Source organism: Sardina pilchardus, chromosome 11 (assembly GCF_963854185.1).
Source record: "Sardina pilchardus chromosome 11, fSarPil1.1, whole genome shotgun sequence".
Lineage (NCBI taxonomy): Eukaryota > Metazoa > Chordata > Actinopteri > Clupeiformes > Clupeidae > Sardina > Sardina pilchardus.
In genome coordinates this window covers 1,604,897-1,676,985 of record NC_085004.1, presented here as the reverse complement: position 1 = coordinate 1,676,985, position 72,089 = coordinate 1,604,897, and the positions used below count along the sequence as shown (strand labels likewise).

Here is a 72,089-nt window from a genome sequence, read left to right as displayed (position 1 = left end):
GGGCTAGGAGCCCACACAGGGCTGGACGAGACGAGGGAGGGAGGGGGAGCCCACTGGACACCCAGTGGTCAAGAGGCGGACCACCAAAGCCATCAGCATCACCTCCACATCTCCTCCTCCTCTCCTCTCCTCCGCTCTAGAGGGACCAAGGACAAGTGTGTCCATATCAGTTATTAATCAGTTAATAACAGGGGCTCCAATGAGGTTTGTGTGAAAGTAGGATTGAAAGGATGAGGGTTGTTTTTTTTTTCATGAAGTTTGTATCAGCACTTAACTAACTTACTTTTTTTTTAAAGAAATTACTACTGACTGAAGAATTAATGCTTTACAGCCAGTCCTTTTGCTATAGAGAAAGGACCGTTGGCTGCCTGTATCACTCACTGTATCAGAAAAATAATGTGAATTCCCATAACAATTCAAATTTAACAAGAAAAAAAGCACCTACTTTGTGCATATTCCCTCTTGACGCAGAAGGCAATAAAGACAATGTCAGAAATCTCACATGTTTATAACACATATACTGTCCACTTAACATGTGGTGTGCTTTGTTTCGTAAATGTGAGTTAACTTTTTTCCTCAGCTTTCAACATAGATGTTCTTTTTTTTTTGTCTTATTTCAATGCGAAGACATTTGAAGTTCAGTGTTCAGCTCATATCCATCGCAACAGTGTAGAACAGCAAGCCAAATCTGCTCGACTCTCAGGAACCTGTTCACAAGAGCAGATCCAGCAGGGAGAGCCGGGCATGCCTGTCATCTGTCTTTGAAGTGTATTACAAAGCAAGCATGTTTCCCCCGCCAGCATATTCTGGGATTTTGGTCATATACATTTCTCTGTTTCTAGTTTTAGATGCTCTAACGTTGGGGCCTCTGTCTTTGAATGTCTAAATTCTCTCCAGTCAGGTTGCATAATGCACTCTCCTGCTGTGATATGCAAGGCATTTTATCACCACATGGTGTTATCAGTCCCAGTTTTAATGGATTGTTCTCAGAGACATGCACTTCTCTTAGTTCACACACTACTACACACATCTGTTTGAAAGGGATGCTGGCGAATCTCACTGAAATTGGAGTCTTTTATATTTGTCCTGTCCGTTAAAGTATAATTGTTGTTTTTCCAAGAGTTGAGGGACTGCAGACATTTGTAACATAATAGCAACAATTTTCCCCATGAATAGTTGACAGATACCCACTCATTCCAAAAATTGTGTACTGGAAACATTGTAATGACTAAAATTTGTCACAATGGATGACCTTTATTAAGGGTTCCCTTGAGCAGCATTGGGAAATTGTCTTGAAACTGATTTTTGAGTTTCATCTGTATGATGCTTCTTTACTGTATCAGTTGAGACCCGAGTGGTGATTAAAAGCGCTTTGGAAGTTATGTCTGTTTCCTGTGTCATTTATTGGTTGTGTCTGAATTTAATATGCATGCAAAGAGGATTTCCAGCTATAATAAGTGTGCATGTCATGTAAGCGTTATGTATGCAAATATTGTTATTGTTATGCAGTGCAGTCACATAATGGATCGCTGACATCAGGTAAACAATGCACTTGACTCTGAGGAAATGACTGAAATGTTGTTGACCTCTGTGGAACTGCTGCTTGGGTAGATGATCTGTGTGGCCCTGGCTGGTTCATTGTGTGCATTGTGACAAGAGCATGATGCAGTGCACACCAACCCAAATCGCTGTCGCTGGTTTTTCATGAAAGACGGCCTGCGTTCTTTTGCCCATCGTCACCCTGAGGGCCCAGGGGCCCAGAGCCGGAGGGGGCCCTCAAGGCTGCTCTCAGACTGAAATATTTAAAACACTGTAACGCTGCTGTAAGTTCTGCCAAAGGGTTTTTTTCCCCCCTCCACTGTTACAGCTCTAAGGGGACCATCCCACTGGTGGAGATGATTCAAGCACAGTCCCCACAAGAGGTTGCTGCGTTCTCTGAGATTTTCATATCATGCGTTTTGCATGCATGAATATGACCACAGCTTCTTGGTTAATACAGAAGACTGCTCTATACTCAACATGTTGTGTTGCGGTTAAGCAGCCTATTGCACAATTGCATCATTCTGTGCTGCTGATTTTTTTTTTTTTTTCATGACACAGTCTCATCCTTTTACAAAACCTTTTTTGCCATTTCAAGGACAATTCCGTTACCTTTCCTTTCCTGTTGTCCTTCTGTGTCTACTCGGTGAAGGCGTGCCCATACTAAGGGATTATCACGCCGAGGCGAGTGGCAGCAATTGTTAAGAGCCGCTCCAGCACGCTGCTGTGGCAGATTATAGTATGTTCCTGTAGCTGAGGTGGGCTACAGAAATGCAACCTCTGTGTCCTCGGGTGAAAAGGATTGCAGTGAGGCATGGAAATAGAAGATGTAGTGTGTGTGTGTCCATGCTCCGCTCTGGTCATGGCATTAAGCTGCACTACACGTTTTCCGATGGCTGCCACATACAGTATGCCGCTGGCCTGTGGCAGCCTTGACCCCTAAACAACTGGAAACACACAGTGTGGTCATTCTATCTGTACGTCCATCTTGTCTACTTATTGACATGATTCATTTTGTCAACAAAAAACATCTATGGAAGTTCAAGCCTTTGTGGACACTACTTTCACTATCTTTCCCAAAGGTTTTTCATGCCCATCATATTTTATGTAACATGATAAAAATATGGGTGGAATGAACCTGGCATCAGTCATTGTAATGCAAACCCTGAATCATCCATTTCTGTGCACAAAAGCGGTTATTCATTCATTTCCACACTGTCATTCCATAGCACCAGTGAAAAGTCACACTATGGTGTGTGATGGGTATTGCTTGTGGTTGTGTATTGGGATTTGAAGTGCTAATGCCATGCATCAGTGCTCAGCTGGCCCTATCCCATTCCTCTGGCTTGCAGACTCACTCAGACCCCTTGTGAGAAATTTGGAATGAATCTGTCATACAGTAATTGATCATTCTGTCGCCAGGAAAACAAACCAGGGGAAACGGATGGCTAAACATTTAAGCTTTGCCTATGTGCGGCTGCCAGGCTCTCTGGTCACTGGGGTGGGTCTGCCTCCTAGTGTGTGCTGGACATCCGCTTACGCACCTCATCCATGTCAACTGGCCATATAGGGTGCCTCTCATTCGTCTTTTATACATCCTCCCTTCCTCGTTCCTCGTCCTCGCTGATCGAGATAAAGAATGATGGGACGGCAACAATAGTCTATCCAGTGTTAGTTATAGATCAGTGGGAACGAGACTGGAGGGCCGAGCATCGAGGATCGAGGAGGGATGTTGAGAGGCACCCATTGAGATGCTATGTGATATCCAAGGTCCTTGGGAGGAAGAGACCAGAGAGCTTTTCTCCTTGAGAATCTAGAGCGCCCCCTCCTGGCCCTCCCAACGCGTCACACATCCACCAGTAACATGCACCACCCTCCTCTCCCTCGGCTTCCAGTGTTTCTTCTGTGGCTGGCGCCGACTCAAAGAATCCTGCTCCGCAACCAGACTGTCCCAGGGAGACAGCAGAACTGCTGCGTGTGCACTTCCCCGCGTAATTGGCATATGGATACCCTGCAGGGAGCTCATCGGAGCCAAGTGTACACAAACACTTTAGTCACCTCACTTTAAGGCGCCGCCTTAGACTTGTTCATAGATTTTCCTGGCCTACATATTTCATTATCGAAACACGGCGTCGTTCCGTCTCACCTGACCTGGGGTCAGTGTTTCAGTACGATATGGTGATCTGTCCATTAGAGCAGACTGCACAGTGCTGACAATGAGAGATCCCCCTCGTTTGCATTGTTGCCAAGAGTCAAGACACACTTATTGCGTTGCCTTATTGCCTTAGATGAGGGTTTCCATAATTCGTCCCCCCTGATCGTTTCCGAGCCGTCCACTCCTCTCACTACTGTTGAGTACCCCGTGACAGGCTTGCCTCCCCCCTGCAGCCAGAGGCCATCTGCACCCTGCCTCCAAAATAGGACTGACTCCACAGCTCACCCACACATGGCCCCGGGTTGTTGGAGCAAGAGCGCATGTTTGCATATGTGTGGGCGGGGGATGCTAGCTGCTCTTGTTTTTGTTGTTGTTGTTGTTGTTGTTGTTGTTGTTTTTTGTAAGAATGAGCGGCATCACTCTCTCCACTCTCTCATTATCTTCTCAAGTAGCCCTCTGATGTGTTCTTCTCATTGTTCCCGCTTGTCGTGCGTTTTCTAATCCGGCTCGATAGTTTCTGCGGTTGCCAAGAAATCTCCACCGGCACGTCCCCCTGCTCTTTGCTCGCTCCGTGCATGTCTATTTCTGGGCCTCGATTCCGGAGGATGGGAATGGAAGCCGGAACTGTGACAGCGCGCCGGGAGGAGGGGCCTGCCAATGGCAGTGCGTCTGAGTGGGAAGCCGAGGCCTATATAAATCCCGGCTGGTGTAGGGCATCGCGGAAAAAAAAGCAACCGGCTGCTCCTGAGAAACAAGTGTGACTCTCGTGTGGAGAAACGTAAGAGGAAGGGCAGCCACCAGAGAACTGCCACCAGAGGACTGCCACAACAACAGGAAAAAGAGCAAAGAAAAGTCGAGCGTGCCGAAGAGAGAGCAGCTGTGAGGGCTGGAGCACGTAGTGGTGGGAGGATCAGACACACAGTGAGGACTCCGCGTGGACCTCAGAGACCACCTCCTCGTTGCCGCCGCTAATCTTCTGGGAGCGGAGAGTAACGGAGGGTTTTGCCACCTCCAGTCCCGCCGAGGAACCTTGAAATCTAGGTTAAGAACTCTTTTTTCCCGGGATCTGATTTATCGTCAGATGGAGACGACTAGGTTAAACGCGCCGCCTGCCCGCCTCACGGCTCTGGCCGTGGAGGAATTCCCCCAGCGCCCGCACGCCGCCAAGGCCTCTAATTGGCACCAGGAGACGCAGTTCACCTGCGCCGGCATACCTGAGGAGGGGGAGGAGGAGGTGTCCAACTTGGAGGAGGAGAGAGCGCGGCGCTCCTTCCAACAGAGCCTGGAGAGCCTGTGCCGGGGAGCCCAGTGGCGCCACTGGCACGAGTGGCAGGCCGACGCGGGCACACCTACGCAGGTCAGCCTGGACTCCAGCGACTCGGACGGCGTTTAGCGGGGGGGCTGCCATGCCATATGGGCTGCGCCACCCGTGCACCTGCTTCAAACGTGGAGCCAGACTTTCAGGGCGGGAGTCCTGCTCTGCCATTCTTGGTGCGGAGCGGTTCCTCTCTGCCCATGCCGAAAACACTGACATTTAAAGCCTATTTTTTAGAGAGAAAATGTTATGCACTGTTAGAATATTTTTGATGTGTTGATTTATATCTTGCCAAATGCTGAATGTAGCATGTTGCATTTGCTAACAGTACTGTTTGCAGTTTTTGGCATGAAAACTGCTTAAGGATTTTTTTTTTTTTTTTTAAACAATGCTTTTTGTCCTCTACTGTTTGAAATAAAATCCAAAGCAAACAAGAAGCTCTGTATTCACAGATTCCTTTTAATCTCAATATTGTCTGTACTTACTGAGCATCAGTCAAAAAGCATACGGAGATTGCTTGCTGTCAGATCTAAGGCTGACTTGGCCACCAAACAAATGCCTCAGCCAATTTCCAGATCATTTGATGGTGACATTCCCGAGACCTTTGAGAGAGGCCGTGTTCACAGTGCCGTATCTTATCAAAGGAGCATATGGAGAGAAGTTTCGTGCAGTCGTCGACTACTTTAATTTTTCATTTAGACAGTTTTCATCTATGTCCAGGAACTGGATATAAATTCTTGAGCTTACCACCACAAGTCTGATTAAAAAGCCATCATCAAGTGTATAGGGATGCAACACACGTGAAGCATTACTTTATCATCGAGATACTCTCTTAATTGCATCTCATTTTGCACTGACATGAAGTGGAAAAAGCGAACAAATATTTATCTCCAACAGAATCGAATTTAGAAGTGCTGCCAATTGCATAAAGCTTCTTGGCACACTGTGTCCTTGAATGCCATTTATTCTCCATGGCATGCTTCCTAGTGACAGAATGGGCTGATTTATTAGATTTAGCCGACAAAGGTAATGTTAAATGGAGTCTCCTGGTCACAAGTTTCGGCCTCTCCCTTTAAAGCTTACATTTTGGACCAGAGCCTGTGTTCATAAAGTGAAGATGTAAGATTTTGTTTGACAAAGAACATTGCAGGTGAAGATAAGGGGCATTCTCGTGGAACCTTGTGGTAGTTTGTTTCAACTGTGAGAGGCCTTTTGAGTACAGGCCTTGACCTCATTGTGCATTCTCTTTATTGTTGACAAATTCCTCTTAAAGTCCAAGCCCAGATGACTGACTTTTAACTTCTGAGTCTCTTGGTCTCTTGGCTTGCCTGGGTCTTCCTCTCAGATGTATAATTCCTTTTTAGCCCAAGGCATTCTATTTTGCTGCCTTATTATATATACAATTTGCAATCATGATGCAGATTTTTCATTTAGTTTCTCCGATAATTCTCTATCCACCAATTATGAAGCATAAATAACATGTAAAACAAAATGTATTTTGCGGTTGTGTTGATAACAACGCTGTTGAATTATATAGTCTATGGATTGATCACATCCTTGATCTTTCATTATTATTTTTTCCGATGCCTCCCCGTTTAATATGCATCCAATGGAGCCTTTTCCCCCCAGTACAGGCCTGCTGGCTTGAGGTGTGCACTGCTCCATGTGGTGTCACTGTTGCATCGCCGTGACGATCCCAGGCCCTGTGAGTGAGAGGCAGGTAGTGCTCAGCGCACCGCTGTGACAGGAAACAGTTTGTGCACGTCAGCGTCTCCTGTGCTCAAATCTGCGGCTGTAAAATATGGCCGCTGCCGGGCCGCCATTGCTCTTGCACCCTGTCTGTGGGCTTGACTTTAAGCTGCTCACAAAACAGCCTCGCAGGCCCCTACGGGACCAAACAGATATCAGCCAGGCAAGACGCAGCCGTTGGCGCCGAGAGATGGATAGTTATGGAGAGCGCCATTCACGTCATCCAGCCCTACAGGCAGATTGAATCCTGTAAAAGGTAAGTATTTAGTGCCTCTCCAAGCATGTCCTCTTGGGAGTTGCTTTTTGCCTGTTGTCGGCCAGTGAAAATAAGACTGGATGAATTCCAGATGATTCGAGAGGGCAGAAAAACACAGCAATGTAGGACAATTTCAGGGAAGAAAACTACCCGTAAAAGATCAATCATTTTTTCTGCCACATGATGCCATTGTTATTAATGAGGCAACAGGATGCCTGTGCCATTTTGCAGAACGAGCTGCTCGGATGAATTCACTTAATGAAACTAAATGAAGTCCCTGTGTTTTTAATACGATACAAGGCAATCATTTTCACTTTTCCTTTGTGACAGGACTGTGATTGCTCAAAATATAAAATTGATATGACATACAAGGCGTAGACAAGCACCTCTCTGTTTTTCATATCGCCTGTGATTATTCATTCCTTTCCATTCCAGTCCAGTGGCTTCTCTTCTAGTATGCGATGGTAATTAAAGGTATTAATCAATTTGACTCTCGACGACTAAACTACAGAAAGAAGCTTTTCCTTCCCAGCGCTATTCATTTGTGTGACCTTGGCATACACACATACGTTCAGATTGACGTGGGCATGGACTTGGGAGCTTTAAGCATTACACAAGTCCTCAGAGGGCAGTCTTGGAAGCACATATCCAATCAAGTGGCTGTACACCCCTCAGAGGGGCTCCCGATATGATCTCTTTGTGGGTGCAGTTTTGGATGGTGTTCACGCTTGGTGCTGCTCTTTGCCACAGCACTTCCTCAGTAATGGTGGTAGTGGCCCTTGTAGTTAATTTGGCTGCTCTTTGTGCTGGCTGTCTGGCACCCTGAACTCCACTTTAATTTGTTCTGCTGTGGTTGAAAGACGAATGGCTCGAGTTCTTTTCTTGGCGTTCTTCTGTCTGTGTCCAAATGTTCCATCTCTAACTTGGCACATGTTCAATTTCAGCAATCAACTTTACATATAGGGTTAAGTTTAAAATATACTGTACAACTTGGAAAACTGATGCACAGTTGAACTTTAAAAACCATTTGCTTGAATGCTTTTTGAAGATGTTTTGCTTCTCTAACATTATACTGTTGTCTGTGTAATAGATCTTTAATTGATGTGTCAGAAGCAATTCATAAGATTTTAAATGGCAACGATTTATTGTATTTCATTATAAAAAGCAATCCTCTCAAAATCCAAACAGAATGGTTAGATGCATGGTTAATTCATGATAGTATTTTACAATTATTTATCCATTTTCCATTTCTCCAGTGTTTGACTTGTAAAACTCTGTTGTTGGTAATAAGTGAGTGATAAACTGAAGCTGAGCACCCGTGGTCTAGAAATGAGTATCCATAATTAATCACACAACAATGCAATTTTGATGCACAACTATGAATCGCAAACCTGTGTTTCAATGTTATGACCTCTTTGTTAGTTTGTGTTGTGTATGTGTGTGGGTGTGTGTGCTTGCAGTAGCCCAGTGTTAGAGTTTGACAGATTACTGTGGTAATTGGAGAGTCCAGTTTGCTTTTTTTTTGTTGCAAAGTTTCTCACCGAGTCATTATGATTTAAATGTCTCGTAGACTTGGTATTCTCCCCTGCCCTGTTCTCCAGAGCAGAAGGAGCATTCATAATCCGTTCTACTTCATTCATTATGCATTGCCCATCACACGCAGTCATAACAATCTTTATAGAGACTTGAAGATAAATATGATGATTATGAGTTACGCGGTAATTCACTTCTAAAAACTTCCATCGGAAGGTAAGATTTTACTTCAAGACATCTCCATTACATGTCATAAATGTGCTCACAACCTATTAGAGGAACATGTTCATATTGCCCATTGGGCTTATGGAATACTTATTGCTGATAGAATATGAATGGTACTCATGCAGTACCTCATTATTAGTTTCAGCCTGATTCTGTACAAAGAGGTTGATGCTATTGTTCACACACAATGCTACATATGTTTTTTTCTTTTCTTTATTAGCTGAAGAAAGCTACTGTGAATGGCAGTTCCATTACCTCGAAGTGCGCATTAGATATAGTCTAATACACAGTGAGGAGGGTGGAGAGGAAATTATGCATATGAATTTACACTTTTTCCCCCTCATAGTGATCAGCCTATTCAGTTTTTGGTGGACTGTTCAATATAAAATGTTAATGTGACATTCAGGTTAACACATCCGAAATCTCCAGTCTCCAGCAATACATTCCAGAGGTTTTGTCACGGTAGCACTATGCACAGGCAGACAAGAAGTCTTCCTTTCTTCTCCTCTCATTATTCCCCATGATTATCCAGTCAGCTCCCATTAGAATTTTCCCACACACAATGACATCATGAAGCCACAGCGTGATGACTTCTTACACTACTGGGGAAAGCAAGAAAATAAGAAAATACATTCATCTACATTCATTAGCACAGATAAATTAGCCCTCCGGAACATAGCAAACAAACTGAGCATATTGCAAGCCAAATTGTTTGATTTAAAGACCTCACTAACACAAATAACAAAGCCCACGTTCTCCCCCAGAAGAACCTAACGACTAGATGTCACTATCGCAATAATGAGATGGGTGGCCAGACTGACAGGCAGCCTAGGCACATAATGAATTACTTTGCATTCCATTTTAAGACTGACTTAAGGGCAAGTTGTTGAATAAGACATTGTAATAAATGTGTGTGGAGAAGTGTTGTAGGTGCGGAGAGTGGCGAATGCCCCTAGACCTATATTTACAAGCACACTATTGAACGCTCCACTGTATTAGATGTTTTCATTACGCTGCAAATGAGGGATGTAGTATGTTGTACACACAAATAAGCCCTGAAGCCCTGGAAATATTTTCAGATTTAACCACACTATGACTTGGATGGTGTAGTCTGTTTCAAAAAGGAAAAATGCAACTCATATTTATTGTGCCATCTTAAATTGTTAATCAGTAAGCCTCTGCTGGCATTCAAAAATATTCAAGCCCATCGTTTTACCACAAAACATTTCTTAAGTAACTCACCCCTTGCTTGTGGAGGTGTTACTACTGGTGACAGTGACACCGCTGTGACTTGTGACGCCAGTGACACAATAGTTTTGTCTGTAGAAACACATTCACTTCCAATTATATTGGTGTGGATTTTTTTTGTATCACATGCCATGGATGAATGCCATTGTGAATGTGGAATTTGCTATTCCTCCATATCCAGGTCTGTTACTTAACATATTCCCAAAATTACAGGAATGTGATTGTATCCTACTTTTGACTTTGACTGCATTCCACAACAGCACCATCATGCAGTACATTGCCATGAGAGAGGAGAAACGTAAGCACAATTTTGTTGCTTAAAAACTCAATGTGTGTAGATGAGAAGTGACTGATGGAGTCCTCAAAGGGTAATCCATCTTCAAATGACTGACATTAAGTTCACATTGTGGGAGATAATGTCATTTCACGCCTAATCAGCTAATGGAGCCCAAATCCATTTTTGCCTAAATAGGAGGGGCAAACACACATTAAGTTAATGGCAAGGCAGAGAGGGATAAAGCTAATGAGAGCAAATGCAATTTTCAGCCACCTTTCCTTTCAACCTCTAAAAACACTGGGGGAAAAACATACGTATCTTGAGCAGTGATGTCAGACGTGAAAAACGCAACAAATTTGGCCTTATTTCCGTGATATATTTAGAGTAGGTGGCTGGTTATGACGCAATTAATACATCTTGTAGAGGAGACGAGAACACTCAAAAGGCTGCACTCGTAAAAGCTGTCACCTCAGAGCATTAGCATTAGAGTCTGCTATTTACTCAAGACACCCCAAAGCAACACGCTTTCAGCTCTCATGTTAAGTTAGGGGAATGTACTGTAGGTTCAAGATGGATGGTCATTAGCTGATTATCCAGTGCATTTTCATTTCCGATAATGAATTCAGCTCCAAAAATATTCAGACATATTTGACATACAGTACAGTACCAACTTTGTAAAATGACAGTGGAATCTAGACATACTATATTTTTTCCAGTACAAATTTAGGCATTGTACTGTTTGCATTAAGCTCTTATGGTAAGGAGTTGTCAGTACACACCAACCATCCAGGCCTTTGTAATCCATGCTGTAATCCCCATGGGCATGATCTTGGGGGTTTACTCAGGCTAATTCTGTGGTTTGTGGTATTAGCAGATTATTGGATGTTAAACATGATGTAACTGATGTTCGCATTCCTCCCTTATTTTTGTCAGACTTTCCCAACATTTTAGTCAAGCACCTCCTTTCTGTGTGTGGAACACATGCAAAGTAATTGGCAGGCAGGAGTACCCATCTGTTTGGAAGTCTCCTAGTTGGTGAATGTGGGAAACATTTGGAAATTTTAGTCTCTAGTCACAGAGCCCTGGAGCGAAGACTCCAGGTTTTCCTCTCAGCATTGTTTCTGTGATATCAGATTGTTAAATTAGATATACTATTGCAGAACCTTGCAGCATCTTTTTTTACAACATCTCGTACTGTATCTTTACCTGGGCAACAAATCACACTGTAAGATGCTTAGATCTAGTCTCTTAATATCTTAAAGACTTGCAACATATGTATACTGTAGCCTACAGTACAGCATATACAGTATTATTTTGTAAAAAAAAAAGCATTGATATATTTGCTGCAATTTTTATGTCAACAAAAATATTATTGACCATACTGCCGACAACTCAATTAGTCGAGAAACCTCTTGATTCTGTCCATATTGTAGATACAAATCTGGTGTTAATGTTTCAATCAGGAGCATTTTAGAACATGAGAAAATGGGATTACTATTATGTGCAACGGGCAGAGACTTACTAGGTTACTGAAAAGGAACATTTGGGGAGGTTTTTTAAAAATGCATGCCCAAATGCCTAAACTGAGCATCATAGCAGGTGGAATGTGTTGTTGAGATAGATGATTTTCAAAGTGACCATGACTTGGCCAAGGGCAAGAATAGAGATATTCCAATCTAGTAGGCCTAAACATTAAAATAAGAATTGACTTACCACCAAACATGATGGATGATGTTCGATTTGGTGTAATTAGAGGCATGGCGGCCATAATAAACCCTCAAAATAAAACCTTGGTTTTAGCATGCCTGACCTTTTCAATCTGACATATGTACCGGCCATCTAAATTCACCCCTTCATTCAAACCCAACTGCTTAAGTAAGTTTCTCTCCAAAACTATTAATTTCCAAATGAAGTGCAAGTCTCCTGACACCCTTGTGAGGAAGAAATGATAATCAAATACAGAGCAGGTAATGTACTCGCCAAATGACCTTTCCTTGCCTCTGATAATTAGAGCGAAGACAGGCAAGGGGCAGATAAGCGGACCGGTGAGCTGAGAGCTCTGATATCCGCATGCGTGATAATGGAAGACATCTCGGGGGCTGTCACACACTCGTTCTGGCCAGAGGAAATCTCCAGCAGAAGGTGGATTTCATAGCCATGCCCTGTCATATCAAAATTATTGTTTACAGGACAGAGGCCTGTTTGATTGGCACGGTCCAACCTCTAGTCCTCTCTCAGAACTGCTTGAATCTAGACAGGGTTTCATTAGCTGAGTGATATCATCATCTGACACTTGCTGCTTGTTGAATATGATTAACATTTTTCTCAGTGGCTAGATGGAATCAGACAATTATTGATAATTGATCGTGTCTCAGCTACAATGTAGGTGACATATCCATATTAAAAGTCATATATGAATATTTATAATTTATTGCTTTGGCAAGATATGATGATATGAAATAATTGTATGTCACCATGTCTTAATCAGTGGGACGTGTCCAACAGTCTTAAATTGTGAGGAATGTATTCACTAATAACATCTCCCACATATTCCTCTCAGGAACAGCTCATGGAGCACTCTTAAAAGTGGGCATTTGAAGGTAAACACTCAACATTTTGCCTTAAAGTGTATGTACAAATAATATACGAAATACAACATTAGGATATTTTGAGACGGCCATCTTTCCATTTCAGTCAACCCAGGAGATGACTAATATTTGAAGCAGGTTCAAGTGACCAAATAGACATCATCACCACATAATTTAACAGCATGTGTGATGAAACGCTGTGCTAATTTAAACCAACTCTGATCTGAATTCACTGCTCTCCGGTTTTGTTTGTTAAGGTGCCAAGTACTGGGTACACTCTCTCTCTCACACACACACACACACACACACACACACACACACACACACACACACACACACTCACGCACATGGATTTTTATCTGCCAGTTCTTCAACCACCCACCCATCTGCCATTTAGCCCACATTTTCAGCTGCTCTACTAAGCTTCAGGCTGGCAGGGAAGCTCACCACTTTGGTAATATCTGCCCCCTCCCTTTGTATCCTCAGAAGGCAGATTTTGGTTTCCCTGAAACGATAGCCTATATTCAGAAACAGCATTACACAAACGGCCATAAGGATTGTGACACACCAGAGCAGCGTTGCGGCTCAGCGATCAACAAAGACGTAAGCCACACTGCACGGCCCATGTTTAAGAACATGCATGGGAGATTGTATCAGAAAGGTACATCATACATTACTGCGTGGGATGGAAAGCCAAAAGGTGTTTCTATGGCAACAAGCGAGGCATTGTTTAATACCCACATGGAGGTCATAGAAACAAGTACAAAAGGAAGGAAACAGGAAGAATGAAGATAATATGAAGATGAGCAACCTCATTCGCAGTGTTGGTGGTGTACAGATCATATAGAAAGAGATCATATCGAAAGATTTGTTATTTTGAACATGGAAGGTCAGACGCAACAGATCCCCTCCTACTTCCTGTAGGTTGTGATGGAACATATACTGTCTGGGTCATATAAAGTCTGGATCTTGGGAGGTTCGGGGCTTGCTATACACTATTCTATATAGATATTTAAATTTGCCTTTCATGGTGATCTCAGATCTAGTTTGTTAACTGGTAACTACAAATATTCAAGCTGTTTTTTTTTCTTTTCTGAAAGGCCTTTTAAGAAATCCCATGCATGGATCACTGTGAGTTCAAAGCATTGAGCTAACCTCCTCACATGGCTTCTCCTGCTCATGGTAGGTCTTAGTGATGAAAAAAAAAGAAAAAAAGAAAGGGAATGAATTATTCAAGCCCATATGAATGGATTTATAGCACTTGGCATTGTCTCGTGTTAGCATGCTGTTCTGTCTGTGTCTACTGTCTGCTTAAGGCACATCACCATGGCATTGAACAGACTTCACTTCACTTGCTCTGTCTGTCTTATGTGAGCCATCATGGTTTTGTGTCTATAAGTCATAATATTCCATAAAAAAAAAAAAAAATACTTGAGATAATCTAATGTAAAATGATTTATTAACAACAGGCGCTGACTGACAGAAAATAAAGTTTTTATTTGAGATGTCCTTGATGTCTCCGTTTTTGAGAGATGGCCAGAGAGGGCTGTGATTTCTCCAGCGATGCTCATAATAAACTGAGGGATCTGGAGACTCACCTTATTTATTTAATTGCTGAAAGGAAGATATATTCCTCAACATTTCAGATGTCTGCGATCATTATTCAAGCAAAGACATTGCCAACCCCCATAGGATAAGGACGCGTGTGACTGAGTGGGCTTCATATATGGCCGTGCCTCACCTCCGATATGCCTCCACTACAGGGCTTGTGGAGTGCCTTAGTCATCAAGGCTTCCCGGCGCCGTTTGGAATCTCCTCTGTTCTCCGCTCCAGTCGCCAAGGAGGCACTCGGTGGCCTGCCGCCCTATCGAGAGGGGGGGGGGGGGGGGGGTGACGGGGGCAATTAGAGCAATTTCAATGCAAATTACACCGCAAAGGTGCGCATTCTCCTCCTTCCCTGCCCACAACTTTCCCCCTGTGTGCTAGGGGAGTCATGGCATTAGGGTTAATGAATGACATCGTTCCTATAAAAGCAAAATGGAAATATTTATTCATTTATGTATTTATTTTTTTATTTTTTATGGGAGAGTGGCTGGAAATGTGGGGGACAATTTCCGATAGCAGTCCCAGTGGTGTGACACCACTCCAGAGCCAGGTGACACATCTCATGAGCAGATAATGTGATGGGAGAATATGGGAAAGGTCCTTCATACGCACAGGCCCCTCATCATAGAAGAATGTCATTGTGCTCCACTCAGAGGAGGTGGGGGGGGGGGTTCATGGTCTAATTACAGCAGAAGATAAATGTGTCCATACAGTATATGTAGCCTTGTTTTCATGGACAGTCTTTCATTTGATCTACAAATGGAATTGACGGTTGATATTAGCTTTTCTAAAAATAAATAAAAACAATAATTATTGGCTTCTGTGGATATATTGTTTTATGGGCATGCTAACAAGCATAATGGGCTGATGATGGTGTATTCAGTTTTGAGTGTAACTAAACTACAAGGCAGTGCAGCTGGAACAGTCTAAACATAAACAATGAACTGGCAGAGCCAGAGGAGGCAGAGTGGAGCTTAAATTGTGGGTTTACGGTGGCATCAGGCCCAAAGATGCTGTGGATTTCAACCCCTTCTTTTGCAAAATGGCACTGTTACTCAGAAAAAAGCCCTTATATTGCAGATTTCACAGTCTCATTATTCAGACGCCCATCACTTGCCTAAAATTTCAGTAAAAGTAACTGAACCCCAACTTCAGTTTTACAGTAAGTCCCAATAAAATATGGTCCTTTTGGGAGAAAGGGCACGATATCAGAGCAGTGGAAACCAATGGGGAAAGAGATACATTTGTTATGCAAACTGATTCCTACAGCAGAACCTGTCAAATATGTGAGAATTATGCTGGCATGGTCCCTAAATGACTGCATAATCCTTGCCTCAGTGCGGGCAAAAGAGGAGACCAACCCCTTTCCCAAAGTCCAAGACCGTTGACTGGCTCTGGAAATTGGCTCTGGAGAGCACTGTATCAGCGATGCTACTGTACCTATTGCAATGCAGCTGTTTGCATGGCAAAGTGCACAATGCTGGGCCATCTGCAGCGGGACCTGAGTGTGAGTGCTGAGCAGGACTGACATGTGCGTCCCCACGGCAGTGACACCGGCCCTCGCTGGCTGACAAAGCAACTGGCAGGTGAATGCAGAATGTATAGTGTGGCTCTCCGCTCCGCACGGGGCCTGAGTGGTGGCATTACAAGTTTAATGAGAGGCCCGGCCACAACTCCTCACTCAGGCCACGAGATGGGCATGACAGTTCACAGTACAGTCAACAGGGAACTGGAGGACAGGAATCTGTGAACAGGAACATATGATCAACTAAAATATAAGGTGGTCATATACAGTGCTGTGCAAATGTCTCGGGAAGTTGTGTCTTTTTTTTTTGGAAATGTTTGTCTTAGACCATCATTACATTTTCTATTCTTAATCTGCGGCATGCCGAGAGGAAATATGATATTTTAGATTTTCATACACTCTTTTTGAAAATAGTGAAGTATTCCAGTGAGCTATCTATTTTCTGTTAAAGAAAGAAGCAAAGTCTCAGAGCACATATTAAAAACTAAAGGCCAACAGCTTGGGCCCGGCAGAGACCAGGGTGATCTGAGCTAAATTAATAGACACAAAGCATTGAGACGGTCTAAATCAATTGAAGAACGGTGCAAGTTCTCTGAAATGCTTTAAACACCCTACCTGTCAATAGACTTCCTTCCAGAACATTCAAGGGTGCCTAGGCAAACCGGTTTTAAAGACCAAGTCACATATATATTGATTTGATTTTGTTCTTTGTTTCAGTGCACTTTATGTTGTTAATTCATCAGTAAAAACATCTGTGAGTCCATATGTCCATTATGACTGCATTTTAGTAGAACTGTTGCATGGTCATAGAGGAATATGAATTGCAGTTCCTTGCACATGAAACATATATCTACTGCACAAAAATCTGTTAGGATTTGGGTACATCAGGTTAAATTATTTCTGAAAGATTAGGGTCATTAGTATGGACTCCATCCCTCACCTAGAAGAGCAGCTCACAAACATTATCGTAGAAGCGCTTATCATGAAATGGCTTATCATCTTACTTCAGCAAGAAAATATGTTTTTGGCTAATTGCAGCAATTATCTCCTGTGCCGAAATTAATTTCATCTTTCATTTTCCATTGTAGTTTACTCCTCTCCCTGCCTTTTTTTCGTTTTCCAACCATTTCAGCAATTTCACCCCTCAGTGTCATCACATTTATAAGGGACTGGAGAGTGGCAATCTGTGGTACCCAAGAGTTTTTCACTCCCCGGCTCCTCGCACAATCGCTGTCTCTAGCCCACTCTCACCTCACGCGCTTCTATTAAACTGTCACATCTTCCCAAATGGCTGTCATCATTCCCAAGATCTCCTTTCACCACAAACGCAGGCAGCCACATTGTTTACACGAAGCCTCCGAGGACACGGCAATCTGGAGGCTAAAATGATAGCGCCATTGTTTTGAAAATAAAGAAAGGCTAAATGTGTGGACTCCATGCTCCATTTCATTTGATGCACTCGAGCTCTCCAGCACGCGAGCCTAGCCTGCCATTGGGCAAGTCTTTCATCACAGATACAGGAATGCACATAAGCAATATCAGACAGAGGTATTTTTGGCAAAGTCTATCAATCTGACAGCCTGTGCAATGTGCATGACTCTGTCAGAGATCCTTGAGAGTCAAAAGGGTTTGGGGATCCCTCCTCCCCTTCACATTGTCTTTCTGTCTTGAAGTAATTGCAGTCGTTTGATCTTGGCAGAGAAAGAAACTCATGGCCTCCTGTAGGAGTGTGCTTAATTAGGAAAGAACGATCAGATCAATGCCTCGTGCAATAGCCTTCAGAGAGCCAGTTGTCTTTCTCTCCAAAAAAATCCTGAGATGCGTGAGTGTTTACCGAATGCTGGCTCTCACCAGTGAGTTTATATGTCTGCAGTAATGATGAAGCTGCCTGGTGATTCATCAGACAAGTGCAGCTGAGATTCTCCGCTGTTAGGTCCCCATGCATCCTATGTATAGAACAATGGATACCGAGGGATATATTTATGAGCAAGCCAAACTGGTACAGAGCTTCAGGTAGAATGTTGTGTGATTAAAAAGCCAGACTCTTTCTAACAAACCCATAATCTTTTTTGTATTATTATTTTCCAGTTAAATTGACTTTCTCTGCTTTGGGGAATGAGCTGACTCTATTTTGAGAATGACTTTCTCCTTTCAAGCATACCTATTAATCCAGTAGGGGTCACTGTGACATAGGGCACTTGTGACCTGACAGGTTTTGACCCCTACATGGACATAATCATCCACTGAATTGCAGTAACTGGCATTTCTGAACACAATTTTGCCACATTTTTGCTTATTTATTTATTTTCTCTTAGGCATGTTACACATGGCAGCCAAAAAGACTGCTTGGATTGTGCACGTCATGAAAAAATAAAGAAGTAATTCTGGGCTTTGAAATGAATGGCACTTCTGCTCTGGAGCTTAGACAAGCAGATAGAGGTCTACATTTTTTAAATAATTGACAAGGTGACAGTGTAATACAGAAGAACAGCAGCCAGCTGTTTTCCCTCTTGGTGTCGTTCAACATTTGTTTCCCTTCGAGGATTTCATCTCTGTCAGAGCATTTCAATATGCTTGCTGTCTTCATTCACAAGTAATACGATGTGAGAATGTTCAGCAAGAATAAACCCTTTGCTTGCAAGCACAGCAATTGTATGGCTTAGACCCACGATACTTCACTCATGTTAATAATTCTATAATATCCCCTTATCACGGATGTAGTTTGTAGAGGAATAACCAGAGTTTCTAAAAATAGGCCAAAGCCAAGCTGGTAGAATCGTGTAATTCTTGCTAGAATGTCACAGCAAGTTCTAACACCCTGCTCAAATGGGACCCAGTTTGTCAGCATGCAGAGAGATACAGTCTGTTTTATTGATCAAAATGGAAAGGTTTTTGGCCAGAGACGCTTTAAACCCCAGGATACTGTATTAGAATTTCCCTAAATTTGCAGAATGTCAGTTAAAATAAATATTTCTCACAACATCAACACGGGCTTGAAGTCAAAACACTTTCAACGTTACTCCAAAATCCCTTTCATGTCAGGTCAGCATTTTGTAAAGAGTACAGATGCCCTGACATAAACAAGATGGCTAGTACCTTTGATGAATGATTTGTATTGCTATTGTCTGTCAGGGCCTATTTATATAGTTGGATAAATTGCAAGCTGATAAGATGAAGAATACCATGCAAAGAGACTAAAATGCCATGGCACCAAGCCTCTGCAGCCAGCCCTCTTGCCTGCAAATACAAATGCTCTATTTCATGTCCGTAGCAGACTGATGGCTCATCTCCATTTGTTTATTTGCATTTTAAATTGGTTCCGTCAGAGGACCATCCATCACAGCACACAGGCACAATTGTGAACAGGCAACATGGCCATTTTATAACCATTGCAATGCAAAAAATGCACAGCGTGTATATGATGTTCTGTTCATAATTCCAGCCTTTTAAATGAAATAGTTTTTGGAGATAGAACCGCAAGGGGCATTACCTTCCATTTCTGATGATGCAGTAGTTCTCTTCAAGATATGGAGATATGGTTTGCACTAAAAAGGTCTGCAAATCCAATCATTCATTTGCAAGTCTTTGATGTTTGGCACCAGGGAAAGGGACATTAATGTTTTGGCCAAACACATCAGCTTGGCTTTTGATTAAAACAGTTCAGCTAAAATTAGATTCAACCATGTCTGTGGGGTACATGCATGATATTTCTATAATGTCAAATAACTTTGAATTTTACAAAGTGCACAGAGTAATTTCACCAACCAATTGTAGCTATTCATTTCAAGTTGCTAGTACAGAGAGAGTGACTGGTGGAAATTGTGGTCTCATATACGGTCTTAAAAAAGGTGTGGTTGTGATGCAAGAAATTGGAGGGTCTTGTTCAAAATCCAAAGTTAAGAAAGCAGTAGTATAGTATAGTATAGTGTAGTATAGTATTGTAGCCTATAGTATAGTATAGTATCATAGTATAGTATATACTTTATTGTCCCAGTTGGGAAACTGTTTTTCCATGAGTATAATATTTCAGGTCTACTGTACATTGTATTGCCATCCTAAACAAAAGAATCACTGTTTTCTTTCAAGCTGTACAGTATGTCTTCATCTCTCAGATTTAAAACCCAACAATCTAACTGCAAGGACATGTCATAAGTTGTGAGTCACTGAATTTGCTCATTGAGCCAGTGTCATTTATGATTCTCGGAAACATCTTAACCTGGTTATCAAACTGTATATAGCCTAATGACTTTGTAAAGTTTATTGTGGTGTCTTTAAACCATTTAAAGTGTCTCCTAAAACATGAAAGCAATTTATATCATCAGTTTGTATGGTCATCAGGGATGGAATCTTTTGTTTATCTCACATCAGTGTAGATCAATCCATGTTTATTATTATTATTTATTGTTATTATCCTTCCTTTGCCTTAGAAGTCCAACCATGTTCTGATTACCACCTTGCATTAATATCAGAGGGTATGAAGTGCTTTGAGAGACAATAAAAGACTATCTGTTCATTTTCACTTGGCCCATTAGACCCCTGCCTACTGCCAAAACAGGAGCAGCATACTGATGATGCCACTCCCACTCATGGAGACATGGCAAAAGGGGAAATATGCACACCAGTTGTTTCGTGACTACAGTTCAGCCTGTAATGATATACTGTAGTGCCAACTGCCCAAAAGCTCAAGAATCTGAGATTAAAGCCCCCTCTTTGCTCCTGGATCTTGAGCTCCTCGACTGATAGGCCACAGCCACAGGCAGTGAGAATTGGGCACTGTACCTCCAGCGTCTTTCCCTTAGCATTAGCACCCCTAAAGGCTGCGTCCTGAGTCCCCTGCTCTACTACACTAGCACCCCTAAAGGCTGCGTCCTGAGTCCCCTGCTCTACTACACTAGCACCCCTAAAGGCTGCGTCCTGAGTCCCCTGCTCTACTACACTAGCACCCCTAAAGGCTGCGTCCCGAGTCCCCTTCTCTACTACACTGGCACCCCTAAAGGCTGCGTCCTGAGTCCCCTGGTCTACCACAGTAGCACACCTAAAGGCTGCGTCCTGAGTCCCCTGCTCTATACACTAGCACACCTACTGTAAAGGCTGCGTCCTGAGTCCCCTGCTCTACTACACTGGCACCCCTAAAGGATGCGTCCTGAGTCCCCTGCTCTACTACAGTACCCCTAAAGGCTGCGTCCTGAGTCCCCTGCTCTACTACACTAGCACCCCTAAAGGCTGCGTCCCGAGTCCCCTTCTCTACTACACTGGCACCCCTAAAGGCTGCGTCCTGAGTCCCCTGCTCTACTACACTGGCACCCCTAAAGGCTGCGTCCCGAGTCCCCTTCTCTACTACACTGGCACCCCTAAAGGCTGTGTCCTGCTCTATTCCCTTTACACCCATGACTGCACAGCAACACACAGCTCCATTATCATTGCACTTACAGTACTACAAGAAGACAGAAATCTGGATGACATTGAGCTGCTATTCTCTTGGTGTAAGGACAACTGCTTAGACTTGAATATTTCCAAGACCAAAGAGATGGTCTTAGACTCCAGGAGGACTTCTCAGAATCTATGGGATCCACACAATGAGCAGCTTTAAATACCTACTGTAGGAGCTCACGTCTCTGAGGACCTGTCTTGGAACCCACATACTGTATCTCCATCCTGGTGAAGAAGGCAAAACAGCGCGTAATGTATATCCCCTAAAGAAGCTGAAAGAGATGAATTACCTTGGGTCATACAGGTTACCAAGGAACCAATGGTCACTATGAATGAGATCCAGAGTTCCTTTGTGAAGATGAGAGAAGCATACAGAAGAAGGACAACCATCAGTGCAGCACTCTGCCTTTATGGTAGACTGGTCATCGGAAGCCATTTTTTGTCAGGAGTTTGCCAATAAAACACCTGAATGACTCTCAGACCATGAGAAGTTAAACCCTCTGGTTTGATGAAATGAATATTGCACTATTTATCCCCTTAACTCCCAACAGAGTGTGTGGAAGAAATCAAACATTGAGCTGTAGGCCTGATGGTTGTAATTTTGTAAGATTCTCTCATTTTTACAAAGGAACTCTCATTTAAAAAAAATATATATATAATATAAATATAAATCTGTTTTAAGATTAGTCTGGAGCTTAATACAATGTGGATAAATTGCACTGTGTATATCAGCAAAAGTCAGCTTTTGACACACAACTTGATTAAATTATATCTGGAGTACATTGTTTATCAAGAAAGATATTGTAGCAATGGTTACAAGAGCTATACAACTGGAAACAAAGAAAAAATGCATTAAGGTAAATTTCATAAAATCGAATCAAATTATCCTTTCAGAAGACATTAACTACAGTAAAATAATGAACCAACACATAGGTTGTATTTCAGAACTTAGAAACTATAATGGCCTTATGTAAATGTATTCAATGGGGTTGAATATTAGCCTGCTACAGTACACCAGATCCAAAGTTGTCGAAAAGACAAAATAGCACAAGCTGAAATGCAGAATGCAAATATACTGTACATCATTTTGAGGGACTTAGAGAATCATCCCATTTGGTTCCATTTCTATCATGAATTCTGTGGCTATTGATTCAAATGAGTCCGCAAAACATCATAGAGGCTTTTGATACAGCAAAACATGTCGTGTGCCTTTTGGGTTTAGTAGCCTACATTTCATCAGCATCTGTCTAAATACAGTAGGTAGAGCATGTGTAGTGTTGAAATGATTTTAGAATTTGTGATACAAGCGCCTCACATGCTTAAATGACACTACTGTTCACACCATTTTTTTCTTTCTTGAGTGGGAGGGAGTTGTTCAAATTTGTCAATGTTCACGAATGTTCAAAGGTCAATAGAAGTGTTTTCAGTTCCAATTAAAAATAATGATAAAAGAAAAACTGCAGACACCTTTGGTTCAAATGTTGTATTTCACACTAAGGAGCTTCAAAACTGTGAGTTACTAAAAGTGTTTGTATTCTCCTTATCACCATCCATACTTTAAATAGGCTACCTTCACTGTGTGCATAGCATAGGCCTAACAGGTGTAGCATTTAATATGAGAAGGGGAGATTTGTTATGAGTTACCATGGTGATGACTGGTGTGATTGAGGTTCCAGTCTCTCTGGAGGCGTGGGTTCGAATCCCACCGCTGCCACCAATGTAGCGTCCGAGGTAAGGCTCACTTAAGAACATACACTGATACGATACTTCTTTTGGAGGAGACAACAAGCTCTCCGTTTAATGGCGGCTCACCACAACTAACAACAATCCCACACACGCACTCTCACACCGGAACCTCAATCACACCAGTCATCACCATGGTAACTCATAACAAATCTCCCCTTCTCATATTAAATGCTACACAGGTATACCGCCGTGAGTCATAGACACACCGGCTGTGAACTGAGAAGCATGTGTTAACTAGGTCAGAAATGCACACTGATGAGTCTCCCATTAATCTAAGAGTTCCTGACAAATATACAATCCCACCTCTTAATCATGGCTTGATCATTACAGGGAGTGCTGAGAGCTTCTTAATTTAACCCTTACACATCCACACCGGTGGCTGTAGTGATGTCTGTGATTGCCTGCCTCAATCTTGGGTCTCATGCCAGATGCCCGGGAGTTTGATGGTTCTATGAATCAGCAGTTTTGCTTAAAATTACTGTACATTTACTGATATTCTGTCTTCTATTACTATTAAAGGAACACAGTCACTCGTTTGCCATCTATCCCTGAGTCTGATATGAGGACACATACCCTTCTCTTTTTCTCTGCATTCTATAACCCAGCCTGACACTGTTAGATTAGCTTAGCATAACACATTGTAAGTGGGTTACAACAGTTAGCCTTTGGCTAAAACGGAGTTAACTGGTATAACCCACACTGGGGTAGATGGCAAATAAGCTCATTTCAGAAAGAGCTGCTGTGTTCCTTTAATATTTGAATATTGCAGGACTAATCAGTAGCCTGCCTCTGTCCCTCCAATAGTCAATACTTGTGCTCTTTATTGTGAAGCTGATCGGGTAGCATAATTAGTTGTAGGCTACTCATCCTACTCATCCTACATGTACATGGCATTTTTATAACAAACAACTTTTGGGCATTGAATCAACTATTAACTTATATTACAGAGTCATGAAATTCTTTACTACAGCGTCCTTAAAATATGATTAGGTTCATCAGTGAAGTTCCATCCTCTGTATGCTGATGTCGCCTCATCAGACTGTATGGATTAACTACATCATAATATAGATCCAATCACAAGAGCTTTATCGAGCTAAAGCATAAACATAATGATCAGATTTGTGCTGCTTATATTTGTTCGATCACCTAATTTCAGCTTTTTCCTTCCTTACTCATTGAACACTAAGACCAACATCTTTACACACTGTCTGTTGACTCTCACTGTAGGCCTATATGTACAGATGCACACTTTCCACATGACGTTCATCCAATCTTCACGTTCCCACCACAAAACGCTATACTGACAACATCTGGCTTCAAATGTCTTATCACAACTAAAGCTTTGCCATCATCATGATACAACAGCCATGCACTGCTGACAGCTATATCAGCCGTCAGCCACAGCCAAGTCTACGTACCACCAATGTGATTTCCCAAGCATCGAATCCACAACTGCCATGGAGGTGCCAACACGGTCAAATGCTCCCCTGTGCTCACAGTGTTGTGTCACAATGTTCACTCAGCCCAGTGCAGCCTGTCTTCTCCTCCGTCTGGAGAGACCTCTGACCCCCGGCACTGGTGGCAGTGCGGCACAGCGCAGGGGCGGACAGGAGCAGCCCAGATGCTGTCAGACTGTTCCACGGCCAGGACTCCGCTGTCTGCGCTGCCTCGTTGCCTCGCTGTCGCTGATTCAAGTGATTGATGACGAGCAGGGAGGTAAGAACTGTGAAAAGTTGCCATCACAGTCAATAAGGTGTAGCATTGGATGGAAGATGAAACCTCTCTGACTGGCCTCTCCCCTGCACTGGCAGACATGGTCCTGGAGATACAGGCAAGAATGTCATTAAATGCAGGCAAATACACACCCTTGTACTGTGGGGGTTCTCACACTGCAGGCAGATACACACCTACTGTAGGTTTTCACACTCTGATCCTTTTGTAAGGCACAATCATTGCACCTTCTCTAGAGGACAGATTTCCACTGCAAAATTCTTCAAAAGTATTCGTTGTATACTCAAGCGTTGGTTTTGCTATGTAGCATCTTGCTTGGTTAGGTTCTGCTATGTTATTGATTCAATGGGCATTAGAGGCTCTTTATCACATTACATCAGTCATCTTACACATCATGTGCCCTCTGCCCAAGAACCATCAATAGAAATCATCCTCACAAGTGAGCTTCATGTCCACTCATACTGTTGTTGATGTTGGCTCCAGGCAGCTGGCCGAAGCAGATTAATTGTTTAGTTAAAAATGGACAATATCAGCCATGTAAGGCACCTCAAAAGATTTTTTTTCTAGTTGGAAATAATATCAATCACAACTATCTCTATTGAGCATAGCTGTAAATAGCTCCAAGACTCTTCTTTTATTTTCATTAGAGGTGCTATCCAAACCATCACCATAATGTTGAGTCTCACAATGTTAAGTCTTAAAGAACACAGGATTGATTTCACTGCAGTACGATCCATGTTTGGCTCAATCTCACAACCTCATGTATCCACTTTATCAATGATTGATAAGTTAAACATTTAAATCATTGTATATTTGCTACCACTACACCCATGATTCATATAAAGGGTTTGTCTAAGTGGAAATGCCTAATGTATGTTCAAATACATGCCACTGAATTGATGGAGTAAGTAAAGTAAACACACCCTGTGCCTGCCTTCAGCTGTGAGAAGATGAAATGTCTGAAATGCATTTCAGATTAAACAAGGTAAGGGAATCTTTTTCAGGTCTTCTGGCCATCTGTGACAGGAAAATGCCATTATCGCATAATTAAGCTGCCATGGTGAGTCATAAGTCCAAACAGCTGTTAATTACAACGCAGTCAAAATATTTCCAAAATAAGCAAAGTCATGGAAAGTAACTGAAAGCTAAATTACGGTTATGAAGTATTTTCAAATGAGCTGTTGTATTTTGGGACTCATGGTCCTTTTCACTGTTTTTCTTGCAGATTTTTTTCTTTGCAGACTTACAAAATGCCTTGCTGAAAAGTGCTTATCACACAAGTGAAACAACTAATAATTTTTGAACACATTAAACACAGTCCTTGCCACATTGAAAGGTAAGTGGGTACAATTCGCAAGAAATGGGTCTAACAAATGGGTTGTGTAGTATATATTAGAGAAAAAAACAGTTTGGGGTTTGGCTGGAATATGTGTAAATTGTGTATCAGTATGGTGTAATGAAAATGTGGGTATTTCCGAGGACAGAACAGGACAGAAGAGGGCTTAGAGGTTCTGTAATAGGCCTACATTCTGTATTTATCTATCATTATTATCAATTGTCATATTTAAATTTATGTCAATAATGATTAACAGTCAGTCAGAGAGCTGGTGTGTACACTACTTCGCCACTACACTGCATAGTGTGTTAGTGGTTTAGCATGACCAAGTTGTATGAAAAGCAGCTAATTGCTTTGGAGTTGACTGCGTAAATTACGGCGATTTTTCACCAAGCTTATTATACTTTTTAATAGTACTTTATTATATTATGCTTTAGATTTAATAGTACTTTATTATGTTTCTGCAAAATATAAGGGCACAAATCCAGAACTAGTTTTATATATAAAATAAACTACTGCTGTCTACTATATTTTGAGTTAAGTTTCAAGTGGCATACGTCACACCCTTCTATTGGATTGGCAGTCGCTGGTGCCACCTTGCTGGCGGCATAACGACCACTTGCCTCTTGTGACTGTAAAATGTCAACGCTGATTGAAAAAGAATGGCAGCTGGTCGCTTTGACTCTTGTCTCTTGTAGCAAGGGGGTAGTTTCATTAGCAATACACAGATTGTTTTTCACATGGGATTTGAAAAGTCATAATTGAATAATACATCATAAAAACACAGTTATTTCAGTAATGAAAATCCAATGACCATCAGAGATGCATCCCCATATACACATATACACACACACAGAGACACACACACAGACACAGACACAGACACACACACACACACACACACACACACACACACACACACATAAACCACTCCCAATCCCCGCCCCCTGCAGTTTTGTGTCTTTTTTCTTACTAATAATTACAGAAATGTTAACTTGCATCACATGTCGCAGATTGCCCCATGAGGAAATCTAATTACTTTGAACATCCCTTTGAGAAATGAGATGTGTAATTACAGTTCAGCTGCAGATAAATTGATGTTTGTAGTTAGCGCTCATCCATGGAGATGAAGAGACTTTTGATAATGTTACAATGTTGGCTGGATTATGAAGATTGATTTTGGTCTGCAGATCATAGTGCTTCAGCTATGTAATTTGGATATGCACTAAATCATCTCTTGTCTGCAGGTGGAAATGATTGGGCACTTACACATGTTTATATTTAGGTCGGCACTGTGGCATGAACTACGCAACACTTGCAACACGTTTGCATGGCTTCATCACTGAGGCAGATAACCCAGCATGTGAAATGGGACCAAAAGCAATAGTGTGGCTTATGATGGAAGTTCTCATGAATCAAGATACTGGCAAGCAAGCCCTTAGATAGGTACAAGATTATCACACATATTATACACAACATATTTTTGCTTTAAACACTAAACAAAGTAGAATGAAGGGATCAGATATGATGAAATCCTTTGACTGCATCACAAATATAATCTTTAGAATGCTTTGCTGCAGTGGAGGTATCAGTGTTCTGACACTAAATGGCTTTGGCTAGAATTTAGTGGCTTTGTCCTTGCAATGTCACCCCTTCCTTGATATTCAGCGCAGTATTTCAGGGCAAAGTGAGTGAAGAACTGGAGTTCAACTGCACAATTTCTTTTTTCTATCACGTGGTCAGAACCACAACATATGCATATAATGAAGTTCTGCTTAGTTGTCCCTGTTGCAAATCTACTCTCCAAATGAGCAAAACCAAGTTGATCCCCATGTAAAACTTAACATGACCAGGGTATCTTGACCAGCACTATTAAAACAAAGTGAAAAACATGATCAGATCTGGGCATTGAGTAATGACCCATTTAATCAAAGGGAAATACACCCCTCATTGCCTAAGTTCTGTAGAGTTCTATCGAATGAGTTGAAACACTGGCAATTTGTGGTTTTGTTTTCGTGGCTATGAAAATAAACAAACTGGTTATGAAAAAGCATTTTAGCTGTGAATTGGTCTTCCCTTTGAGCTGCTTAGCAAAATGGCATTGTCTGGGCAAAGTTAATTAACTGATGCAGCCCCCCTCTGTCAGAGACTTGGCACAATCTAAGACAACATAAATTAAAGCCAACAAGTGTCTGAGGTGAACAAGATTTTGGCTTAACTCTCATGAATTAGATGTCAGACTGCTTATAACTCATCTGGGACAACGGGAGAACCAATCCATCATTTACATTAAGAGTTGCGGCACCTTATCTGAAGGTGACCTGTGTCACCATCTTCTATTCCTCTGAAGTGCCATCTATATTAGATGTTACATAAAGGAATGAAAGCAATCACGAATAAACATAAATTAATAGACAATGTGTAAATTGTTCAGAGATGGATTACACTGATATTTGCTAGGGGGAAGAACAAAAGAGCAGAGTAATTTTTTACCACCTGAAATCACCCACTTTATCTCAGCTAATCTCTTCTGCTCAGAGCTGAATAGCATTCAAATGCAATAAACTGACTTCAGATCCCCAACCCAATATTTTTATATGAGAAGAGACCATTAGGTGGGGCATAAAACAGTCACAATGGCGATGCTCATTTAAACAGGCCTGCAATTGTGGCAGTGCTATTTCCCTGTGTACAGTACGTCCCGAACGCTCCCTATTGTGTCAGTGCTATTTCCCTGTGTACGTCCCGAACGCTCCCTTCACAGATCCCGTATGAGTTTCTCACAGGCAGCTTTCACTTGGCACACCAGTGTTCCTCGGTGTAAGTGATTTTAACACTTCGTCTGGGAGACTTACTGTGGAATGTGTGTGTGTGTGTGTGTGTGTGTGTGTGTGTGTGTGTGTGTGTGTGTGTGTGTGTGTGTGTGTGTGTGTGTGTGTGTGTGTGTGTGCGTGCGTGTGTGCGTGTGTGTGTGTGTGTGTGTGTGAGAGAGGAATAGACAGAGAGAGAGAGAGAGAGAGAGAGAGAGAGAGAGAGAGAGAGAGAGAGAGAGAGAAAGGCTGCCATACTGTCTGCACCGCAACATTTTGGTCACCACAGTATCTTAATCAACTAAATGACTAAACAAACAGGTTGTAAAAAGACACATTTTATTTTTTTTATTTGGGTATGAAGTTCAGTACAATCTCTTGAATTAATAAATGACTTTTTTTTTTTTGGAAATGTAAGGAAACGACTTCACAGCAGTGACCTTATTGTTATTCAATGGTCTACACATGAGACAGCAAAACTGACAAAGATTTGGCGTGAAAAGGACTCCATGAAAGTCCACCACTAAAGAAATCTCTTGTCCTTCAGGGAAAGAAAAAGAAGAAATGAGAAAGATGCAATGATGAATTACACTCGCCATTAGGTAGCATGTATACACGCATGTGATCGCAAATAATTGCACCAATGTTACAGCTATGTTATCGCTGCAACTGTGAAGGCATTCGGGGCCATGCTACCAGTTGCAGCACAACCAGCAGTTAACACTGAAGTAATTACCCCATGGAAACAGACGTACATGTGCAGCCTAATGGAATGCACATTGTTCCTCCGATAGCTCTCGCCTTGAGAAGACACGGTCTGAGCTTTTTAACACTCTGGTGACTCAATTATTCATAGGGTGACAGTAAAGCACATGGATATAGCAATGTTATTTTATGAGCTGTCAAGTTAAGTACATTGTCTTAAAAAGCCAGTTTAGCCAGTCAGCCTTGAATCACCCCACTTTCAATTCATCCTATAAATTTTGCAGTCCAGTGTTTTTTGGATTGACAGCCGTGAGTTATAAGGTTGAACAGGACGGGCTGAGGTGTTACTGGAGCATGTACTTCAGAACGACACACACACAACAAGGATTCCAGTATTCAAATCATTCAAAGTATTTTAAGTCAAAGAAATGGAAACAACCACACCCACCCAACCCTACAGTATTTTACACTACCAAAGGAAACAATACGTTTTTATTTATTTTTCTTCCCATACCCTATTTTACAAATAAAATAAAAAGCAAAAAGAGAAAAAGGGAAACAATGGTTTACATTTGAGCTACAGACCTCTTGGCCAAGAGTGGGCGAAATACACTTTGAATTGTACTCTTAATGATGTTATGAAATGTGTGTTTTTGTTTGTAATGATTATGTTTGGTAACAAGGCAATTATAAAAACTATTTAGTTATCTTCAGTCTGATGTATAGGAGGACAAAGACATAGCAGAGCAGGTTAACACTTAAGGCTGGGGTTAACATAAGACAAGGGGATCTAGGACAGTAGAGAAGCTGTTAGAGATACAACATGAAGACTTAACCCAGGTTAAAAAAAGAACAGTGATATGAGATTAAACCTAATCAATATCCATAACTAAGCACCATGGCCAAAAGTTCCTCTTGAAAGATTTGTTCAATATTCTTCAATGGCCTTTCAGTGAAATGCTTTTAGAACAGGTCTACCAGCCACGATAAGTTTAGTTTCCATGGTTACCCTAACATTTTATTTCTAACGTCAGAAGTTATTTCACATTGTTATTCATCTGGCTTGAAAAGGACCTCTGACAGTTTGGCGTATAAATGGGTCCCCCTTGACCTCATCAACTGCATGTGATTTGGGAGGAACTTAAAGGAGTCCTACATTATTCACCTCTATCCTCAAAGAATAAAAACAGGTAGGCTACTCATCCACCGCTATTATAGAGCTCTCAGCACCAGGTTTTTATTCTATGGGGTACCATTTACAGATGTTTAAAATAAATCATAAATATACTGTAAATAATTTATAACAAAAATGAACTGATTTCAGTTTTACCCTCATGGAATAACACTTTTTACATTATTGCTTCATACTGACACAGTAGCCTCCTTGAGCTTTTTCAAGCCAACGGTGTGCATTGTGTAATTGTGTATACAAAACAAAGGGATCAAAGCCTTTTAAAAATCTTGTGTGGATCTCCCTCACCAAAGGTACTGTAAGTCATTTTCACAGAGCAGCATCCACACTGCCCCCTGGGCCAAGGTGTTAAATATGAATCATTGAGGGTGTTTAACTTGAAGTCTTCCAATTGGGCAAAGGACCAAATTGTAGTGTCAGCTGTGGCTACCATACCAGTGGAAAGCCATTATTTTTTAAATAACGGTTTGCCACCCTTTAGTGTCTGATTTCTACACAGAATAGAGCTATCACTTTTCAAAATTAAATTGGAAAAGCTTTGACTAAAGCCATTGCATTGTTGCTATTTAAGACTATCTAGCACATCTGACATGGAATAGACAGTGGACTGACTACATATGGGTGTTTTATATGTCCTATTTCTCTAGATGCCTGGGTTGGTATTGTTCTGTTATAGGCATACAATTTGCAGCTTACTTGAATTCTTGACCATCCCACATCCACTTATTTTCTTAGCTTTGACAGAGAGTGATGAATTTCAATTTTAGAGCCTGGCTTTTATCCCATTCTGGGCTTTTACGGTAAGAAAAAAACATCCAAGGGTACATAACTGGAATATCAGGAGGGCATGAACTATGAAAACTATGAAAGTAATTGAATGCTTGCAACAAAAACACATTGAGAGTGAAACGATGATATGTAAGTACTGAATACGTTTTATCACATAAATGTTTAATGTTGGCATTCAATTTCTCCATATGGCATGTACAGTGGCTGGTATTTAAGGTGATGGACAAAGTATTTCGCTTAGGACAAAGGCGTCTGCCAAATAGCATAACCGTCACCGTAACCGTGATTCAGTAGGTAGTTATGTCTTCTCCTTATACAACTCACAGTTATGGTATAGTGGGCCAGAAGATAAGAGCTACTCTTCACATTCAGCCATCAGATGGACGTGACTCATCTACCATAAGACTACATGTACCGTATAAAACTTCAATTTGAGCTCTTTACTGAAAAGAAATATTGTGGGGAATAAGGGATTGTGATAGCCTGGTTATATTGTTGACTTAAATTATCGAATTTGTAGAATCTTTTTTCAGAGATGCAGCATTTTTTTTCTATATGAAAATAGCAGCGTCAGTGTTTCAAAAATCTGTGTGTTTTCAAATGTAATGATTTTGGATTTCCAAAAAGTTACATTGCTGAACACTAATGTGCAGACATATTAGGTAAACCATTTTTTCCCCAAATAAACGTAAAATAAAATGATAAGTGCTGATTGAAAAAATGTTCTTTTTCTTCCTTGACTCAGCCACTACATATATTTGAAATAAATAACTTTTGTTTTGTAAAGACACTTGTTTAAAGAGTACATACATCTTGTCAATGACATTGATAAATGTTGTCTCTCTCCCTCACACAAGTCCATCTGTTGCTTTACACAGAAGGATTCTGTCCATTGGTTGAATTATTCCTACATTTTATGATCCTAATCTCACCTCTGAAATGACATTCATGTAATCCATTAAAGACGGACCACAGCTTGACATCTAAATGAAACCACCAATTTTCTACAAATTTAGTGAGACACTAAATTTTTTTTCATGTAATTCCACTACCTCTTTAACCCAGTCCAATGCCAACCCATTATTTGCAACTCAGACAGACTAGATTTGCGTCTCTTGAACATTGTCTTTTGAGCTGGCTTGGATTAGTAAAGGTTCATGCGCTGAAGTATGCAAGGAACTGATTGTGGGGCCGTGGTTATAAGGAGTCTTATAGGAATTGTAATGATTGTACAATTGGTGGTCGTGCCCCAGATGGGGGAGTGTCAGATGGTTGTCTAAGGAAGGAATCCCCGTTAGCTCCTCGTCCACGTTTATGATCTCGATGGTCTGCGTGGGGCCGTCGGGGTCCTGCAGGTGATGCTGCTTGCGCATCTTATAGAAGATGATGAGCATGACGGCAGCCATGAGTGTGATCGCTACAAAGCAGCCGATAATGATCTTGGTCGTCTTCATGACCTCGTCCAGACCGTCCACACTCTCGGCGTCGATGTCCGTCACAGGGATGGTGTAGGCTCTCTCCGTGGCGACGGGCGTCCCCCTGGTGGTGGAGGACGATGCCCAGCTGTTGGCCGGCTGGACGGGGGTCCTGCCCTCTTCGATCGACTCGATCGTTTCAACAGTGACCGTGGTGAAGTAGGTGACGCCACTGTTCTCTATGGACGTCACGTTTAGAAAAGCCGACGCAGACGTGTTGCCTGCCATGTTGACGACTATGCACGTATACCTCCCTATGTCCACCATTGAAACATTGGAAAAGACCAGCGTCCCGTCATTGAGAACGGAGATTCTCGAGGGGACAGCACCAATATTTACTATGGTGGCGTTCGGCGTCAGCCAGGTGATTGAGGTCCATGTGTTTGTTCCGCATCTGAGTTCTGCAGACATCCCCTCTGTTACGTTAAGGTCTGTGGGCGGCTCTGCTATGATAGGAGCATGACACTGAAAATAGCTCTGGTCAAGGTCTCCGATGTATCGTCCCCTGTAGTTGACCGGAGAGTAGCAGCGGGCGCAGCAGCTAACGTTAGCGGGAGCCACTTCCTTCAGCCACCAGCTGAGCCAAAGTATGTCGCAGTTGCAACTCCAAGGGTTGTGGTGTAGGTGCACCCTCTCCAAGCGCTGTAGGGGATTGAAGAGCTCGTGTGGGAGGAGGGTGAGATTATTGTGGGCCAGGTTGAGCTCGATCAGCGACTGCAGGTCGTCGAAGGAGTTCCTCTCGATGGTCTGGATCTGCGCGTGCATCATCCACAGCCGCTTGAGGTTGGCGAGCCCGCGGAAGGAGCCGGGCTGGAGCACCGAGAGCTGGTTGCCCGAGAGCTCCAGCTCCTCCAGCCTCTCCAGGGGCACGGTGTTGGGGATCTCCTTGAGGTTGCACATGCCCAGGTTGAGATAGCGCAGGTTGCTCAAGCCTTTGAACGCCGCCTGGGAGACGTAGGAGAGCCGCTTGAGCTCGCCCAGGTCAAGCCGCTGCAGGGACGGGAGGCGGTTGAAGGCGTAGGCATGGATGCTCTCGATGGGGTTGTTCCTCAGCCACAGCTCCTTCAGCTTGGACAGGTACTCGAAGGCTGCGTTGGGAATGGTAGTAAGGCGATTGTCGAAAAGCTCCAGCGTGTTGAGACTGGCGAGTCCATTGAAGGCGCCGATCTCGATGCTCCGGATGTGGTTCTTGCTGAGCTGCAGGACCTCGAGGTGGCGCAGGTGCTTGAAGCTGTCCACCTTGATGACCTGGATGAGATTGTCCTGCAGGTTCAGGTAGCGCGTGTTGGTGGACACGCCATCGGGGACGTCACGCAGGCCGCGGCGCGTGCAGATGACCTTGCTGAACTGGTTGCTGCAGGAGCACACGGACGGACACGACTGGGCACGCACCAGGCCGGCCACCACCAAGAGCTGCAGGAACAGCAGCAGCACGCACAGCGGGTCAGACACGGCTCCTTTCCATCTAGGACCTCTCATCATCTGGTTCCAATGGTAAGAGGTCATCTTGTTCAACATTCATAATTTATCAGCTGCTGTTGCTCGCTCTCCAAATCTCTGGAATTAGACGGTCTGGAAAACAAAAATAAAAAAATCAGGGTTAATATGGAGCGCGCATAAAAAATAAATGTGCCAGTCACATAACGACATTACAGATGCTGCTAATAATGTTACTTTTATTCGCCCTTCCACGGAAATCAGATTCCAAATCAGGAGAATGCATACTTGTCTCCTGAAAAAGCGTTGCTCTGCATTGCATCCACCAAGGTCTTTTAACTCAGTCGGAGCACGCTTTTGAGTCAGAGTCGCTTGCTACAATATAGATCCTTTTGTTCTGAGTAGAATGTGGTTTGATATCTGGATGTTTCGCACAGCACACATTTCTCTTTTCGCTACACATGAATTATGATTAGGTAGCATGCTGTGAGAGAGCCTGCACTTGACATTCCACATCATGAAACACTGCCATCAAATGCATGCTGTTTAGTACAGCCGTCCAACAGAAAGAGAAGATGTACTGCACACCAAAAAAGACAGAAGACTGCTCCCCTTAAGTGATGGATATTTACACGTCATGCCTCGCAGTTAACATCAGGCCATAAAGGCTGGCGCTTTGTGTGCAATTCCACGCTATGTTCCCCCAGAGAGGAAGTGTGTGGTCTCACAGGTGTTGTTTTTAAACCCATTAACAGCAGATTAAATGAGGGCCTTTGGCCACCGCAGATATTCCGCTCAGATGGATATTCCACAAAATCAGATAAGACTGCAGCCAGTAAATCTGAAGGAGACAGCGCCGTGGTAAAAATAGCAGCACAGTGGCTTTATGTTGATTTAATCTCACTACTCGATGGATGGTAGTTTGCAGCCGTTCGGGTCAAAATACTCGACACCTTCACAACTTCAAGCGTTTATCTAAATCAGCATGTCTATGTTTTTACTGTAATGAATGTGAAAATGCTATTATCACTTATCACTATTAAAATGGTGGAGCAGCAGACCTTTCAGACTGTGATTACATCTACTGAGGTAGTGACAGTTCACAATAAAATATTGGTGTTGCAATAAAAGAGTGGGGACTAGATAATGGGACAGAGACTGATGTCTAACAGATGCAGTTGACCCAGTTGAAAATGACAAGTTGCTCAACATAAAACAAAAGCTGAAAGCAGAGCACTCTGTGTGTGCAGGTGCATGAACTCAGATGGCAGGTGCAGGGAGCCTTCCTTTAGGCTTTCAAATATAGAGGATTTACAAAAAATAACCATACAGCTCTGATGTATAAGAAACACACTATCAGGTCACGCTGACATTGAAAGAATGAAAGCATACCACAACCGCAAAAAAAATGCCTATAGATAATCTCTCAGAATATATAGGGCCAAATCTAGTTCCCACTTGCATAGTGGAATGCAGATTTAATCAGAACCTATAAATGCTGATGCGCTAAAGGTGTGGGGAAAGGTGCGTCGCAGATATAAATTGCAGGGCTATTGCAAATGAGTGATGTCAGGGAGGGAGATTAAATGGGCGCCTAATTTTCCTGTATGTTAGGACAGATACTCTCATACCGGTGTTAAAACAATTTTAACACACAAGCATACGCTTCGGCCATTACTATAATGAAACAATCAGATGGAATTGCAGCAGCCCTTCCCAGCGGCACCTGTCTCAGACTCTGCAGGTGGATTGAAATGCAGGGGGCCTGGATCCGAACACTCCTATCAGCGCTGCTAAATACAGTGGCACCGTTTAAACAGCAGACAAACACACAGCATGCTCACGGGCACTCAGAAAATGACACATGGTCAAACAACAAGCACACCAGGAGCAGATTGATGATAATGCCACCATTTCTGCTGTGCTGATGTTTGATTTGTCATATATTTAAATTCCTGATTATTCCTGCCTATCGTAATGACATCGGACATTTCCACTCCACAATGAGTGCTATTTAAGTATGTAAAATGTGATCAAACACACAGGATCCTCTTTGCCATAGTCATTAGGATTACAAGAACCAATGAATCCGCCAAAGGAAATGACAGCCTCTGCTCTGACTGTAGAATTTGTTTGAAAGCTGTAAGGGTTCTAACCTCAAACAGAACAGAGCCACTGAGGATTACATTTAACAAAAACAGCTCAGACCTCTGGACTTAGTCACAGGCACTGTGTGTATAAGGTCAGCGTAGCGCCAGAGCTTGCCTCATAAAATGATTACCCACGTTCTGCCTCTCCATTGCCACGGCCATAACAAACAAATGCTGAGAATATTACGACAAATGAAAGCTGAGAACGGAGGTGAAACCTGTTTTAAGGGGAAGGTCATGGACATTAAACCTGCAAACCTGCAATAAACCTGTCTGTTAAATGTGTGTTGACATGTTCTTATTGCACATTACTGCAGTGCTGAGGGGGAGTTGGAGCTGAAGCTAATGGTGTGAAAGCATAGTAATGAAAGGTGTTTTCCACCCATTTTTGGCCCCCCCACGCTCCCCATTTTTATTCATTCTTTGGGAATTGCTAATAATGAAGAGAGAAGTGTACAGCCATGCCGCTCCCTGATAGACAGCCGGGGAATCAGGGCTGGGCTTTCACATGAGTGCAGCGGGCCCATTTTGGGTGGCAAACATTGCATTTCACTACTTCAGCATTTCCTCTACGGCCTGGTCTGTTAGACCAAACCTACGAGCTCCAAAAGAAGTATGATTCACCCTCAAGTAAACTCTTAAAGAGCTTATTTTCCTCTTTTTTTTTTTCTTTTACCGTTGCTTACTTGCAGAGGGAACCAATACATTTGATGCGTTAAATCCCTTTCAGAGTTTAAGTCAGTGCAATCCACCCTTGCTGTGGTGGAAGACCGAGCACACCCCTCTCTCAGAATTTTCCTCTGAGAAAAGCAGCATAAATATTGTCCATTAATTCAGGCCAACCAGTTTAAGTTTTGCATTCTATGCAATGTGCCAAATGCACATAAACCCATATAGTAATTTCAGGGACCTGCACAGCCTTTAAACTACTGCTTTTTAATTTTCAGGGCAACTTGAATTCCCATGGGAACATTTTTCCATTTCTGAATGTTATGTACACTTTTTCGGGCCAGTTTCCCGTTCTCGGATTAACCCTAGACCTGGAAGGCTCTCCTTCCCAGGCAAACCCTAGATCTTACGCCCATTATTTAGATATTTATTTATTGTCTTTTGTTTTGTTTTCCTGTGACATCAGCGCCAGTACATCTCTCTGTGAAAAACTCTGTGAGTCAGAGATGGCATGAATGTGTGCATCCCCTGTCACAGTCACGGTCTGTGGCGGCACTCCCGAGGCATCCGCTGAGCATAGAGACAGACACCCACAGTAATTACAGGCCAGCCAATCCTGCGACTGTGACATAAAAATATATACGCCGAGGCTGCCGAGAGTTCTCAGCACTTGAACCCAGAGCGTTGGTATCCGTGTTAGCGTCTGCGCTCGCACCACGGGGGGGATGGGGGTGGAAGGGGGTGGGCTATGATTAAATGCTCCATAAATGTACTGTGTAAGAAACACTCTGTCTTTCATAAGGTTTAAGTCCTTACAGAACACACTGAGCAGCAACGGGCGTTTGAAGGCACATCATTAGGATGGTGGGGCTTAGCTGTGGCACGCTTCCACACTACCTGTCACAGGGAAATGCATGGGTTTCAAAGCTCGCTGCAGTGGGCAGTGCAAGGGCCAAACATATGTTCATTTTATGGAGCTACAGAGGAGGGCGACCAGGTGATCATCTGTGCCCTGCGTGTCTTCACCCCTAACATTTATTGGGCCCTATACCTTATACCCAGCGGAAAGTGTGATGCGCAGCTTATTCTTATTTCACACTCAATAAAGTGATGATTTTCTACCATGTGCGCCATGGCCATTAAATCTTGTGCCCAGGGGTGTGGCAATTAACGACGTAAGGTGTGGTCCAAAAATCGCTATCTTACGCCCTCTAAAAACCCTTGCGCCACTGACCAAGAAACACCTGGTCTATAGCAAAAGGCACATATAGGCTAAAGCACAGCTGAAGACACATCGTCACAAGATGTAAGCAGCCCTTAGCAACCAGTCCCAAAAAATTCCTCTGCAGGATAAATAGTAAATAGTGAAAGTAAATACTGTAACTGTGAAGAACTGTTTTGTCGATGACTATGGTGAAGTTACAGTAGTTAGTTCACTTTGCCTATAAGTTCAAATAATAAGCGGGCGCAGATGCTATACTCTGCTAATCATGAACAGGTTTTTAGTTAGGCAAGGTTTAGTGGAATCCCTGTGTTCCATACATGGATGTCTAGTGTGCCAACAGATTCATTCAAATGCACCACTGATTGTCAAAATACCGATGCAATGTGTGAAGTTGCACTGCTTGCTGTTAAGGGGAATGACAGATGTCACTCTCATTGTTTAAAGGATGTTACCAAAACACACCCATAACTGATTAAGAAAGAGAAGAGCGACCCTTTTGAACAATGTTCCCTATGTCTGATCACAAAATCCCGCCACATGTGTGGACGGGGCACACCCTACAGTAAATGTTTTTAAGCTTTGCGCCTCTGACCATCCATTTTGGATCATTTGCTGCACCATAATCCTGCATCACATAGAAGCTAGAGTAATAGTAGAAACATCCTCTATAGATATTTCTTGACATCTATACATTTTACTTCCTGTCACTGATTTTGTCACTACCACATCACTGTGTAGCCTACTGTAGTAGCACAGTGTCAAAGATTAGTACACTTCATCTAAAAGTGTAAACATTAGACACAAACATTAGGGCACATATTAAGAGGGGGCTGTTGAAATACAGTTAGGCATTTTCATAATAGTACTCTGTGTCCTACTTTACACAATGTAATTGTATACACAATGACAGTAATGTAAGAGCAAAACATGAAATACGCTTAAGGCCACTAATCATTTAATGCAGTCAGTTCCATAATAGATTGGCTATGGTGAGAACACTGCATCAAATTACTGTAATACAAGGCTGAGTTACAGTAGGTCACACTTGCCTGTGAAAATATGTGAACAAAACAATATTAGACTTGTTTTCTTTTTTTAAATTATGCATCTCCAGTACAACATGCCACAAGGCCCCATGGCCAGAATGTCCCCCCCTCCCATCCCCGTCACACACCCCCCTCAGACGTAATTAGGCTCAGGTGGTGGCTAATGGCCTAATCATGTATGTGGAGAGTTGGAGGCGCAGAAGGATGGAGTGTGTGTGTGTGTGTGTGTGTGTGTGTGTGTGTGTGTGTGTGTGTGTGTGTGTGTGTGTGTCTGTGTGTGTGTGTGTGTGTGTGTGTGTGTTGGGGGGTGGATCCCGTCAGCGACCCAGAAACAGGACAGGAGGCTGTGATTTGGATCCGTCTTAACAGACTAATTTCCAAATGTGCTCGGTTGTGCTGCACAAGCTGTAGGCCTGTTTGTATTGAGTGCTTACTGTGGTGCATTGTGAGAGCAGCACAGCACAGCACATTGAATTCTAGTATATCAAACGGCCCATCTGATCAACTCCTTTACTATGCACTGGCAAATCACAGCTTTTTTCATATCAAAGAATATCTGTTGACCACAGAGGATTGTGACTCTTGTGTGTTCTTTTTGACAAAAGGACAGCAGTACGTGTTCATTCTCAATCTAACATAGAAATGCTGAATGGGTTTCCCTTACATTTGATCTGGCTGGCAACTGAATTAATAACACATCACTGATCCACATCTCTGATTAATAAATTACCAGAAAATCTGTTGCAATGTATTCTTAGTGTTTTTCAAAGGGGGTGGCGGGTAGTCTTCTAAAATCTTAAAGTATACTTGAAATTCACTATTTTACAGAAAAGCATAGCAGATCGCCAGCATAACGAAAATCTGATCTAAAACCTATATGTATATTTTCAACATTTTATTAGGGGAGGTATATCTTAAACTGTACCAAGTTAATTTCCATTACCAAAGCTTTTTTTTTTTTTTAATGTAAAGTCATAGTCACAAATCATACATTTAAAATACACCCCTTCTTGGTTTTATTGGTGTTGCTAAACTAAATATTAAAGATATTTATGCAGCCCACACATTTTCTAAAGGCAAAGCAATTACTTTAACGCCCTTCGCTTCATCATTATTTGCAGTGAGGGCCAATGTACTGTATTTCTACACCTGAGAATCACCCACTGGAGCTGAAACATCAGCACTGATCTACAGAAAGTAATGAAGTAAACAATGAAGTAAACTTACAGGCTTCTTCCCTAGAGAGGATACACATACAGTATGCACACACATGCATACGCAGCAGCACACACACGCACACACACACACACACACATATACACAACTTCCTAAAATATACACCAAGCCACACCACATCTAATCACTTTAAGAGCAGGGCCCTGAAAAATATACTTTTAGTTCACTGCATCAGTGTAAAGAAAAATCATTCACAGAGCTCATCCTTCATATCACCACAGCAGCCAAAACTGGGACTCAGAAAGTGACACGCTGACATGCCTAAAAAAGGAGACCCAGCGCACACACACACACACACACACACACACCCAGCACATCTCAAAGCCGCAAGGAGATTGAAGTGCAGTGCTCTGGCATCAGCTCCCTCCTTCATTTTAATGACACACACACAAGCACACACACAGACAGACAGACAGACAGACACACACACACACACACACACACACACACACACACACACATCCTAGCATCCATATTTTAAAAGAAACAACACTCTAGTCGAGTCTTATACACAATAATAGCGTGGCCATCAAGCTTCTGGCTAAAAAACGAACTTATCTGTGTTGGTGTATGACTCATCCGGTGAATGATGTAGGATATGACTACAGATGCACAATCTGTGTAAACATCAGTGTGTATGCTCGTTCCTTTTTTCATTTACTCGTCAACAGAGCTTTTCTGATCTTTGATTTCGCACGACTGGTCGGTGTAGATTGACAGGAGTCAGACCGGGTCATTCAATCTTAATCAAACAACAGCCCCGTGCGGGGGGGGGGGAAAGCCTTTTTAAAAGACACTGCTCGCAGACGAGCTGACTAACTCTACTCCACTGACTTCTCACTCATTTAGTTTCCTATATAAAACTTTACTGCGGCGTTATACCTGGCTCTGGGCTCCACACTCGTCGCTCTTGTGTTTTTTCAACAGTTAAAACCAAGGACATATTCAGGTTGCACCTCTTTATCATGTTATCTTGCCTGAATACTAAATGCTCGGCTGGCTTAAGTGGGAATGGCTCGCTCTTACCCTTGAAATGCACACAGGGAACTGAGCCACAATCAAGTGGCATGAGAAGAAATGAATCGATGCTGAGGGATTGCTCATCGGCTGACCAACCAAGCGCTCCTGCCCAACCGCCGCCCAGAGACCGGCGATGGACAGATGATGAAAGTAAAGCCGAGGGAAGGCGTACGTAAATAATACATACGGAAATATTTGTATGATGTGGGTGTGCATGTGTGACAGATAGAGCGTGCGAGAGAGGGAGAGAGAGAGAGAGTGAGTGAGAGTGAGAGTGAGAGTGAGAGTGAGGGAGAGAGAGAGAGAGGGAGAGAGAGAGAGAGTGAGTGAGAGTGAGAGTGAGAGTGAGGGAGGGAGAGACAGAGGGATGAGGAGGAGGAAGACAGAGTGCAGGAGGGAGGGGTGAGAGGGAAAAAAGGGAAGCAGCTTTGGCACTCCGCATTAATAGTCGGGGCACATAGAGCATAGAGGCACATTCATTATTCAGCAGCTAAGTCACCATGTATAGTAATTAAACACAAAATCACAGCTGGAAATAGAGCTCGCTATTATAGGTGAAACCCAGATTGGGCCGGCGTGGTGCTCTCAGTTGGCAGATTCAACAAGTCTCCATTTGAACAGGCAAATGATTGCAGATCAGAGTTATTGCAGAGTCCCATTTTAGAAGAAATGGTCTCCTAGGCAAAGCACACAATGCGAGAGGAAATGGGGGGGCCTACGCACACAATATCTACACCCAAACAACTAACATGCCACAGAATGGATGAGAGGGAGAAGAGGGGGAATCAGAAACGACTGGATCCCCATGCACAAATGCTGGAGCAACAGCTCACACGACTCTCATCCCCTGAATACAGATTGCATTACACAGGCAATCCTCTCAAAGAGCCTTTGGTGCTGGAGGTGCCCACTGACATGGCAGGGCTGCGGAGGAGACAACATGACCCACAGCGAAGCGCCATGTCCTGCAATTAATAAGGGGGGGGGATCCCGTATCAGCAGCCGCTGCTCAATATCTCTGTAGGTCACGCGGGCAAGACGAGCGCTGGGGTTCATTGTCGCACGCATTAGCCATTTGCATGCGGAGCAGCCGGAGAGGCGAGCGGAGGAGCGCCGTGCGCAACGTCCTGACAGAGCGCGATAAATCTCCGCCGGCTGACCCAGGCTGGGTTTTGGGCTGCGGGATGAGATGGCCCCGGCTTGATTAATTGAGAGACGTATGGAATGCCCTCGTTTGTTTATGCTCCCATCAGCTGGGAGATAATCCTCTAGGACATGCTGATTCCATTTACGGGAATGAGCGCTGACTGAGCTGCTGTCACAGACCACCCATTCATCATGAAGGTGCATCCACCGGTTTACACGCACACAACACACACACCCCATACACACACAACGCAATACAACACAACACACACACACGCACACACACTGGGCCCCTGAGTTACGGCCCCCGGCCTCGTCATACCCTGCCTGACACCGTTACGAGTTCATGTGAAGGCGCACATTATGTGTCTTAAACGGCCTGGGACTCCAGTCCACAGATGAGGTGCTTAGTAATCCGAACTCGGGGAAAAAGGGGGAGAGCGGTCGGAATTATAATCAGGTAGCCGGGGCAGTTTTGTTTTCCTGCTTAAAATGATAATCTCACTGTAGCCATGCAGTCCTCCCTAGTAATTAGTATTGACTGCATGGGGCAAGGACAATTGAAACACTCAGCAGTGAGCAATCCAGCACACATAAATTCAGTGCATCTTGAGCTTTTGAGTGGATTGTGTCTCGGAGGAGGACACAGCATGCCCCCATCCATCCTGTTAGCTTAAATTTATGCCCTCGAGCAGGCAGGAGCTGTGGAGCATCAGTCCACTGTGTGATGAAATCAGACTGTATTAAGGTGCCGGAACAATGTGGTCGGCACCACGGCTGCCCTGCCCGGCCCGCGTGGGCAAACAGATGCTATTGGTTGGGTGTGGGCTCCGCTAGAATAATTGCAAAATGTCAATATGTGGCTGCACACTTTAAATGTGTGATAAGGCACAGCAGGTGAATGTCACCCTGCTGGGTCTCGCACATTGTTTTATAGAGCAATCTGCCTCCTTTTCTTTGCTGCATGCTTGCAGTGTGGGTTTATAATTGATTACTTGAGGCTTGCTCCAACTCCGTTACAGCACTTGACACAGCCGTCAGCCCACAGGTCTTCTCCTTGTCACACACATGCGCTGACACAGATGTAGAAAAATAGCCGAGCAGAATTCTTGTCAAGGTTTCTTTCTACACTAGTCTCTGATTTGGCCATGTCCCCTTCTGTTGTGTCTGGACACAAGTCCAAATTGAGACCAAGCAGTATTAATTACAACTGGGACATCTCCACATCTCTGCTCTAATCACTCAGTGTTTTATCGCCCTCATTAATATTACAGAATGTACCATTTGGATCATCAATTTGATATGGCTGTGAAGTGGGGGGAGGGGGGACTTAATAAATGTTTAGCTCAAAGGCTGTTTGGGGTCCTGTAGTTTAATACTTTCTGCTCAGACATATCCTGTAACACCACTCACAAATGCAATAAAGTAATCCTGCTCACAAATGCTATAGTATGACTATTTTCCGGGTACAATTCAAACTTTGACTTGATAATAAACCTGTTTTATTTAGCTTTGTTTGTCAGACTCGATCCATTAAATCTACACCTAGATGTGCGTCTTGTCTTCTCACCCCTGTTTGAAGCGTCCTGGCAACCTTCCAGTCTGCCAGATGCCCCACAGACAGGGTATTCCAGATGCCCCACAGACAGGGTATTCCAGATGCCCCACAGACAGGGTATTCCAGATGGTCAGTGCATGGCGGCAGACATCTGCTGCAGGACTAAACTGCTGTAGCACATTTATGCTTTCAGCTCATCTGCTCTCTCTTGGGCAATGTTCCATTTCCCAACATTCAGATCTATCTGTTGGTTTCCATTTCCTAAAATGGCAAACACGTTTGAAAATGACAATGACAAAAAAGGCTAATGATTTTGCTTGACTGAAATGATTTATCCCTCTCTGAATGTCTGTTCACCATTTATTGAGACAACACCAGTCTCATTTCAACAATTCTAGCATCACTCCCAAACTTGAAATAAGACAGACAATAGACATGTCAAACAAACTAATGGGCAAACTATTATTGCAAATTAATAATAATTTGAACTAATGGAAGAAATAGCCTCCTAGGATACTACATAAGTGTACAAAACAGCTCTCACTGTTCCTCAACTCTATCATGGATCACGTTTAAAACCATGCAATTCTTTTCTACTTCTGAGGTAGTGTGCTTTTAAAGGTAATTCAAGATTCATTAATTCATTTTCATGACATACAGTACCATCACGTGGGCAGCTAAACAAACCTGTCATTCCCAGCACCCTCTCAAGTTAAATGTTATATTGTGATCCGAGTCTGAAACAATGTGACACAGGTCACAGCACGCCATCAAACACGTGGCTAAAACGCAACACAAGGTTTGCTACATAGACAAATGTGATGCTGTTTAGCTCATTAGCCTGCTTGGATGACTAGTCCTGCTTTCACAAAAGATAGTAATAATTCACATTATTTGTTATTTTCATTACAGTTTTGTTGTGATTACATACTATAGAAGGAAATCAATCATGCCATTAGACGGGTAAATGTCCTTGGCTTTTAATTGACACCATTCTAATGATGTCACATCAATTTGTTTAACTTGGTGATGTAGAGAAGCAGTGTTTTCTCCCATCCTTCAGCCTATTCATTACAGCTTAATCATGATTGACTGTGGTTATCAAGTGAGACATGTCAAACATGTTACTTCTGATAGGAAGAGCCCAAAATCTGATTTCCTTGCATTCAAATTTTTGAAGACAGTGTAATTCCTCATTTCACGCTCATCATGTGGTCTCATGATCCTTATCCGATGCCAATCTTAGCCTTAAATGTCAACACTGCAATTTTCCCTGTGGGAACTTAGTTGATGCACTCAGAGAGTTGATATAACATTGTTCTATCGAAATCATTTATGTCATCAGCTTTGAAGCTCTATCATATAATTTTTTACAGTGATATGAGAACTTGTTAAAAAAAACAAAACATATGCCAACAGGTCAAGGTGTCTATTTAAAGCACATACACTCATAACAGGACTGAATATGCTTTAGTTCAAGTTTTTGATTGCTTCAAAGACACAGGTGACATGCACAAGTGTTCTGCATTCACACTATGTATCATATATTATTCACATGACTGGAGACAGAAAGCAAAATAAAATTCTGTTTCATTTAACAAACACAATAGGATATGGGGTTTAATAGCAAACAATCTATGAATCTGCTGTGTCCCTACCACTGCATTGAAAGAGACTTGCCTCCCTGTAATCATGTTTCATCTCAACAGCCCAGAATGTCTCTCCCCTGACTCACTGTCACGGGTTTGTAGTTGGTGCAGGTTGGAGAAATGTGACCTGTGTATGCCATCGTGAGACTTTGTCTTTGTCTGCGTTATTTTCTTTGCCATTTATACTAGGTGACATTTTCATTAAAAATGAATGACGCATTGAGGTTTGTTTTGGTTGGAATAACACCTGTGTCTTATGTATTAACATCAGAGAAGGCCAAGTGAGAAACAGATATGATGTTACTCCCATGAAGAATGTGTACAACACCAGCTGATTGGGACATTCATCAGCACGGTGACTTTCACATACCTACAAATACACCTTATGGTCATTCCACAGTGATGGTCACAGCTGCTTAACATTCCTTCCCGTTCCTCCTCTTGGTTTAAATTCTGAAGGTCTATGTGGATTCAGAAACCACAAGATTAATAAAGGGCCGGGAATCAGAGCAGAGGGGGAAAAATGCTAAAAGCCACAAGCGGTAATCAGAGAGGGAATCAGGAATTTAGCTTGTTGGTAGGCAGACTGAACGGAAGCATATGTAGAACTACAATCAATTCCATTTTCCGTTAGATGGAAATGCTTTGTCTTTAAAACCACTGCTTGCTCCTACTTGCAGCCTCCCTGTCAATTTATGTGCAATTTTATTCCTTTGCTTGCTGTAAGTATTGATACCTGCCCCCCAGGAGAAGAAATAAAAACCCTCGCAGCTGAATTCACAGTTAAGTGCAGGCTTACTGGCTTCCCAGTGTAGCAGGTACAGAGCACAGTAATGTCACCTCCATGTAAACTAGTCCACTTGTGCCTAAATGGCAGGAATTAACGTGGCTAATGGAGGCAGTATTGGCTGAGTGGGCTGTTTTCCGTGGCATACGCGTCCTGCCCACAGGGGATAGAACCGTTTCTGGCCTATTGCCCCTGGTGACCCATTTAACAAATTAACAGTCAACTTCACCAGTCCAATGTTTTATTCCTGTACTTTTGCACTTCAAACCTACCCAGGTCAGTTAAATATATTCACGGGTCTCTTTTCAAGCGATACAAATCTAGAGTACAGCATAACCACAAGCCTACTGTATGCTCCCTGCTCCTGTAGCCACACAGCAATCTGACTCATCAATATCACTGAGAATGACCTTTTGCTGATTTATTTCTTAAGAAAAGTATATGTGCCAGCCTGACTTGCATGGCTTTGAGGGGATTGCATCACAAGAGTTTTTATTCCTAATCCACTTTAACTGTGAAAAGTACATAATTCTCCTTGAGTCATGAATCTTTTTAACCTCACAACGGATACAAATATCCATCATATGATTTACATCTGAATACAGGAAATGAAATACATGCAGATGTCCTCTACCCTGCACACGCGTACGTACAGTACGTACACACACACACACACACACACACACACACACACACACACACACACACACACACACACACACACACACACACACACACACACACACACACACACACACACACACAGTGCTTCCATGCTGCCAGTGTTACACAGCTGCACTATAAAAAAAGAAACACCTGAGCCTAATTAAGTGAGGGTGGTATGAAAACTGTCTGGTTGGGGGTGGTCTTGAAGGGATATGACCAATGGTCTACAAAAGTAATAAGGATTGTGTCAGGAGAATAAGAATGTATGTATAGAGTTTAATTTACTTTTAATATCCCTCACATAAAGCAATCCTCATTTAGATGATATGGAGGCTGACAGGTTGCGCTAACAAAACAGAGACAGTTCAGACACCCACCTCTTGGATAATGTGGTCTTCCACACTGGACTGTGTGAAGATTTCCAGGAACCAAACAGCTAGAAAATGTTACTAAATATTACTATAACAGCAAGTTTCTTTAACCATTTTTAGAGTGTTACTGTAAGTTCTGCCCTTTAGTTTGGGTGAGTTTCACGTAGGTAATTTGCCAGTAACATATATACTCATACCATATTCCACCACTCTTACCACTTTATCAGTGAATAGTAGGCTACCACTGTTAAGCAGTAGACACAAGGACTATAAAAGGGTATGAAAGAAAATGGTCTGAATTTCTGATCAGTTCAAAACTTCAGAACAGAAGTCTTTCCTGTTGTCTCACTTAAAGAGGGTTATTTAAGGACACATTCTTTAGTATTCAAAGTGACCTAGTACCGCAAGAATTATGGTGTGCAAAATGTTTCTCGTGGAGCCGATTTGCTAAAATGGTCAATATATTGGCCAGTTTACTGACGCCAACATTAGACCAGTGAGGAGGAACTACAGACAGGATGACGCAGGCTATTCTGTGGAACTAAAACATGTACCTATATCAACTATGCTATAGAGGATACCATAGACACTCCTACGTTAAATGTCTATATGAAGCTAAGCATCAATATGTTCCACAGAACAACTCAGTGGCTACACTATATTAGTGAACAAAATACTGTTCTTTTTTGGTAACACTTTACTAGTCTTCACACAGAGGTTTAACAGATCATCTGTTAGCATACAAATTCAGTATGCAAAATTGTTGTTGAACAATTACTCAACATCACCTTACACCAAATCCAAGCCCTAACCTTAACCTTAGGCATAACTTGTAGATAATTGAGAGTCAACAGATAGTTTGTTGATAACGTGAGCATCTGCAGATTGATCTGTGAGCATACTATCCATGTAAAGTGTAACCTTTTTCAGACCATTCTCTTTTGATTTTCTGATGGTGCAGGCAAATGACTTGCAACATATCACTATCAATACTTTTAGAACCTGAAGGACAGGTTCTTTAAAACTGTTAGAGCCTAAACTGTGTATGCCTATTGAAACAGCAGCCCACCACCATGAATCATCCAATATTACATAATGTCTTTGGAGAACCACAATGATGCAGACATTCCCACAGATTGTGACCTGCTGGAAGCAATCTGCAGTAAAAAGTAGCACCTATGCAAAACCAAATGTGGTTCAGTAGACTCATGGCGTTAACATTTAATTGCACAGACTACTGCATGTTGCCACCCACGTTGTGAGACCGTCATAGTGATCTTCATGCAACCAATAGACATATTAGCCAACGACAAAACGGTGTGCAAGACTAATGGATTAATAATAGATGAACAACTGAATGTCTTGCATGGAACTCGTACGAACTCACAAGTTGCATATTTATTACGTCGCCATCTATTATTGTGAAATAAATTGCAAATTGTCTACGCACCTGACCAGAATATTAATGATCTAATTCCGTACTATGGCAAAAAAGAATGATAAATGAAGCAACACAAGGGGAGTAAAAAAAAAACATCACTCAGACGCACTGTCGCACTGCCACTGCCAAGACACCCCCCCTCCTCATCACCACCACCACCACCACCACTACATCATAGATAGATAGATAGATAGATAGATAGATAGATAGATGGATATATATGCATTGATAGATGTATAGATAGCCTAGATAAATTGATAGAATCTTCATTTGTTTCGCAAATTATAAAGCACTTGCCTGCAGGCTACATAGCCAATTAAACATTTCAAAAGGTTGCATAAAATGATTCATGGAATACATAGCCTACACCATACTCACTCATTTATAAAACGCTGAAGCGCGAGGAGCTGAAAAATAAAATAAAAAATCCACAGGAGCTTCGACAATCGACGCGTTGTACCCTAATCCTTGTAGCCCACGATTAGGTGTTTTGTGGGGTAGGCTACCGCGTTTAGGGTGATGGAACAGGTCTATGAATAAAAACAGAAATACAAAAATATTCAAAATATTCAAGAATTTAAAAATCCCAAGCAAGTCAGAGCAGCATTTTTCGCCCAAGTTCAGTCGGCACCGTCGAATTCTTTTTTCCCCATGGACAGAAAAAAAAAATCACGGGGCTCCCAGCATTGCCTCTCCTCAACTGGTATTCCGATGGGGGAAAATCCAGTTTAGTTATCCCGAACAACTGGAATCCACGGGCGTGTGTTCAGCATGTAAGGTAGCCTGTATTAGAGAGCGCAGGCTATTTCGCCCTAAATGCGAGCCTTTCAGCCTTTTGTGATAAAACGTGCATCATATGTTCGTTCCACAGCTCTTGTAAGCAGCAGTGTCTAAATCCAAGCCGTCTGTGGTTGATTAATGAGTCAAGTGAAAAATAGCTACCTCTGAAGAGATATGTCTCTTGCCCCTGAAGTTTGAAACGACTCCGATATATAGGCTAGGGTCTTCTTATTTTTCACACATTTTCAGTCAATAGGCTTCTGTTTTTGCTTTCCCTAAAACCTTGGAAATTTGCCGCGAATCCCAAACTGCAGTGTTATCATGGTAACGGTTCCATGGCTCCAAAATGCTCCAACTGCCCATCGATTCCGTTTACGAGCTGTATCCGAAGACCATCATCAACTCCTCTCAGTGGCAGTGCTCTGTCATCCAGCTGGAGACTTGGACGCTGTAGAACTGTTCACGTCTGTATCCGCAGAGCGGCTCTCTAAGGTGAATGAAACGAACCAACAAAAGGGGGTCAAAAAGACAATTGCCTTGTAAGCTTATTAAGGTACATGCGGTTCCTCCTTATGAAAGAACACACTGATGCAGTTTCCATCGTCTATACATCTCCTGCGGATCCTGGGGCGAATGGAGGACGCTCCGCATCTCAAATAGGCAAGATGTTACCTCTCTGGGCGCTGCTTGGAACTGATAGATGCTGCTACTTGGACAACCCACTGTGTTAGATAGAAAGGAAGCAGTTAAAGCAAGTGTCAACTGCGTATTATAACTCTGGAACATATTGTATGGTGTTATGCTATGGACTGCATGCAGAAGGTAGCCTGCTGTGCGCTGCGATCAGGCATGCAATCATTGATTAAATTGTGTAATTTCAGTAATGTACTGTGAGGTTGGATTGTGCAGGTTTGACACCCCCAACAGTTTCCTGACCAGGTGGAGGGGTTGGATGCTGGTAAACTGAATTGTTGCTGGACTGGGATAGGCTGTCACATGTTGCGACCCCCTGCGCCCCCATCTGGCCGTGGTGTGACAATGCAGAGGCAGTGGGTGGTAGCTGGGCGATTCATTCCAGTACCCACACCTGTAGAGGTGTGTATGCGTTAGAGCAAAAAGAAAAAAAAGATACCTCGCTCTTCCTTTCTCATGTAACAGGCTTACTTACACACACACATGCCTGCACTATGGCACTCTTCACTATTCACTATTATTCCGTGTTCTTCACATTTAGATTTCTGTGAAATATTGTCTGCCTTTATGCTAATGTGTCAGTAAAGATGGCTAAAACATCATACAATAATCTAGCTCTGTGCAAGAAGGGAGGGAAACATTTGTTGCTCATACATGTTTGTTGAAGCAGGAGCACCTCAGATGGTACTGCACTGCACCTGTGCGTGGATTCGTAGGATGGTAGAGGTGGCCCAAGACCAGCAAGCCAGCAGTGCCCTTCACATACCAAATCCAGCCTCTCTTGTCCTGCAACCTGTAAAGATGCAGTGCTGTTTTCAGTGAGCAGGCAATTACATGCAGAAGGTCACAGAATGTTCTCAAATTGTATGATCCTCCTCCTCCTCCTCTCCTCCTCATCCGTTTTGTTTTACCTGCTTCTTCCACCAGCCTCTAAAGCACTGCTGCGTATCCCCAGTCCCTCTGCAGACAGTTTATGTGAGAGTTCAAATTAGTCACGTCTCCAGTCCTGCTCCACTAAATGCTATTCTGACTTGTTTTGTGCAGGGCTGGCGTGGACGAAGGACATCAGCGCGGCCTTCGGCTTCGGCTTTGCAGAGCCATCCATTGTGCACGGTACGGTAGACTCACTCACTGTATATTTCACTGGACTATGTTGGACTTAGTAAGACTCACAGACTACACAACACACAGACACACAGTCACACACACACACACACACACACACACACACACACACACACACACACACACAGAGAGAGAGAGAGAGAGAGAGAGAGAGAGAGAGAGAGAGACACACACACAAACACACACACACACACACACACACACACACACACTATCACTATGGTGAAATACATTGTCTGGATAAAATCAGCATATTGACAGTAGCTTAGAAGACTATTTTGGTTAAAGGTCACACTGGTACCAGTGTCCTACCTAATGTACCCCATCTACCTGTCAACAAGCCTTACAGGACCCTCAACAATCCATATATAACAATACAATCTCAGTAGGCGTCAGAGTTGTTTAGACAGCCAGCAAAAACTCTGGAATTAGTTTTAAATAAATGATGTAGTCAGCAAGACACGATGTGGGTGGACTGCACACAATACTCTTTAATATGAATCCTTCAAGCCACAGTGTGCAGGGCTACTACTTTTGAGGTGTATGGGCAAGTTGCTTTGGTGTCTGTATATATCTGTTTGAGGTGTATGGGCAAGTTGCTTTGGTATCTGTGTATATATCTGTTTGAGGTGTATGGGCAAGTTGCTTTGGTATCTGTATAGATATCTGTTTGAGTTGCATGGGCTAGTTGCTTTGGTATCTGTATAGATATCTGTTTGAGTTGTATGGGCTAGTTGCTTTGGTATCTGTACAGATATCTGTTTGAGTTGTATGGGCTAGTTGCTTTGGTATCTCTAGTTGTTTTGGTATCTGCTTCTCAACCCCATTTTCATGACATAGCCCAGTGAAGGACAGACAAACTCGTGTGTGAAAATGTAAGAAAAATGTTCACAGCAGGACACATACGTATCGCCAAGGGACACCAGTCAGCAATGCATGCAAGCAAGCTTTTACCAGTGCCTGTGCTGTTGTTGGTGCTAGGTCTTTGCGAGCCATGCAAGTAGCCTACCCAAACTCCTTATTGGTGCATGTTGATGATATCTGTCTTGGGTTGTACTGCCCTAATGTCCTGTTTAGTGCTTTACTGTATATTGTTCTCTGGTAACAGATCACTATAGATGGGATTTAAGCAATATGACACGAGTGGGAGTGGGGTTGGTAAAGGCTTTATCACTAAGACTGTAACTTGGCCGTATACGAGAAAAAACAAAATGTCCTCCGCGCTCCTGAGAATCACTATCTGGTGCATCAACGGTAAAGGACAAACTGTAGCAAAGAACCAAGGTTCACCGGAGCAACTCAGATGTGAATTTTAGATATTTATTTGATCAAGGTGCCAACATAGTGGTCTAACATTTCAACGTTTGCCACATCTTCATCAGAGTCTAGAAACAAATATGTCCTCTTCTGTCTACTGTTAAGGGTGTGTTGTTGGACTGTGTGTGAGTGCATATCCATGGTCTAGTTAGGACGATCTGTCTCACCACAGGGGGGTTGACCATTTTGTCTATTTATATGATGATCTGTGATGTGTGTAACTCAGTTTTAGTCTCCATTTGTGAAATAAATGGAACTGTTATTAGAGAACATCAACCATCTGTAATCAAATCAACCATCAAAAAGCACAGAGCAAAGTACTACTAGTACTGGTTACATAAATCTTAAAAATAACCTTCTTGGTTTCTTCATGGAACATCTTAGAGAAAGTTTTTCAGCCTCAGCGATTTATGAAAAGTTTGCTCAAATTTAAGCTTTGAAATAAATATAATTAAAACTGTTATGAATGCAGAGAAGCAGGACATCTTAAATGCAGTCTCAACAAAACTCCCCATACACTCACACACACACACACACACACACACACACACACACACACACACACTGTGGAGGATCCTGTTAGTCTATTTGCTTTCATTTCCTCACAATCTTTTTTTCATTCCTTGCAACTTAATAAATCTGTTCAGATCTTCAAATTGCGGAGTCTGACTAGTGTGGTGAGAGTACATGAATAAATACTACGCAAAGTGATGTTGAAAAAGGCCAGTGCAAGTATAATGAAGGTGATTGTTGAGTTATCTGTTTTGCTGTTTTGCCTGCTGTTCTGAGAAAGCTTTCCTATTCAACAGGGTGCTGAAAACACGTGAAGAGCAGCATAAAACCCTCGTTTCTCACGTATCACTCATTGACATGCAGATCAGCCCATATAGCACACAGTGTCCCTGGGAGCCAAAGCCATGACCTCTTTGTTGAGCGCTCGGTTCCAACTGTGTTCACATTAATCAGGAGGAGGACGCTAGCAGCTAGGCTCAGCTGGATCAGCCGCGCGCTTGTACCTGATCAGTGAGATCATGGAGCGGCACCACACCTCTCGGCTCACTGGCAACTTACACGCGACTTCCTCGAGCGCAGTCCGCCTTGTCGACAGCAGCAGTGGTGCACGATTTGGCCTTGTTTCAACTGCCTCAGATGTAGACATCTGGAAAGGGTTCATACAGTCTTCTTCACCGTCATAGATGAGTCAATAGTGAAGACACAGAAACACAGACTTCTTTAGTTAGATTTGAAATGTTATTTAAAATAAAAAATTGTTCATTTACTGTAACAAAAATCACAGGAATTAAAGATGATAAACTTGTATTTTAGATGTAAAAGATATACTCAAATGCTTATCTGCATTAAGTGGAGTGACAGCAAAGAGTTATGTCTTTATTCGTGCATGTGCTTCCATGACCTTGGAATCAGAAGTGCTACCACAGTCACAGAAATGCCTTTAAAAGCCAGATTAATAGAATGAAAAATATGTAGGCTTCTTTTCAGATTCTTCGGTGAAATTTTAGCTGTATGTTCAATGTTCAAACAAAAACTATACAATTGTGCACTGGCTCTGTAAATGGGAAACAGTCTTGCAGTGAGAGTGGTGACTTCAGGAGTGCGTAAGGCAGAAGTGTTTGTTTGGATACTGCGAGCAAAATTCAACAAATTAACACTTGAATCGTGCAGCATGTTTACATCACTGATATCCTCACGACATAATGTGCCTTTTGGCTCTGGGGTTAGATGCTGTTGTAGAACAGTGCCGTGACATACAGCACAGTAGCCATACAGAGGTCAGCATTCAAAATGACTGATGAAATAGGAAATAAAATGGTTTGCGTCTTAGAATCTCAAATAGGACATTTTCTTTGTGAATTGCTGCACAAACGGTATATCCTTGGTGAAAAGTGTAATCCTAACTATGAAATAAATCAACTGAAGCATTTTTTTGCAACAATGCCTTTCTCAATGTGCCTTAGTTACAGCTAGATAAGGCTCTCTAATGTGGTTAGACTGTTCCAGTAGAATTTCTCTTTTTAAACCAAGATCACAAAGAACAAAGAGTCAGCACTTCATTTTACAATGCTTCATCCAGAATGAATTATGCAGTTTTTATGGGCAATGCTTTGATCTTTTTTTGGGACATAAAAATATGAAATGATGAAAAAGAGAAATTGGAAAAGTTGAGTGTCCATTTCGTAATCAAGCCTCCTAAGATCATATGATTCCGGTCTGTGATATTGTCATGACATATTAACATATCAATATGTAACCTTTTCATACACGATGGACTCTGATCACAGCCAAGCCATCTACTAGTAAAAAAGACACAGTATATATAAATGCATCCTTTTTTCAATTTTAGACCACATTTAAGATGTCTTGCTACACCGAATGAATTCCTATTTACATCAAAGTTCCGTGTATGTGTGTGTGACTGTTTACTTACTGTAGCAGCACGATACCCTCTCATGACCAGCACTTGCATCAGTGCGTTAAGCAGTCTGTTAAAAGCTGGCCAGAGTGCAAATCCATCGCCTGACTGGGAGAGACTTGAAAAGCTCAGAAAGCAAAGTCTGTCAGAGAAATGTAGTTTTCTAAAACTATTGGGGCATTCTTTAAATTATTAACAAGCCTTCCACTGCACTTGTTTTATCCATACTTGCTCAAATATTAACCGGCTTCCTCTAAAAAGGAAAATCCATAAGATGGGACTCAAGCAGAGAATAAAGCCGTAGCCAAAGCTTCTGAACTCTGGTCAAGGGCTTTTTGGGCTCTTTTCATACATATAACATACTTCTCTGCCAGCCGGAGCTCAACAGCTGGCTAAGAACTGGAAATAGGTAACGTTATTTCTCATTTTTGTGTCAAAGAGGCTCGGAATAAAGCACTGCACATTGTGAGGTTGATGGAAATCCTCATATCCATGTATTCAGTGATGCTTATACATTGTTTCTCTGGAAAGCCTTGATATGTCCATTTGACTAACAATGCGTGTTTTCTGTGATTTCCTAAATTAACTTTAGACAATAACAATGAAATTAATTTTATCCACTCCATTATCCCAACAGTGTTAACATAATATTTCCCCGTGAATAAGCAACATTAATTGTGTCACGTTAAAACTTATCCCCATTATATCCTTACAAGAGATGCAGTTGTACTCATCTCAGTTGTGAAGAGATATTGACATATGCCTCAAAAGGGTAGTGTAGTGCTGTGCCTGTGTGTGGACAAATTACTGCTGTCTTAATGAGATGATTCAACAAACGCATATAGGTAATAGATAGATAGATAGATAGATAGATAGATAGATAGATACAGTAGATAGAACGATAGATACTTTATTGATCCCCAAGGGGAAATTCAAGATGCTAGAATAATGCTTGTTACTCAAAAACTAAAGCAGGGATTTTTAAAAAAAAAAAGTAGTGCCCAAGCACACTGACATTACCTGTCCTACACCTTCCATAGTGACCTTAGGTTCCCTCATTCTAAAGTCTTGTAACCCATCTGTTGTGTGGCTCACCAGAAACAGATCAGGAAACAGCAGCTCAGCTGTGGGCTTGAAACCAGAGGGACCTCTGCCTGGCTCCATGGCTTGGGGCTGTGGAGACCGCTCCACGGCAAGCCTCCCTCCTCTGCTGATTTCATGCTGTGTCTAACAGCACAAAGACAGGTCTTCGTCAGACTAGACACATTTTTATTCTGCCTCCAGAGAACCCATTCCAACTCCTCTTGTCTTGTCAGTTTTGATTGTGCCCTCCTTGGAACATGACCTTTCCACAACACCATTGGGAAAAAGTGGAATGTAGGGGACAGGAAAATCAATAAATATAAGAGGTTGTCCCCTGTGCCTACATTTAAAGATTTTTTTCCATGGGTTACCCTCCTTCAAAGGGGAACTTTCATTGAATCTCAGTGAATTTTTGGTGGTGTGTTAATTCATTGTATTCCTGCCCCATCAATATTCTGTGGAATAATCAGGTGTGTGACAGCCTGTCTGGGTCAGGATTTCGTTATTAGTAGCAGATGAGTGGCTTTGAGAAGCCCCTGACTTCCGTATATCCCCTACTGAGTCTTGAGAAAAGAGGACATGTTAGTTCTTCTGAGGAAAAATGTATTAAAATGATACTTGCATAGGTGTGATCTCATTGATTGCAGAGAAAATCACCCTGCATTGATCACCTATGTAACCTCTGTTTATCGTTCTTTTTATGACGGATTATGACGGCTCATTCCTAAGCATGTTACTGGGTGAAAAAGAGGCAAGGACAGACAATAACATGTTCCATATCTGCCTTACTATGTCTGTTGCCTGCGGAACAGGAAATCAATAAGGACTTTATAGTGCTCATTTGGGATTTCACATATTTCAGTTTTACCATATGCAATTTCCTCCCTTCGAGTCGAGAATTGATTAAAACTACCCATGACATCTCACATTAGTGAGTGGCAAAATTGCTGGAGATTTCTGAGTGTGAGGACAAAGTGTGTAGGCCTACTGCTGAGCAGTGAAAATCCAGACAAAACTATTTTAAGGAAATGCCACTGTTTCCAGCCAACAGTAATGGCCACACTCTTGTGGCCCTGCAAGCATCTCTGTATCTCTATGAACGAGCACTCTAAAAAACACTCTTATAAAACAATCTTCTGCTTTTTTCTCATACTTCTCCTCTGTCCCTTAACTTTTAAAACAACACAATGCAGTTTTTGTACTTGAAAATGCCATCTCAAAACTCATTTTGATGCCACACTTATGTGCAATAAGGAGAATGGAGTCTCTGACATTGTCTATACGTGCCCAGAAAGTCAGGTGTTGCACTGTTGTTGTCGGAGGCAGGGGCATGACCCTTTTTTTGGGTGCTGAATGGGAACCCAGTGTGCTTAAAATTGAAGGGGGAGGTCCAACATCGTGCTACTTTAAGTATTTTCAAGTGTTCTTAGACTGTGAGCAATTGTTATATGTAGCCAATTGATATAAGATCACACCATGAACAAAAATCTCATCAAGTAAACTCTTTAAAGCTTTGCCTTGTGTCATCAACAAATAGCCATATCACCACAATCACCACTAATAATCACAGAACATGTATTTATATCTTAAGGTCATCTTGTGAAGATACTGCACAAGACACTATATAGTTTGTTTTTAACATTCTGAGCATGACATTAAAACGTCTCCAAACTCTGCATATCCAAAAAAAAAAAAAACAGGAGTCCTTATTTTGAGTTTCTTGCTGCAGGCTTGGTCTAGGTGGAGTGGTTTATGACAGTTTCATCCAAATTCATCTGCTCTTTATTTGAGACAACCCTGGGAAGAAAAGGACTAGCAGATGGTGGGGGAAACCACTGTACTCTTCCCAAAACATGCAGCCCCCCAGTGACTTAGCATCAGAACCACAGACAGAAAAGAGGAAACGGCTCATTCAAAGCACTCCTCCTCATACAGTACATCTCCGTTCCTGCGTAACCAGATGGAAAGGAAAGAACCGTATTCCCAGAACTAAACTTCGCCAATATGTTGCATATTCCAACAGTCTTCGCTCCCACTACCAATACCACGGAGCAAGACACACAGTCCTTCCTAAAGCACACTTTTGGTGACATCCTGCTGCATTGCATTATCCTCTCTCTCCTGCGCCAGTCTCCCCAACCCCCATCTCCCCCTCTTGCTCAGACACACGTGAGTAGACATGGCTACAGTCTAGACTACAAATCAGTATCAGCCTCAAAGACCCAGCTGAGCATTTCAGCGCCAGACACAGGACCCCACACCTAAATAATGCACTCTTACACAGGTGCCTGCTGTATTCTATCTTCCCAATGCTGATGCACGACTACACACCAGTGTCTCATCAGCAGGCAGACTTGAGAGTGAAAATGTCCCTCTTTGTGTATATGATCACAATTTGGCAGAATAATACTGAAGAGCAAATTCCACTCTTTTCAAATACAGTGTCCATTGCATTTATTAATTAGATTCAGTTCGCGCCCATTAAATTGGTCCTAAATACCAAATAAGATAATGCATCACTGTTGACATTGATTCTGACATGACATTTCAACATAGTATCCTCTTTTGTTGTGACATTCCATAAATAACTGTCAATAGCTTCTCATGCCTTTACGGACACCAGGTGCTAGAACTGAGTTCAGCACAAACCCATGCAGGGTTGTGTATGAGGGTGACTGAAACAAAATGGCCTCCATCGTACTGTAAATAAATACCACCTTCATGTACATTATTCCAAACAAAAAGGAGAGTGGGGATGAAACAGACTAAAATCCATTGTTTGGTTATGTTGGTGTTCAGAGACAGATACAGAGGCTATCCTCACATTCTCTATTGTCTCTATTTATTCACCACACAAAAAGCAAGGGACAAACACAAGAGCCATTCCATTCCATGCTTTACACAAAACCACACTTTGGACTGGCATTTCAAAACCTTGCAAAACTCGCCTGAAAACAATACCTGCATTCTGAGCAATACACGGCGTGACCTTCAAGCTGTGATGCATGAACAATGGGTGTTGGAAGTGCCATTTCAGATTCAGATTCATTTTCATATTCAGCAGATTCATATTACAGAAATTGGTCAGAGAGTTTTATATGCCAGAGCTGAAGCACGGAGTCATCAATCAACTCCTCAGACGTGTGTGACCACAGAGCTCTCCCGTGACTGTATCAGCTGTATGAGCAACAGGGAATAACAAATATTCCAACATTAAAACACCGGCCTGGATCTATGATAAAGGTAATGCTGTAAAAAGGAAAGAAATAAAAAAAAAAGTTAAAATAATTCCTGAAAAAAGAACAGATATTTAACATAATCCTTTATTATCATTTGCCAATGCATGGCATGGGAGATGCTTTATTCAAAGCAGGTGTGTAGACTAGGTGTGTACTTTGAAATAGCGTAGTGTAAAGCAGCACTTGACTGTCCCCATAAGAAATGACTGAAGTAGGCCGATGGGCAAATATTCATTTCAGAGCCCTGGGATGTCATTAGACCTTAAGGGCTTTGGAATCACGGCAGAAGTTAAGTGCCATATGGTCATCATATGGTGTCTACTGTGAGATAACAGGGTGCTGAAACCCGGCACAAGTAAACCAGGTCAAATCACAGGCATCAGGAGACAAGTGTCAAGTGGATCAACTTCAGAGCATTGGCTTACACGTGGCAGCTATTTATAAGGTATCTTTTGCACTAATATTAAATGGTTTTGGCCTGCTTTATTTTCAATTTCACCAGATCCAGCACTCGGCCACATAAGATTGCATTTCAATCTTATGTCCACACATTCAAGCACAATTTTACTGGTGTAACAGACACAATATAGCTCAAACATCGGTTCTTATCTCAAAAGCATTGAGTCACATCAATTATGGGCACATGAATACGTTGAGACAATATACCCTAAGCGATGACATATGATATCATGCAAGTCTCATCTATGATACATCTATGATGTTGTATAAATTCTGCTCCATAAAGCCTTTCATTTGTTCCCTATTCAAGAGGACCTTAAGGAATGCGAAGAACTGTTCATAGCATGTGGGCGTCATTAGCATGAATATCATACATATTTGTCTCTTCAGCGTTGTCTTTAAGAAATAGAAAATGGCCTAGCGGATATTTCTGATGGCTCTGTTCAACTGTTTAAGAGAACCATCTCTAGTAGCTCACACTGCCACACGGACTGATCCATCAGCCTGTATGTCACTAGATCCCTCAGGACTAGAAGAGGCGACTCAGCAGATGTTCTGCATTGATTCATGTCAGAGTACTTTGTACAATTTGCAATGACTCAAAATAAAGGTCACTTTTAAAGGGTTCCCCATGTACGTGGATCAATTATTAATTCACTTGCATTCAGTGCTGACTTAGAAGAATGGAAGTTGTTGGTGATAATTACTTGCCATTTTAACAACTATTGACACAGACAGTTTGGTTATGCAACATGGTTATGTAAAGATTAAGAGAACTTTAAGTAATACTGATTTGTGTTTTGTTTTGTTTTGTTTTGATTAACGGTTTATGTAATCAGATAAGTGCTCTCCACCATCGTTTTGATCCTTGTTGATGCTGTGGGAGTTCCTGGCAAATGCCAGTATCTTTCATTGACTGGGATTTATCCGAGGGTATTACCTAAGAATTGGTAAAGATAGCTGATTCGCTATCCTGAGAGCTTTACCTCCATCCACATTGCAGTGCAAGGAAACACACTCCACTGTGGGTCAAACATGTTTGCTACACGACACTGCTGGATGATTCATTCTGCCTCTTACTGGAAAAGAGGCTGAGGCGCTACGCTAACGCTACACTCCACATGTGTGGTCGTTCTCTTTTATTTTAACCATAGCTAATTCTGATGAATGGTGGGATCTAGATGCATATCAAGTAGGCACATTGCTTTTTGTGTGCATCAGTAGGTCAGGCAGTGTTTATGGTGAATACGAGGACACAAAATGTGTACCTGTAAATTATGCGGATGTGTATTTCATCTTTCATTCCGTGTTTTTAAGTTATGTTTAGGCTTTACTTCTGTAAAAGTATGTGAATAATTCCATCCATATGTAACACACTGATAAATTCCAATTCAAATGTCTGGAATAAGTTGGAAAGATCTATTTAAATAATCAACAAATATTTCTCCCTGCTTCTTTGGCTTGGAACGGAAATATTGGTTTCTTATGGTTTTGCAGTGAACTATTTTTTTTTGTGAACAACTGCTGCCAGAGATAAAGATTGCTGTGGGTCTTTGCATAACAGAGTTGTAGATATGGAGCATGAATATAACCCTGCTGCTCAGCTTGTCTATCTGACTACTGTACATTCAGACCACAGGGGAGGGAGAGAACGGAAACTTCACCAATCTCAAGGATATTGTGTGGTATCATAGAAATGGTCAGGGATTCCAGAATCTATTTGGAGCCTCGACCTAACAGTGACACGCCTGTGGATGGAATTGGTGAAAACGTGGTTCCCTTTTACAGTTTGAGAATGTATGGACCAATAGTCCATGTGGAGCAAAATGAAATGCATCATTTTATGCAATAGTGAATGTAATGACATACTGTATAATGTATTAAGCAACAACACAACTAGTGGCAGTGGAACTCAAATCGTTTTACAGTGTGAATGACTGATCAAGTGTCCAGCAGATTGAAACGGTCACTTCTGAACTGCCTTGCTGAACTGCGTTGGGAATTCCCAGGGATCTGACATATTTTATCGTACTAATTGGTAATTAAAAGGGAAGGCGGCTGGTTAGAGAAAAGGTTTGATATGTCTTTCACTGACAGGCCTTTCATGAGTTTGAATAATGAGAGTGACAGGGCCTTTTCCATGCACTTGATGACATCATCTGACGGATTGAGAGTCCTCGGCTCAGCTGATTCCCTGTGACACTAATGCAAGCGTGTCATGGCTCAAGTCCCACCATAACATAGCCTACATTTAAATTCAGACCCTCTCCCATAATGTATTTCACAGTGAAAACGGAGAAAGCTGGTTCTAAAAATCATACCTACAATGTAGCACTCTGACCTTCATGAGCAGATTTTTGGTCTTTTCCATGTTGTTCTTTTGTCTGCCTGTTTAGAATAAAACAAATGACTCTTAACCTTTAGTGACCTTTCTGTGCATGAGTGAAATTTTAACCCATAATGCAGCGTGAGTGAGTGAAGTTCAGTGAAGTAATTGTTAAAGTTAGTGTAACAGAATGTTATAGTGAATGTATTATATCCCCTCAGGGCTTTCCGTAGTGAAAAGAGATATTCCTGCTCTCGCGGTAGAGAGCGCTATTCTGGTTACTGATGAATCTGATGAGTTCGTGAAGTAAACTGTTCTTCTCAACAAGTCTTGGCTGGCGAATTATTACCAATATATTAATAAGTACTAACGCTCGGTTACATTAGCAAAAGTTAATATCTATTTCAATCTCATCTTCACCTGTTACCATGGCTTTCTCCTTGAGCGATACCATCCTTTTATCTTCAGATCATCTGACGGCTGGTTCTCCCAACCTGCATTGAATTGTTTGTGTATGCAGCCAGTCATGAAGCAGGCAGTACACTTACAGTATGTGAAAAACGGTTCTGTATGAGAAATGTATTAAACTTATTTTTAAAGGATTTTTTTTGCCATGTGTCTAGTCTTATTTACCACTGCACAACATAAGGCATATAGTATTAACCTTTGTAACCTCAGCAAATAATAATGTGAACGATGAAATCCATGGGTATAAAATTTGATATTGCAGTCTAGGTATGTTTTTGGAAAATATGCTCTTGATGATGTAGAAAATGTTTCTTTTATTTAGGGATAGTGATCAGTTGAGGTAATTTATTATCACTTGAATAATAATGCTAACTGAAATCACCCAAATGGCCCTGATCCAAAGTCTGCATATCCTTGAATGTTGGGTCGGATAATATAAAAACAAGTTGACAGGTTATTTGGCTATAAACTGTAAGTTTCCACCTATGACATGTTTGATTATAATTAGTGCCTATAAAGAGCCAATGAGTTCCACAGTTCTTATGAAACCTCTGCACGTTTAACCCAGGGCTGCACTGACTGGCTACTGAGCCACGAGGAAAGCAAAAAAGCTGTTAAAAGATTTGCAAGAAATATAAGTCGAACTGTTTAAATCAGGACAGGACATAAAAAGCTGAAAATGTTGATCAATAGATTTGATTAGATTAGATTCAACTTTGTTGTCATTGTGCAGAGTACAGAAACAACAACATGCAGTTTGCATCTAACCAGAAGTGTAACAAAAAAAAATCCTGAAAGGTGCAATGTGATATACAAAGTATAGACAGTGCACAGGACAGGTAATGGTGCAGACTAGACAGTAGTAAACAGTTGGTTTACAGAAGGTGGTTTAAAGTATGGATTAATAAAACAAATATGAATAAAAAATATTAATTAAATTAAACATAAATATGTGTTCAGCAGTGTGCAAAGTCTGATAAAGAAATGGAGAATTAGTGGTTATTGAAACCATGCAAGGCACAGTCAGGCAGACCAAGAAAGATTTCTGCCTCAACTGACAGTGAAATTGGTCAGAATGCAAAGAAAGCCTCAAGCTACTTCAGCTGAAGTACAGGCTTGATTGCAAGAGAGTGGTGTGACTGTTTCAAGGTCCACAATAATGAGGCCCAAAACACAGCAGGTGTACTACTCCAAACAGAAGCTAGAGAAGCCTCAGAACTTCAGGAACAAAGTCATTTAGAGTGACGAGGCCGAAGTGAAACGTTATGGTCACTAACAACCATAAATGCAACGTTTGGAGCGAACTCAACAAGGTCCTCCAACAAGCACCATCCACACTGTGAAGCATGGGGGTAAGAATATTGGAGATGATTCTCTGTTTTGGTGGGGGTGAGCTACAAAGGCATATGGGATTCAGTCCAAATTGATCGCAAGATGAGTGTTGTGATGAGTGATGAGTGACATTTTACACTCCTCAGCCCGTAAGCTGCGCATGAGACGCACTTGGACTTGCCAAAATGAGAGTGATTCGACACACGAGGCCAGTGGCTACAGTAGAAATAAGTGAAGGTTCCATCATAGAGGGGCCAGCCGTGGCCTACTGGTTTGGTTAGGGTTTCGGGCTTGTGACCGGAGGGTTGCCGGTTCGATCCTCGACCAGTCCACGGCTGAAGTGCCCTTGAGCAAGGCACCTAACCCCTCACTGCTCCCCGAGCGCCGCTGGTTGGGCAGGCAGCTCACTGCTCCGGGTTAATGTGTGATTCACCTCACTGTGTGTTCACTGTGTGTGTTCACTAATTCGGTTCAATTGGGTTAAATGCAGAGAAATGAATTTCCCTCACGGGATCAAAAAAGTATATATTCTATTCTATTCTATTCATACATGTAGTTTCCTGACTTCTATATCACTGAGCCAGAGACCTTAAGCCTTCAGTTCACACAGGACAACCCAAGAATCCTTGTAAAACCTGCTCATGGCATTAGCTTGACATACTAAAACTGGAACCTACTCCTCAGGGACTGCAACATCTTCCAACCTTTACATGGACATTTTCCAGAGAAACTCACTTGTTGATCACCAACTGTCCACTGCACACCCCCTTCAAACATCCAGTTTAGTGGCTCTGCCTTATGTAGATGACTGGCTAGTCTGTGCCTCAAATCGCAGTCAGGTTGTGCAGAATATGAGGTTCATCAGTCACATAGAAGCCTTAGGGATGCTTGTTTGTGGGTCTGTGCCTGAACTTTCTCATAAAGACAGTTTCACTTACGCTTCAGAGAGTCATGAAACTTTGAACCGTGCTGGAACAGTTTTCGGTCTCGGCAGGCGGCTGAAAATGGCTCAATTTTAGAGGTTGTTTGGTGTGATTTCAGCAGCAGCAGTGGTCCCCCTGAGTGAAGTGAAGGCATGGAGCCTTCTGTTCCTCGTGATCCTAAAGGTGAGTCATTCCAGGTGAAGACAGTGGTGACGTTTGAGTGAGGTCAAAGAAGATGTGCGTTACAACTACAACCGCGGATCTCTGAGACGAAATGACGACTGCCACTATATTTTCTCACTCGCAACAGGCTGAGGCAATCCAGGAAGGAGTAGGCCTAAGAGATATGTTCACCCAGGTATAGTCGGTGAGCCAAACATCAGTCACATTTTTTTTTTTTATTATTTAAAAAGTCTTGGGGATAGGTAGAAAGATAGGATCATTCAACGTAAAGAGCATGGCGACAGTAATTATTCGGTTTCAGAGATCCATAGTTATATCCCTAACCAGTCTATGTGCTATATGTTGCTCCCTGTCTGTTTAGTGTTTTGTCCCTTGCCCACAGTATGATGTAGAGATTAGACAGACCAATAGAATTTCAGTGTGTGGGTGTCTATAACCTACCCACAAATGTCAGATAAATGTCAGAAGAACCAAAGGGAAAGCTGTGCGTTATATAGATGAATGAATGGATGGATGGATGGATGGATGGATGGACGGACGGACAGCTGGACAGTATAATGCCAGTGCAATAGAACATGATGGGAAATGCTAAACAGTATAATACAGGTAGCGGCTCCACAGCCATGAAAGCTCCACTTCCATGACTCCCACCATTTGGCAGTCTTCCACTACCGTCGACATTTTGTAGAATAAATAAGTCGTGCAAAATACCAACATGCAATAAGACATCAAAGTGTCTAGTCTAGTGTGCCTACCTATTGCTGCTCACAACCATTGTTACAGGCAAGATGGCATAAATGAGTTATGGATTACCTTGGCTGTCCTTGACATGTTCATTTCGACAAGCTTGCCTTGAATTGCAGTGACTGGGCTTGTGGTATAGCTTTATGTACTGAGGTCTATCGTGCCCCATGATCACTTGCTGCTGCGATTCCTCCCTCAGGGCACCAAATAAAAAATGTGAGCAATACATAGATGCTTACACCCATGCCCTCCACACATTGTTTATGTTGTCCTTGATAGCCGTGAAGTCATATGCCTTATTGCATATGGGAGCATGGAATGCACGTCCCTTAAATCTTTAGCAGCATTGCCAGTCAGTGTGACATTATTCTATTTTACATTAAAGTATGTAAAATCAAGTTCAGTCGTTTAAATTCCCTCTTTGTTTGATGTATGCTCACCAAACATTTTGCTCCTCATTATGTGTTGCTGCACAGAATATAAACTACAGAGAGCCACATCTTATGCTCTGCATGCTGCATGGATCAATACAAATTTGCTGTGTTATGATTTAAGTACGGATTAAATCACACCCTGGGAGTGTCGTGGTGAGTACGGCTGCACTAGAATTTATTGAAAGACGTGGCCTGTCACAATGCTTTCAATGAGACAGACAGTCATAAGTGCTTGGGGTGAATCGACAGCATATTAATAGTAACGCCAAATGGCTCTCAGATTTTTGTTGTTGTTGTTGTTGTTGCTTTTAACATAGCGTGTTATTTTAATTTGGTGACACCTTATGAGGATGGAGAGGTTTTTACACTAATACAGCCTGCACCTGATTGCGAGACTATCCACTCTTTTAAATTAATGGAAAGAACAAAAAAAAAAAAGTAGCCTATGGGAAATTTCTCGAAGCTGTTTCAAAGTGTACTTTATGTGTACTTTAAAGGGTTGCTATTTTTGCTATTTGTTTTTTTGCCCTTGGGAGTTGTCTGTAAGGTGATATATAGCCTGCTGTGTATTTTCATATTCCCCCTTACAGGTCTCTGCATATGTGAGGAGAAAAACGGATGGTAGACTTGTCAAGCCATCCTTACAGTTCACTTTCTCTCCAGGGCCTAATGCTGCAGCTGTGAATCATGTTTAATACTGCACATTCAGCTTTACTGATACTGCCATGTTTTGAGTTATTTTTGGTGAGAGGGTAAAATAACTGGCACTGTCAGAGTCACTTCTAATCACTGTTTCACTGGGTTTTTTTTCCTTAAGGTGAAATTCTGAGGTCTCTGGCAACTTTGTCCTTCAATATCCCATCCATGTCCTTGCATAAAATCAAAGTGTCAAGTCAATGCCTTACTTTTCAAAAGATGCAGCCAGTCACACACTACTGTGACGGCATGATGGACAAGATCAGCGTCTTGTCTATTTTGAGTTCCCAATAGAAAAGGGTGCATGTTCCCAATAGAAAAGGGTGCATGTTCCCAATAGAAAAGGGTGCATGTTCCCAATAGAAAAGGGTGCATGTTCCCAATAGAAAAGGGTACATGTTCCCAATAGAAAAGGGTGCATGTTCCCAATAGAAAAGGGTGTATGTTCCCTATAGAAAAGGGTGCATGTTCCCAATAGAAAAGGGTGCATGTTCCCAATAGAAAATAGTGTACTGTATGTTCCCAATAGAAAAGGGTGCATGTTCCCAATAGAAAAGGGTGCATGTTCCCAATAGAAAAGGGTGCATGTTCCCAATAGAAAAGGGTGCATGTTCCCAATAGAAAAGGGTGTACTGTATGTTCCCAATAGAAAAGGGTGCATGTTCCCAATAGAAAAGGGTGCATGTTCCCAATAGAAAAGGGTGTACTGTATGTTCCCAATAGAAAAGGGTGCATTCTGTATTCAAGGATTACACATTTAAGACATGTACTGTACAAGGTGGCTGGGTGTCAGGATGGAGATAAGGCATTGTCATGGTAACGTCTGTTTCCACAGCTGATCAGGTCACTACGCGTTCCACTAATATGAGGTCCCACTGTCAAGAAACGCTATATGATATTAAAGTTTGTCCCCTTTGCTGTTTCATGCTGGCAGTAAGCATTATGCCTGTGGCGCCCTGAGCAGCCCAAATTGGAAAACATATATATTTCCAAGCAAAAAGGCATCCGACGTCATTCGTGTTTTTATTAAAAAAAAAAAACACAGCACACCACACTTACAAATGGCAAATCGCCTCCTGTCTGATCTTGCCTTTACACCAACAGGCCTCAACACTCAACTACAGCAACCTCTCCTGAAAACAAGCTGTGTGATCACTCCACAGCATAAGAGCTGTGTGTTTTTTCTGTTCTGTGACTCACTCAGCTGAACAACAATACTTTGAAGTCAATAATGAAAGCTTTCAAAGTTGTTTTTTAAAAAATGAGATGTCCATCACAGCACTCTATTTTTTCCATAGTTCACAATGCAATATAACTGATGTGATATACCACTGAAATGTTACTTCGGTGAGTCAAACTCCAGCACAGCAAAGTTGAACATGAATATGACCTTGACGGCGGTGTTTAATCATGGCCAACACCAGTCATTGCTATTTGGCTGTCTGACCAGTGGTTCAGTGCCGACAGGACGCTGTTAGCAAACAGAGACACTTATGCCCATAGATATATATATATCTATGCTTATGCCTACGTGCAACTCATAGAACACCAACCACAAAAGACCACAAAGAGCCAAACTGCGAATGAACAGTTCCTGCTCATTGTGTGCCCCTACAGAATGAGACATACAGACTTTTGTGAATGTTTTTAAGCACCCAGAAGTGACCCAAAATGCTATCCAGAGAGCCTCACACTTTAAAGACTCACATTCCAAAATAACAATTAAAAACAGTACTCGCCATAAAATTCACATTTCCTCATATTTTTGAAGATTTTGCACATGGTTCTCTGATGTGCTATTTTTACTCTGCATGCCCTGCTACTGTGGACAGAAATAGTATCAGCAGATATTAAAGCATGCGGTGACCATGAACCCCCCCCCAGTACAATCGTATGGGGAAAGATGTACCGCTCATATTCATGAAAGCTATTTGTTGACCTCTCTCTTTTAGTACATACAGCTCTCTATATTTTTATGATTGTCTTAGACTTGCTGACTGTGCAGTGGTGATTAAACTGCTTTCAGGCTTGGGCTGATAGTGACGGAGTGTCCTCATTTCTTCCCCCTGAGGAAGCACCGAACCTTTGCTAACTCTCCAGCCATAGATGCAGGGCTGCCTGGGACTGCAGAGCAAGCCTTCAGAAATCAAAGGCAATGGAGTCAATAACATCCCACAGCCGAGACAAAATACAGAACAGGATATAACTTGTTAATCATCGATTCCTTTTATTAGGTTTCAATATCACCTCACTGCCTTGCGACTCGAGAATGATGAACTAGAAAGAGATTGTTTTTGTAGTGTGTTGAAATATTGTGGGATAGTTGTTGACTTTAACTTGATACAGATTGTGCCTATTATCAACCTAGATGACCCGTCTCAGATTCAGTTTCTGGCCATGTAAATGGATTGCCTAAATGCTTCTGAATTTTAATGGCACATCGTCAAACAGCCTGATCCCCCAGGATTAGGAAGCTCCACAGACTATTTCTTTAGGCAAATGAGTAATACACTGCAGTCCAATATAACTGCCATTTTAACAAAGACCATAAAACATGGCAAGTCAAATGCTTCTGAGAGCCATTCTGAACAGTTTACAATAAAGCAGGCTACCCTGCACAACAGCTGCAATGCACACTGCAGGTTTTATAGGCTGTAGAAACTCACATATGAAATTGAATTGATTTATTGACCGTACCATTTTGAGCTGTTCTGCATAGAATTAGATTAGGAGGCCAGGCTTAATAAGGCATTATTTCAGCGAACCAATAGTGTTCTTAAGGGGGTAAAGTAATTGTTAGCAGCTGCTTTTAATCTAATATGTAGCTAAGTGGTCAAAGGCTAATCACAGTCGCTGTATATCAATGCTCTAGTGACACAGACTCAGTGTGCTTTGTAATTTATAAGCGTGACTACAATAGTCTCCCCCAGGAGCTTGTGTGTCCAGCCATGTTTCATGTCTCTTTGTCCTTTTTAAACAATGGAAGGGTAATGACTTCCCAAGGCTTCAAGTGGATTAGGCGATGTACATCAGAAAAAAAAAAGGGAAAAAAAACTGAAAAATAACAGCCAGCATCTTTATATCCTTCAAATCACAGCACAAGAGATGGAGGAAAGAGAGTGGCTGTGCTGTACAGTATGGTGAGTAACAGATTTTTTTTTTTTTTTTTTTTTTGTGCATGGTAATCTCATTTTGACTCATCCATCCACTTTCAGGTTGAGGGAATTGCTAAGACAACTGCACAAAGACCCGCGAGATTAAAGTTAACGACTGTGATTAGTGAAGTTATAAAAAATGCATGCCCTAAAAGAACTGTTTACATTTGGGATTAGAATTGACGTCAACAGCCTACCACAAGGAGAACTCCTCAGTGACAAAGCCCCTTGCTAGAATGCGCCTAAGGGTACACCTATATTTGGCCAACCCCTGTCACAAGCAAGAGCATCATTCACATTTCATAGGAGCAAAGTCGTCAGGGCTAATTCAACAAAAAAAAAAACCCTGCTATTTCCACAGCTGATTCTCCCTAATGCGCTTAACAGCTTATTACACACTAACAGTGTATTTTACAAAAACCTTGTTGGAAAAAAAGAGGTCAGTCATGTTCTAAAATACCAAAACAATAGCTCTCGCTAAAGAGCATTTAAGCCAACACATATTTCAGCGCACCACCACAGAGCCCAAACGGCATTCTGCAGAGTAACAGTGGGTAATGACGGGTGGCTTTATGTCCTCCAAGCTAATTTTTTTTGGTGCCCCCCCCCCACCCCCCCCTTTTTTTTTATCCCCGTTTGTCCCAATTTCCTGACGCCATTAACCCACACTTTCCCAAAGTCCTCAGCAGGCCCAAAGTCATACATCACTCTGGGGGAGTAAGGCCCAGTGCAGGCCTCCTCCAAGAAGTGTAAAATCAGTGACCCCGTCTGAGACGCACGTGCACCACTGCCCACTTCTCCCCATGAGGCCCCGCTTTATCACTGTTTTGATTATTTATTAAAATCCTAAGTACCTATTGATTCATTTTTCTTTTTGGACATAAAATGCTTAAGCAAATAAAATACATAACTCAGGCAAGACCGTTTCTACATAACTGCACACAAACAGGTGAGCCTGTACTTTGTGCTCAAGGTCTTTTCAAATGTGTGAAGCATCGATTTATAACTGCTCCATAATCAGAGCAACGGTGGGCACACAGGTGCATGGTGATCGGGCCGTTGGAAGGTAAA

The 72,089-nt window shown here is 42.2% G+C and overlaps 2 protein-coding genes across 2 annotated transcripts in view; one reads left to right on the top strand and one right to left on the bottom strand.

Moving 5' to 3' along the window:
- The window catches only part of hsd17b12b (hydroxysteroid (17-beta) dehydrogenase 12b), a 21,461-nt gene extending 20,079 nt beyond the window's left edge, over positions 1-1,382 (top strand). The window contains exon 11 of the mRNA XM_062548641.1: positions 1-1,382. This exon is cut by the window's left edge and continues 101 nt beyond it. Within this exon, the coding sequence (XP_062404625.1) occupies positions 1-7 (7 nt within the window). The 3' untranslated portion in view covers positions 8-1,382.
- A 30,987-nt stretch (positions 1,383-32,369) lies between these two features.
- lrrc4cb (leucine rich repeat containing 4C, genome duplicate b) lies at positions 32,370-36,069 on the bottom strand. The gene has a single exon (XM_062549693.1). The coding sequence runs from the start codon at positions 34,745-34,747 to the stop codon at positions 32,855-32,857; it is 1,893 nt and encodes a 630-aa protein (XP_062405677.1). The 5' UTR covers positions 34,748-36,069; the 3' UTR covers positions 32,370-32,854.
- Between the last annotated feature and the right edge of the window lie 36,020 nt (positions 36,070-72,089).

Excerpts from the sequence above, each read along its gene's own strand:
- lrrc4cb (XM_062549693.1), bottom strand. The coding sequence starts at position 34,747 with ATGTTGAACAAGATGACCTCTTACCATTGGAACCAGATGATGAGAGGT.